Genomic DNA, 70,719 nt, shown 5'->3' with positions numbered 1-70,719 from the left:
CTGACTTTCTGTCCCGTGGGTCATTGACCCAATCGAGTATCAAGCCTAGTTGATGATCTTCCAATTGTGACATAGCCCAGTTTGTGTTTGGAATCAAAATTTATAAAAAAAACACAAACACAAACTGAATATAAACGTAAAATTGTACAAACACAAACACAAACACAAAACTATATTGTATAAAACAAAGGCTATAGTAAAGCAAACCCAGAAACTCGGAGAGAGAAAAGATCTGAAATGCCTACTTTAGCTGAAGAAGGACCAGTGGGTGGACTCAGAAGTCAGATTAGATTCCTTCTTCTCTCTCTCTCCTCGTTCACAAAGCTAAGTGTCAGAGTTTCAAACTTTGAATTGTATTCATCTTAAATCTGATCCAGCTCTTCTCTTCACTATAACCGTTTGATTATTGTTATTATTATTATGATTATTTTGAAGAACCAACCGTTTGATTGTTTATACTACTCATTGAGTCGTTGTCCCCTGTTTTTGTTTTTTTATTTATTTTCCAAATCGACATCATTCTTTTATTTGTTTTTTTTCTTTTTTCTTGTCCTCTGTGGTTTCTTTCTTCATCTTTTCTTTGCTTTCAATCTTTCCTTTTTTTTATCTTTATCTTTATCTTCTTTTCTTTATCTTTTCTTTACCTATACAAACTTTTTAGATATCTTTTTAGTTAAATTTTTATTGGTAGTATCCATCAACTTGTCATCATTTATTTTTAATTATTTTTTATATTTATATAATTGATTATTGAATTATTTATGCTGTAAAACTACTAGCCGTGGGTGAAAATATATAATTATTTTGAAATGTTGTATAATATATAATTTGTTCTCCTTACAAATTAAATAATTTCTAAAAGTAATTTATATCTCTCCGATTTTACAAATATATAATTTTATTATTTTTTGTGTTTTTGTTGATATTATTCTTTTTTTGAAGTAGTCCATATTCTCATTATATTTTTCTAATTTTTTTTTTGTACAAATAAAATTTTTAAGTTTCAAATTTCTCTTTTTTTTTAATGAAATTATCATGATAATCAAAACTTAGCACATAATTATATTGATATTGCTCAAATAATTGATAGACATTCAAAAATATATAAATTATATAATATGGCACTTAAAGGCCAAGTAACTTACAAGAAGCAACATGGTGTTCTGGTATTGCAAGTTATACTTGCAACTACCCTGTAACTACGAACATCCTGCATTTAATTTTACTAGCAATCAGGGAGAGCTACTCCAATTACAGGTGCTTAGTATTTAATTAGTAGGATGTTTCATGTCTCTCACACTGTCACACATACATATGAGAGCACTAATTCACAGATACATCCAATCCCAATAAATATTAAAATTTATACCAAGACTAATTATGTTCATAACAAATTGTTTAAGCTCAACAGTCAAAGCATTCTTCCCCTAAGATACACCGGAGCCTTTGAAGATCTAAACACAAATCAAGTTAATCTGAGTAGTGTTTCTCAAAAAAAAATGTTAATCTGAGTTGCAAAGAGAAACACCAAAGATTATGCAGACTACCATGGTGTCAAAGTCAAGAGAAGGAAAGAAAAACTGTGCAGGATGTTTTAGTGAAATGATGCAGGATAGACTGGGGGTGAGATGCTTAGCAATCAGAGAAGCTCTTTACCAAGCAAATCACCTAAACATCATTTCATTTTATCAACTTTAATTATTAGTAAGGAAATAGAGGAAATGAACAAAGGCAGCAAAGGCATCAAATGGAGAGCAGAGTCCTTAGTTGCAGAATATCAAAGCATCTTGGCACAGAAGATAAATAATTCATGCCGTGCTTCAAGCTGGGCTGCAAGAACCCCAACAACTAGCTAATCTTGCATTCTTGCCTCCAAAAGTTCATGAACATATTTTGGATTTGTAATGACTATAGTATTGGGCCTATTGGCTAGAACTCTCAGTTAATATCTTCCCTTGAATTTTCATTGTGTTATAAATAGAAAAAATGTTTAACCTCGAAATCATCTTGTCAGTATCCTGTACAATTGTACTATTCTCAAACCCTGTGTAGAACGAAATGCGAGAGATGTTTTTCTTTAACCTCCCACCATCCCCTTCCCAGGGCACAACCCCCACCCCCCAATCGCTTCAAGGTCTTGATCTGTAACTAAACAGCACTTTGCCAAATCCAAAATTGTCAAATTCTGCGCCAACTTAACAAGCGAAACAACAGTCCAGCAAATCCTCCTCCTTAGTAAAACTTTCGACAATTTGTGACACCCATTTCCTAAAGCACATAAACCATCTTCGCAAACATTATCAAAAACAGTTGTAAACTCGTCGTGGAATGGGCGTTCTAAACTAAGGTTAAGGACCTCGAGCTTGGGACATGTTTTGGCCAAGAATTTAAGCTCATCATCATTGATTAGTGTTGAACATTCAAATGTGACTATATTTGGGTATCTGGGTAGGAACCAACGAAGGGAATCGAGTTCGAAAACCCGTATGGATAAGCGGGTAAGACCCTCCACTCTCAGCCATTGCTTGCAAACTAAAGAGACCGACTTTCTGTCATATGGGTCATGGACCCGCTCGAGTATTAAGCCTAGTTCATCATCACACAATGATGACATTGACATGACTCTCAGTTCGTGTTATTTGTGCTAGGAATCAAATGTTAAAAAGAAAACATAAACACAAATGAAAACAAATGTAAATTGCAAAACCTTAATGTTATACTAATTGGTTATTGCCAAGAGTGGCTATAAAAATGTACAAAGTAGTATCAACCATCAAACCAGGCTAGTTAAGCAAACCAAGAGACTCGAGGAGAAAGTATCTGAAATCTGAAAGCTTGCCTTAAATTTTTGGCTTGGAGTGACACTTCTAGTTTAGCTGAAGAAGAACAAGTCAAATGGCCTCTACACTCCACTTTCACAAACATAAATTTGTTAGAGAGGAGTGAGGAGAGTTTCGCTGAAGCTGAGCCAAGTGTCAATTTGGTGGCCCTTCACCACGCACGATTGAAGCGAAAATCGTTTGCCACCGTACGCTAATCTTAAATCTGATCCTGCTATAACCGTTTGATTACTATCGAAAGATTCAAAACCACCCACGGGGCCTTTTTTTGGTATTTACCAAACCACCATCATTTTTATTCATTTATTTCATTTCCTTTATGGTTTCTTTCTTTCTTTTCCACTGTAAACATAAATTTCAACAAATAAAAGATGACCAAAAAAAAAAAACATTTGTTTTAATTTTTTTTTCCCATTATACCAGCGCTCACGTTGGGCGGAATGGGACTTTCTCAAACCTGAAAGGCTTGTAGGGTTTGAGGACCCAAGTTTAAGTGGACCTGTGTGAAAAGGGATGGGGATAGTATATTAGATTCATTGGATTAAGATTTCTATCTGAGCTTTAAAAAAAAAAAAAATTTCCTTTATAAACATAGCATTATTCATTAAAAAAATACGTCTAATACTTTTCTTAATTTTTTTGTTGTACAATAAAATTAAATGGTGAATCTAATGTAAGTTATTAAAAGGACATCTCCATTGTTCAATCTCCACCATGAGATTCACTATCATGGATTACTAATAATTTCAAATTCGTGGTTCTCACAACATGATACCAAATGTAATTTTTCATTATAATGCATTCTAGTAGAATGCATTTTGACATAACATGTTCAGCTTATAGTACAACCTTATGAAAGTAAATTTATTATTAAATAACTCAAGTTTTTCATACTTCCATATAATTAATCCCATAGNCCCCCCCCCTCTCTCTTCCCTTTCTTTCTGTCTTTATATGTTCAAAAATGGTTGTATTATACTATTAGTAGGTTCAGATTAAAAATTTAGTCTCTAGAACAGAAAGCAATAAAATGCGCTTACTCAAAAGCTCATACAGGCCAAGACCTTGGAGCTTTAGTGATACCTCCTAACTAAGACATCTAGGATCAAATCCCCCAACTATAAAATTATATATATATATAATAAAATAGCTCATACAAAATCAAGTCCTATGAATCAAAGGACATAATAGCACCTGGCTTGCAATTCCAAATACATCTTTTTCTTGATATAAAGTTTAAATGCAGAAAACATACTTTAAAAAAGAAAAAAAGGAACAAAAGAACCTCAGATGAGGCTACCTAACCAAGGGCCTCCTAAAACGAACTATAGAGAGCCCTGGCTTCTAATAATACCACAGAACTTACTTCTAAGGGCCCATTTGGCCAGCTACATTACCTTCATGACACAACCAACAGAAATCAAATAGTAAACATCAATTTGACACATCAAGAAGCAAGAAATGACACAAACAGTTACTAGCCTGGATATAATCCAAGCCAACCAAATTGATGTTTATTTGTTCATTAACGCCTACAAATTATGTCACAGAACCTGCTAATGTTCTCTACCATCTTCATAGGCATCGCCGCTTTCCATCCTCTATCCAGCACAACATACTTTAATGATTGGCATCCAAGTGCTAAATGTTCCAAATCATAAGCAAAAATATTGTGACAATAACTCAACACAAGAGCTTGTACACACCCATGATTTGCAAAAGCGCGAATTCCAGCTCCAGTAATTAACTCACAACCTGTTAAATCAACCTGCTTCAAATTCCGGCAGTTCTCAGCTAGTGCTAAAAGTGTAGGATCCGATACATTTGACAACCACGACAAATTTAGTCTCTTGAGAGTTTGAATTGCAGCAAGTTCCACACATCCAATATTTGTAACTTTCGTGCCACAATCTGCCATGTTAAGCTCCTCCAAGCAACACATTTGTCGCAAACTTGACACCCCATAATCTGTAATTTGATAACATCCCTCGAGAACCAACTTTTTCAAAGACCTCGATGAAGCCCCTGTTGCCAAAGAAACCAATCCAACATCTGTAATTGAACAACCTTCCAAATTCAAAATAGTAATAGAATTCAATGCCCCAATCGCTTCAAGGTCTTGATCTGTAACTAAACAGCACTTTGCCAAATCCAAAATTGTCAAATTCTGCGCCAACTTAACAAGCGAAACAACAGTCCAGCAAATCCTCCTCCTTAGTAAAACTTTCGACAATTTGTGACACCCATTTCCTAAAGCACATAAACCATCTTCGCAAACATTATCAAAAACAGTTGTAAACTCGTCGTGGAATGGGCGTTCTAAACTAAGGTTAAGGACCTCGAGCTTGGGACATGTTTTGGCCAAGAATTTAAGCTCATCATCATTGATTAGTGTTGAACATTCAAATGTGACTATATTTGGGTATCTGGGTAGGAACCAACGAAGGGAATCGAGTTCGAAAACCCGTATGGATAAGCGGGTAAGACCCTCCACTCTCAGCCATTGCTTGCAAACTAAAGAGACCGACTTTCTGTCATATGGGTCATGGACCCGCTCGAGTATTAAGCCTAGTTCATCATCACACAATGATGACATTGACATGACTCTCAGTTCGTGTTATTTGTGCTAGGAATCAAATGTTAAAAAGAAAACATAAACACAAATGAAAACAAATGTAAATTGCAAAACCTTAATGTTATACTAATTGGTTATTGCCAAGAGTGGCTATAAAAATGTACAAAGTAGTATCAACCATCAAACCAGGCTAGTTAAGCAAACCAAGAGACTCGAGGAGAAAGTATCTGAAATCTGAAAGCTTGCCTTAAATTTTTGGCTTGGAGTGACACTTCTAGTTTAGCTGAAGAAGAACAAGTCAAATGGCCTCTACACTCCACTTTCACAAACATAAATTTGTTAGAGAGGAGTGAGGAGAGTTTCGCTGAAGCTGAGCCAAGTGTCAATTTGGTGGCCCTTCACCACGCACGATTGAAGCGAAAATCGTTTGCCACCGTACGCTAATCTTAAATCTGATCCTGCTATAACCGTTTGATTACTATCGAAAGATTCAAAACCACCCACGGGGCCTTTTTTTGGTATTTACCAAACCACCATCATTTTTATTCATTTATTTCATTTCCTTTATGGTTTCTTTCTTTCTTTTCCACTTAAACATAAATTTCAACAAATAAAAGATGACCAAAAAAAAAAAACATTTGTTTTAATTTTTTTTTCCCATTATACCAGCGCTCACTTGGGCGGAATGGGACTTTCTCAACCTGAAAGCTTGTAGGGTTTGAGGACCCAAGTTTAAGTGGACCTGTGTGAAAGGGATGGGGATAGTATATTAGATTCACATACTTCCATATAATTAATCCCATAGTAAAACTCTATTCCAAACCAATTTTATAAAATTAAAAAAAATTAAAATATATATATATATGAAGGACCAACCATAGTTGATGACTAAGAACTAGAGAATGGATAAGAACATGACTTCAATGCTAAATGCAGATTAGGTAAATGTAATCTTTAGGAAAGAACATTCCATGCTACTTGGAAAAGGATGGAATATCTAATAACTTCTTTCACAAGATATCATTTATTGTTTCTTGCTTCACAACTCTCGATCAATCATTTTTCCACCTCTAACTTGATTTCCATAGTGTACTTCTGCCAGCAAGCGTCTCCTAATTGAGAGACAAATAATGCATGACCAATGACATTCTTGCTTCCCCTCATTAGCAAAGTCTTTCCTTTTCACATACAAATGCTTGAATTATTTGCCACACACCAATCATACAATTGAGTCAATGCATCCAAAAAAAATTTCAACTCTTTTAAAATATGACACTATCATACAATTGTCCAAAAGAAAATTTCACATTAATTTTCAATTTGTATCTGGAATCAAGAACCACCTCAACAAAGAAAAGCAGATTGTTATTATCATAGTTCCCCTAATATTTATAAAATTAATTTAGCTCTCATGTCTTTCGCCTTTTAACGTTAAAAGAAAGAAAACTCGAGTAATAGGAAGTGGCGTTACTTTGTTGTTTGAGTTTACAATTCACCTTGTGAGTCATTCCTTCCAAGTTCCGTTGAGCATTCAAAAATAAAAAAAAACTGCATTTTTACACAATTGATTTATTGTGTTTTGAATTATAATGAAATCTATAAAGAAAGCATTAAGAGTGATTTACAAAGACGGTGGGTCATAAGGTTACATGATTGCATTAAAAAAAAAAATCTAGGGATTTTCACAAACAACCTAAACTTTGTCCTGATCTTCACTAGCGAACTGTGAAGGCACCAAAATATTTCTTGTCACTTTCTCTCTCCCTTTACCTGTATCGCTCTCCCGAGTCCCAACTCCCAGGTGCATCCCCTCTACAGTACTTGCCCTTTCTCTAAAGCCAATAAGCAATAATAGCATGTCACGTCATAAATTATCCATGCACAATCACTCGTACGATTGTACCACCTCAGACACCAATTAATTAATTTAGTGCCCATTGTTAGAGTATTTTCCGCAAATTCATTAAATTTTTATACTGTTTGAAAAATGAATAGTGACTTTTATCTTTATCTACTCACTTTTTTAAATACACTTTTTAACAAATTCTTTATCACATTCTCTATCTCATTTAAATATTATTTCTTCATTCATTATTTATTCTTTTTTTAACAACAATACATCTTTTAACATTTTTTTATTCAACACCTAATTATTATAATAGAAAAAAAGCATTTGAAGAATGAACAATAGCCTATCAGACTTGATGAGCTACTGTTTATGAGCTAATAGAAAAAAAAAATCAGGTCTAGAGTATTCATTGGAGTGACTTTATTGGAGTGGCTTTTTTTGGTCTCATTCTCTATTATAGAAAATATTTTGCTTTTACATAGACTGTTGGAGATGCTCTTAGCGGAGCTAAAATTTAATTTTTTTTGCCTCTTGCTACTGTAAACTATCAAGACTAGTAATTCATTATAGTAAAAAGGCATTAAAAAAAATATTATATTATCACTTAGTTGGATTTCGTGGCAGAGAAGAAGAGAGAGGATGCGAGAAAGAAATTAAAATAGATAAAATTGTTTTTTGAGATGATAATTACTAAAATTTTTAGCTCTATCAATGTGGATGCTTTGTATACATAAAATGGTGGATCATCCTAAAAACAAAAAATTATTTAGTGTATCTTAGTTTTTTTTTTTTTTTTAAATAAGCAACAGAATAAAAATATTCTGTGACATTTTGTTTTTTTTATGTTAGTATGAGGTATTGTGTAGCTTAAGTTTGAAAAATACCATAAATGCTTAGATATTACACACAAAAAAAAAGAAAAAAAAGACCGTAATAAGGTTATACGTGTTTACATTTACAGCCTAACTTATGAGATAATAATATACTTTCTCATAAAAGGAAATTCCAATCAAGGATATAATGCAAAAAGGAAAAAAAAAAAAAATCAGTGTCTATATTCATAATGTACGTAGATTAAGAATATGTTGTGAATATTTCTCATTATTATTTGATTATTAACCTTTTAATCACTTACTCAACTAGAAGGAAATAAGCTTCTCTTAGCACCAATGTTATTAATTCTGTTTCGAGACCCGTTTCGTTTTGTTCAGTGAAACGGAATATTTTGGTACTGGACTATTTCGATGTACCGTTTCATAGTGTTTCAGGTTCCTTAAAAATATTATATATATATATATATTATTACTATTATATAAAATAATGAATTTAATTTTTTTTTAAATCTTAAATAAAGTGGGATTAAAAAAATTTTAAATATTTTTAACTTTCTAAGAATAAAATTCACATTTTGAATAATTGTAAACAAATTAATAAATGTATAATGTATACTCTTTCACCTTAAAAGCAAATGAAGTAAAGTTAATAAAAAATTTATGTGAATATTTTTTAACTTTTTACTTGTGGCATTATTGTAAATAAATAAGAATTTAGGATTAGTTTTTGAACTAGGAAATTCCCTTAAAGTTTCCTTACAATCTCCATTACCCCACACGTATTTTCCATTTTCACTTACCATGTCCTTTCCATCTGATCTCCTCCATTCTTCTTCTCTAGTCTCCACAAACTTTTCTGCTTTTTTTTTTTTTGAATGCTTTCTTTGGTTTTAACACTTCCTCGCACAATCAAGGCTGGACCCCAACATGCCCAACAGGTAAGTGTTCTCTAGTAAAGGAAATGTCAACAAAAGAGAAGTGTGGTGGCTCTAAGAGACAATGTTGAAGCTGAATGAGAAACAGTGAAGCCCAAAATGGAGTAAATGGCGTACATGAGGTTTTTTTTTTTTTTAAATAGGCAAAATCTAGTACCGGCCGAAATCCTTATCTTGGCCAAAAATGGCCAGAATGACCCGAAATAGGCCGAAATCTAACCTGAGGTGGAATGTAAGCTATTCTCGTTCTGGTTTGCATACCAATACGAAATATTCCGGCCGGAACGGAATCAATAACATTGCTTAGCACTTGTAGTAGTGGAGCTAAATAGTTATATAGCTATTTTAGCTCCACCAAAACACAAAAATCAACCATATAGAAATAGAGTTAAAGGTTTTTTTTTTAACTCCATTGCTACAGTGTACATCTAAAGATAGATGTGCATTGTAGCTCAAAGGTAAAAAAATAAAAAATAAATAAATAAATAAATAAATATTTATGTTCACACTATGATTTTGTGTGTGATGTTTATAATAGATATATTATTTTATTGTAATAAATATCTTATTTTATTATGATATTTATATTATTTTATTGTGTTGAAAGCTAAAATAAATCCACTGCTGCAGCATATGTGTAGGTAAAATAGATAAAATAACTTTTTATGATGTCAAATAACTAAATTTTTAGCTCCACTGCTATAGATGCACATACGCTTAACTTAATTGTTTATCTGTTTTGGTTATCACTCTCTTGTAACAAACCAAGCTGCAGGCCCATTTGGCCATTTCACTTGCCTGGGCTCGTATTGTTGACAACCCAGTTCTGTTCATCAAACTTGTTTCCATTTTTTTTAGAGAGAGTTTCAACTAATGACATTCGCTTCTGAAAATAGTTATTTATTATCAAACTAAGACACTAATAAGTTTTTACTGTAAGCGAAGATTAAACTCCAGATCTCTTATTTAACCATAAAAAATTTTACCATTGGAGGTAATTGAAACCCACAAACTTGTTTCATCTTTGTTACTTGTGTTGTTGTCCTAAATTTTTCTTTAATCATATTGAATGTACCTTTGTAATAATAGGAATCATTATACGACACTTGAGTGTTAAACTATGGTTTTCAGATCCACTTTAGTCAAAATCAATCAAAAAGCAAAAGAAACCCAAGAAATCCTTTTTAATTTTTTACTTTTTAATTTTTTCTTTGCACTGTGTCTGTAAAAACTACCAACTTCCTAAAGAAAATAACAATCTACCCGAAAATTGGTGCATCAGTGGTTACATGCAACAAGACTCTACCGACAATTAGGCCAACGAGGCAAGGAGGAACCTAAACTAAAGTACCTTAAAAGACATTTGACACTAACGCTGTCTTACCTAGCAGACAAGGTCACAAGGATTATCTACATATGTTTCGAGGATTCTCCAAGGAAATGCAAACTGGTTTTTTTACTTTTTCAAATAAGATTAATATTTTTAAACTTTTATGGTGACCCCCCAACAAATTGTATAGATATCATACTTGACCTCCAACTGTTAAAATTTAGATTCCAAAGGTGAAAATTCTGATTTCATTAAAGTAATCCTAGTCCTACTTGTCTATAAGTACTACAAACAACATTAGAGTTAGTAGTGTTTTCTTTTTCTTTTCTTTTTTTACAACAAAGTTAATTCAAAGTTTCTCTCTCGTGATCATAGGCTCACTTCTCAGGATTTGGGTAGTGATGGTTTCAGGTTCAAATTCTGTATTTGGAAGCACTTAGGAAAAAAAAAATCATACTTTTGGCTCATGCTCACTAGCATTTTTTATGGGGCTGGGTGCACAGTTATAGCTCATCCGGATCCCTACAAGCTCGAATTCAGTGGGTAGGATGCTACTATAATCACGCCTAGGTAGAAACGCTAACTTAAGTGTCCCTCTACTACTTTCAAAGATACATATGACACATCAAACCATAGCAAAATTCAATCTCTCCCCTGCCCCCCAACAAAAAACACGCACACAATTTGTTAAAGCGATCGTCCACAAAATCACTAAACCCATGCACTCACCAATCCAATTGTCAATGTCCAATACATATTTTGGTCACTGCAACACTTTAATTCGTTGATGCATTTTCTAATAATTGGTGTCTGGTGCGTATTTTCATTGCTTGTTCAAGTCTAGTCACATTTTAACGTCTTATCTTAGCTATCAAACTCAAGGTTTCACTTTAAGCATAAAAATTTAGTAAGGTAGCCCATCCACAGACACAAATTTATGCAGTGCCTATATCGACCCACGAATTTTGTTTATGATGGTTGGTTGTGTTGGACTATTGGCACAAGATAAAGACAAAAGTGATAAACAATAAACTCGGAAATTTTCAATTTCTTAACAAGGTAAATTACATTGGATTTTAGAGGAAGTAAAAGGTCAAATAGGCTATATGGCTGCCTTCACCTGTCCTTATCTCCAGCTATTAGCCACGCTGCTCTTGCCCTATATTATTGAACAATTCTCAGCTTCTGTTTGGCAAGGATTGGTTGTTGAGTTGTGTATAATAAACAAATCTCTATCATTATTGTATTAATTTTAAATACCAAAAAAAAAAAACACCAATCTACTTTTTCTAATCTCATGCTTTTCTTCTTTCACCACCGAAATTCCATTTTCCATTACAGCTTTCATTCGTACTTTTCCTAATTATGTGTGTTTATTTTACGCGCATTCTCAACCAGTCACTATTTAGATCTTGTCAATTTGTATTATTATGCATACCAACGAAAACAAAAACAGACTACCCCAGAAAGTGCCTAAGGTCAAATACTCAAAATACAATACTATATGACAATCCATTTTTTTTAAACGTATTAGAAACTATACCTTCTTTTCTTTGCGAATAAAAGATCATCATTTCTAGAACAAATAGTTCTTTTTTTTTTCCTCATCAAATGATCTATATTCTATTGATTTGATGGTGTGAAAGTGACATGTATTGGGTTTGTTTTAATTTGATTTGAAACTTTTCTTTTAAGACGTAGGCTAATAGTGTGTTGGATGAATACTAGGACTGAGTAAAATTAATGTGAACGTATGAATAAAATGTATTTGACATTAGGGTATAGTTTGCTGAAAATAATTCAGCACACCAACTACTTTTCTTTTATGGTTAGGTTCCCGTGAAAGAATGGGTCACTGCTAAAGCCAGAATTAATGGATTGGATAGGAGCACCAATAGAATTTTAGAACAAATATCAAACAAAACATAAATACAAGTGAGCAGGGATATATGAGAAAGCTTTTTAGTTTTGATAAAATAAAATAAAATTAAATTAAGAGCAAGAAATCTGCTTGACTTTTTTTTACAAAGTACAAACATGTGGAGGCCAGATCGACTAGATATTTTCTATACCGACTCCAATTATGTAACTTTAGAACACTCTTAATTAATAAATACTTCCTTTTAAATGGAAAAAAAAATATAAATGTAAATTTGTGTCAGAAACATATGAAATCCCCGCATACTTTTATTTATTTATTCTAATTTTTCTTTAATAAAAATAAAATAAATTGGATGGTAAAATTGTCGTGCATACTGACTACGTAAATTATTACTGTAATGAGTTAGTCTCTCTTTATATAAAGCACTATCATGTTGATTTTAACTAGCTTGTCAACAAAGCTTTGATTAAAATTGTAAGTTTTTTTTGTTGTTGAGAAACTTAGGAAACAAATAACACTGTTTGAACTCATAAACTTAAGCGAGAAGAAACACAGTTTAAACTCAAAATTTAGTTAAGCATAATACAAATGTAGTGCTAGGAGATGAATTCACTCAGACAAGATTGTGTTACCTGGAAAGTCCACAAAATCCACCCTCTAATATTCAACTTCACGCCTTTTTAAGCGTCCGCTTATTTAATACTGTAGGCCATTTCAAATATATATATATATATATATGTACACACTAGAGGCACCAGAATTTATATAAAATTTACAATATTTTTTGTTAAAAAAAAAATGTGTAGATGGTGCCCACAGCAATTGAGATAAAGATAGACACCAACGTGTTCACTAGCAAAGGACACTTGAACCCAAGACCGAATTCTTATTGGCCTAAATCCGTTACTCACCTTATTACACACTTCATTTGGATTCATTACAAATCAGAACACTCAAAAAAAAAAAAATTTGAGTATTTGAAAATTTTTTAAAAAAATTTGGTGCCTATAGATTTCTTGTATAACTTTAAATACTACATTTAAAAATTTCACTAAATTATACTTTTAGTTTTATCAGATCTATCGTAAGAAACAGACGTTTTAAGTTAAACCTATTTTTTTTAAAAAATAAAATCATACTTTTATAAAACTTACGAATTGAAACTATGCCAAATAGAAACTAAAATGTACAATTCATTATATCAAAAGAAAAAGGGTCCCAAGGGTGTTTTTGTGTACCTTAAGGTAGTCTTGTCATTTTCATTCTAAAGTTTATATTTCTATTAGTTTTTGTTATTTTTCATTTTGTACATTTATAGTATTCATATTAGTTTATGCAAAATTTGTCTATTTTAACATAATTTTTTTTTTCTTATTTTACATGCTCATTTTTCAAAACATTTCATCAAATTATATATTTTACACTATATTTCATTAAAATATCAAATTTAGTAAAAGAAAATATCCTTCTTCACATACAATAAATATCATACACTCTTTTCTTTCATCCTCTAGATACGTAAAAGAAAAAAAAAATGCAAAATGAAAAAGTGTCGGCGTAAATTTAGTAATTACAAAATTACCGTAAGTTTGTAACAACCATATATTTTTACACAACTGTACATAAAATTAATGTGGATAAATTTTGAATATAATTAGCTAAAATGTAGTACTTTTTCTATTATATGGATAGATTTGGGGTATAATTAGCTAAAATATATTACTTTTTTCTATCATACAAGCACCCAAAAAAAAAAAACCTATTCATCCATTTTATTCCAAAAAAATAAATAACCAAAGAACAAAACAAAAAAAGTAAGAACACAACAGCAACATATCATATAGTTTCACAGATACAGGTAGCTTTTGCTTTTTATTATATTCTCTCTCTCTCTCTATAGTCTACATTTTAGTATTTTACTGTCTCATCATCCCCACTGAGTCCATATATTTCAGACTGTTTCTTCTCATTTCCTCCTCTCTCTCTCTCTCTCTCTCTCTCTACAATGGCTCATCTCTTCAGAGACTTGTCTCTGGGCCACTCCAAGAGAGAGATGACTCCTCCGCCCATTCAGCCACCAATTCCGCCACCAATAATGCCTGCCAAACCCACGGCCCCCGATCTCCCTTCCCCACTCGGCCAACTCGCCACCACCCAACTCACCGATTCCGACCTCCGCCTCACCGCCTACGAGATCTTCGTCGCCGTCTGCCGTACCTCCACCGCAAAACCCCTCAGCTTCGTCTCCTCCTCCTCCAACAACAGCAGCAGCAGCAACAACGGCGCAGGAAATTCCGACTCGCCGAGTTCGGGTCCGGGTCACCATTCGCCCAACTCGCCCGGGTTACAGCGATCCATCACTTCCACCGCTGCTAGTAAAGTCAAGAAAGCTTTTGGACTCAAGTCCCCCAAGAAAAGCCCCGGGTCGGGTTCGGGTTCGGGTTCGGGTCACGGCAAGCCGAAGAGGCCATTGACGGTTGGAGAGCTTATGAGAACTCAAATGGGTGTCTCTGAAGCTATGGATTCCAGAGTCCGAAGAGCTCTTCTCAGAATCGTTGCTAGTCAGGTCTTTTTGCTTTTCGATTCGTTGATCTAACTTTGCTGCTTTTGAATTACTCAAATTTTAGTCTTTTCTGATTGTTATTTCTATTAAATTTTAACCCATTTGATAAAGTTTTGATTTTTGGTTGAATGTTTTATTGGGTTTATACTAATTGTTGTTTGATCTGATGGAATTGAGTTTATATGGATCATGACAAATTTTTTGATATTTGGGTTTCAAATACATTTCCTTATTGGATTGTCTCCTATAGTTCTGCATATAATTATTGACTACTTTTGAAAGTTTTGAGTTTCTGTCACTATGCTACAATGTGGTTTCGGTGTTGGATAAACAACTATAACCGTTGTTTCATTTAAGTAATCGGCTTTTTACGGCCTTGTTTTCGTGTTTTGGTGACAGGTTGGAAGGCGAATTGAATCAGTAGTAGTTCCATTAGAGCTATTACAGCAGCTCAAGCTTTCGGACTTTACTGATCATGAAGAATATGATGCGTGGCAAAAGAGGACCCTAAGAGTTCTTGAGGCTGGTCTAATTTTGCATCCCCAAATGCCATTGGATAAGTCAAATTCTGCTGCACAGCGGCTGCGGCAACTTATTCGTGGGGCTTTGGATAGGCCCATTGAAACTGGGAAGAATAATGAATCGCTGCAAGTCCTTCGTAGTGCTGTTATGGCTCTTGCTAGCAGATCATCTGAGGGTTCTATCTATGAGACATGCCACTGGGCAGATGGATTTCCGCTGAATCTGCGGCTCTATGAAATGCTTCTAGAAGCTTGCTTTGATGCTAATGATGAAACGTCTATTGCTGATGAAGTTGATGAGCTAATGGAACACATTAAGAAGACCTGGGTAATTCTTGGAATAAACCAAATATTCCATAACATTTGCTTCACGTGGATTTTATTTCACCGTTTTGTTGCAACCGGCCAAGTTGAGATGGACCTGCTGTATGCAGCTGATGCTCAGCTTGCAGAAGTTGCAAAAGATGCAAAAATAACAAAGGATCCAGAGTACTCCAAGGTCTTGAGTTCTACATTGAGTTCGATATTGGGTTGGGCAGAGAAAAGGCTCCTTGCATATCATGATACTTTTGATGCTGGAAATATCGATTCCATGCAGGGCATTGTTTCTCTGGGGGTATCAGCTGCTAAGATTTTGGTTGAAGATATATCTAATGAGTATCGCAGAAAAAGGAAAGGTGAAGTTGATGTTGCTCGCAACAGGATTGACACTTACATCAGGTCATCAATACGCACAGCTTTTGCACAGGCAAGTCCATACAATCTGCATCTCATTCCAAACCCCCCCCCCCACCCCCCCCTCCCCAACACACACACACACACACATTAAGAGAGTCTAAAATGTGATACAGTGGGGATTTTGCATTGTTAGTAGACCCTGTGTTATTACATTGCATGCATAAAGAATTGAATTTGGTAAGCAAGTCTGTTGCAATATGTTGGATGCTTTCTTAATATACCTCCCAAAAAACTTTCAACAAAATAGCACGTGCATTATTTCATTTTCAGAACATGTAAAATTACAAGACCATAATGCTATGGGAGAGGTGTCCAGAAAAGAGCAAGTATTTGTGCAACACATTAGTTGTCCCTAAATTTTAGATTTTATAACAGTAAAGAACAAATTTTTTGGGGGGCATGATGAGCAACCAACTTTATTATGTCAGTTCTCCCTATTTACTGAGAGACGATATATTATATGCTTGACTCAAAAGTATGACAAAAAGGAAAGTGTTTCCGTTTTCTTAGAGAGAGAGAGAGAGAGAGATGAGGATACCTATTGGTTGTGTAATTTCTGCCTCGCTCCAAGCATTTTTTTTTTACTCATATTTTTGCAGTATATTATTTTGGGTTCTTTTAAGTTGGATGTATCACCTGAAATAATTTTTGAACTTTTATTATATAGCGAATGGAAAAGGCAGACTCTAGCAGGAGAGCATCCAAAAACCAGCCAAATCCTCTTCCTGTGCTGGCCATCCTTGCTAAGGATGTTGGTGAGCTGGCAAGTAATGAGAAGAAGGTGTTCAGTCCAATATTGAAGATATGGCATCCTTTAGCAGCTGGGGTGGCTGTAGCCACCCTTCATGCTTGCTATGGGAATGAGCTAAAACAATTTGTATCAGGTATAATGGAGTTGACACCAGATGCAGTTCAAGTGTTGAGGGCTGCAGATAAGCTGGAGAAAGATCTTGTGCAGATAGCTGTGGAAGATTCAGTGGACAGTGATGATGGAGGGAAGGCAATAATCCGTGAGATGCCTCCTTATGAGGCTGAAGCCGCTATTGCCAATCTGGTGAAAGGGTGGATGAAAACAAGATTAGACACACTGAAGGAATGGGTTGATAGGAATCTGCAACAAGAGGTGCGCACTCATTATTCATTTGAGGATATGTTCACTCTATTGATGCATTATTGTTGAAGTTTGTCATCATGACTAATTAGTAATTATACTGGATTTTTTTTTTAATAAGTTACACACACCCTATGGGTTATGAACCCGTGACCGTACTCTCTCTACACCTTTTGGGAGGAGGAAGTGCCATTTGAGTCACAGCTGATTGGCAATTATATTGGATCCTATTGTGGGCTCATGGGCAAATGTATTGCAGCTGGATAAGAAGCGTCTCAGTTCCCCCCCACCCCCTTTTTTTTCCATCTTTATATTTTCTATTCATTGTAGTATAAGTGAAAAGCTTGACTTGTTTTATATGTGTAGTTGCACACATAGAACTTATCTAACATCATACCAGTTATGATATCAAGTTTCCTTGGGTGGAATTTCCTAAATATTTTGGGGTTCAAGTGATAGCCCAGTGGTACCAGCAGTCTAGCACTATCTGTGGTACCTAATGCCTGTGGTTTGTCCATCCCCCACAATTATTATTATTATTTATAAATAAATAAAAATGAATATCCTGAATATTTTGAACACAACATTTGTCGAATCTTGTGACAAACATTGGTCACTTGACCATGCTAAATGCCCTTTCTTATTATTCATGCTTTCTTGCAGATAAACATATAAAGATGGACACTAATAATTCTGTTATAAAAATGAACAATTATCTCAAATTAGGGAAATACACAACCCATGCACCAACATGGGAGTGAATCCATGATCTCACCCTCCATCTGTCACTTGTGAGGGGAGGAGATGGCATTTGGTCTGGGGACCATTGGCAAATGAACAAAGATCTTTATCATCTTTCCTTCACCTAACCTTGTTCATTATGATATTTAGGTCTGGAATCCAAGAGCAAACCAAGAAGGATATGCTCCATCTGCTGTTGAAGTTTTGCGAATTCTAGATGAAACTTTGGTTGCATTCTTTCAGTTGCCAATACCAATGCATCCTGCATTGCTTCCTGACTTGATGACTGGTCTTGACAGATGTGTTCAATACTACGTAACCAAGGCAAAATCAGGCTGTGGTAAGTGCTTTCACTAATCTCAAATTATGAACATATAGGTTCAGGTGCATGATATATGTGGTAATCATCACTCTTTATTTTGAAATCAGGGTCACGAACTACATTTGTTCCCACCATGCCATCATTAACCAGATGTACCGTAGGATCAAAGTTCGGCAGCTTTGGGAAGAAGAAAGAAAAAACACCAAATTCTCAGAAGAGAAATCCTCAGGTTGCAACAGTGAATGGTGATAACTCCTTTGGGATATCTCAGCTATGTGTTCGTATAAACACTTTGCAACGAATCCGAACTGAGTTGGAAGCCTTGGAGAAGAGGATAATCACTTATCTCAGGAATTCTGAATCTGCTCATGCAGAGGACTTTTCTAATGGGTTAGGAAAGAAATTTGAGCTTTCACCAGTTGCTTGTGTGGAAGGAGTTCAGCAACTGTGTGAGGCTGTGGCTTATAGAATTGTTTTCCATGATTTAAGTCATGTTCTATGGGATGGTTTATACATTGGAGAGCCATCGTCTTCTAGGATTGAGCCTTTTATTCAGGAACTTGAGAAAAACTTGATGATCATTTCAGACACTGTGCATGAAAGAGTTCGAACACGGATTATTACTGACTTAATGAGAGCATCCTTTGATGGGTTCTTGCTGGTGTTGCTTGCTGGAGGCCCCTCCCGTGCTTTCTCCCGGCAAGACTCTCAGATAATAGAGGATGATTACAGATCTCTCAAAGATCTATTCTGGGCCGGTGGGGATGGCTTGCCTTCTGAGTTGATAGACAAGTTTTCTCCTATGGTGACGGGTGTGCTTCCACTTTTCCGAACCGATACTGAGAGCCTCATTGAACGGTTTAGACGTGTGACCTTGGAGACATATGGCTCTTCTGCCAGGTCCAAACTTCCATTACCCCCAACTTCTGGGAATTGGAACCCAACTGAACCAAACACACTTCTACGTGTTTTGTGCTACAGGAACGATGAAGCAGCTACGAGATTTCTAAAGAAGACTTATAATTTGCCTAAAAAGCTGTGAGAAACTTGGCTGTGGTGCATGGGCATGGAAACTAGGGAAATCTCTTCTTGCATTGGTACTGCATTTGCAGAACCTACTCGTAGTTCTGCTTGTATTTAGTAAAGATGGCCCAATTGAGAGGGCTCCTTATTTTCATGGGCGGGTGAGCTTTAGGTGCCTTAAGAAATAGCAGTGATCTTTGTATATTACATTCCAAGCGTCTTGGTTTACTTTGGCCACTATACGTGACGATTCAAAGTCCAAGTAGAGACAAAAAGAGTGCGGAACTTCCAAGAGGCTTGCTTGTGAAGAATAGTGGATATTCTTTGAGATTCATTTTCATCGTATAAAGCCATGAGATTCCTTCGATGATATTCTTGTCTGTTCCATACCGCAATCTGCAGCAAATTTTTTTCCCACTAGTGGTTCTTTCCTCTTCCTAAATCTTCCCCCCATTCTTTTGTTTTTGCTGCCCCCCTCTTTTGTTTGAATTTCATTGTAGTGGCTTGTAGGCCTTACTGGTACAAGGCATAGTATAGCATTATTGTTTTCATACAAGTACTGGTATTTGTTATTAGTATGTATTATAAAGCAGGCTGCTCTTATCGCAGTCATACTTATATTCAGTGTGTATACTGTATGCGCTAGTTTGTATATGATCGACTCTAGATTATTCGTGTATCTCGAGGAGTATTTACTTTGCAATGCCTAAGTTGTGATAACTTCATTCTAGCTTCCATCATGTTCAAACTAGCGTAGAAAGAAGATTATTCAGAGGTTACATCAGATACTGACAGGAATTTCAGTCTATTGCCTTTTAAAGAATTGAAATACTGCTCAATAAATAGATAATGTGACAGGTTCATGTTTATACTTTCTCACGAATGATTCTACTACTATAAACGTACATTTAAATTCATTCCAAATGATTTTTTAGTGGTCACACCCCACTCATAAAAACCCAATGAATATGGGGCCTCTAAGCTATCGGAGTATGTTTTCTGAATTCCGTTACACTGTTTCTTTGAGCTTAATTCTGTTCAGATATTTACTAAGCAACAGAATGGTTAACATACAATTAAACATCAAGGCAGGAAAACCTAACTGGTGCACTGTCTCTCTCTTGGCTGCAATCCTAGACAAAATTTGCTAATAAGCGCTTTGCAACTGCCCTTCTCATGTGATATGTGGATGCATCAGTTGACTATCATGCAAATTTACAACATGTGCGACTGTCAAAAACCTTCGCAACATAATGATCTTCAGCTTCTCTAAACTTTTTGTTAAGACTGCTTGTCATGCTATGTTCAGCAGAACACATTGAAACAGCCATCCTACATGCTGTCCAACAGCCCCAGTACCGAAATGGCAAGCTGGTTATGCAGAAAGTAGGCCCCATCATTCTTCCAGGATAGCACGTCCAAGGTTTGTAGCAAGAGCCAGCCTCACAGAGCTTAAGGCCTGGTTTGGCAAGTCAGCTTCAATGAAATCTGGACGCAGCCTCGCCATGGATAACTCTTGCAGTTTATTCAACAAAAGGTTGGTCTGTGAGACATTTAGCAGAGGACGCTCCTGCCAACTGAGAAGCTTCAACTGCACAAAAGAATTAGAATAAGGCAATAATAGTACAGGCCTGTATAGATTATACCTTAAATCTAAATTATCTTTTTGCCACATAATCCTTTATAAATACAAGTTGGGGCATCTCATATTAGTAATGTGCTTCATTGGACCTAGATATAATGAAAAATGAATAATAAGGGTCTTTTTGGATACCGCTTATTGTTGAAGACTGAAAACTGAAAACACTATAGCAAAATAATTTTTAAATATGTGAATAGTGACGTCGGACCTATTTTTAATGAAAGTTTTGTTGAAAAAAGAGGTTTGTGGTTCCGTGAACAGTGCACGGGATCCACTGCCAGACGCTGGACGCAACTAGAAAAAAATTTCGGCTGTATCCAAACGTTCACTAAGGATCAACTATGCCATTTCCTATATGTGTTCACAGATTTGATTCAGGTCAAAGGAATGAATAAAACAAAGGTAGAGGAAAGCCTATATTTACTTTGGAAAGAGGTGATAGAAAGTGTGATTTTAGATGGAATAAAATGCGGAGAGGAATAGATGGGACCAAAACCAATTATCTGTCAATGATCTATAGCCGAACCCAAATTTTGGGCTTAAGACTTTATTATTGCTGTTGTATCTATTGCAAAGACTATAGCTTGGAGAAAGAGAAAGTCTTAATTTAGCAATCACTAACCCTTAAGGCTTGTACAGAATGAGAACTTACCGAGTCAAATAGAAGAGGCAGCCAAAAACGCTGAGGTGTTGATGGGTTTTTCATAAGCTACAAAATCAAGATAAAAGAAATTATCAAAAATCAAATCTAAAAAGAAATTACAGGTGCTGAATACTGAGGTGTTGATTGGTTTTTCATAAGCTACAGAATCATTATAAAAGAAATTATTAAAAAGATTGGAACCCCTCACTCAGTAGATAGCAAAAGAACAAGCATTACTCTATAATGGGAGATGACAAATCAAATCCCAAAACATTTGCCACCTTGTGGGGGTCTTCCATATATGATGGACCGGTAGATTGATAATTTAGTTTGTTTTGAGGGCACAAATGTTGACCGCTTAATTTGGAAGAGCTTAGATACAACAAACTAAAAACTATAGAGGACAGCAACTTATAAAAAAGGTAGAAGTAACACCTACCGATATAAGTGATTCTACAGCTTGCCGAGCCGCGTCATTAGTTTTTCCATCATTAACCTGCTTTAGGGATTTTTTGAAATCCCTGTACCTGTGATGCATTTAAGGATTAGACCTGAAAAAGACTGGAGAAAAAATGATGAAGAAAACCACTGCTCAAAGAATGCATATATGAGAAAAATCCTACTTGTGCAGAAACTCTAAACCGCCAGCAGTCTTAGATTCAGAACCCAATAATTCAATCAAACCTTCCCATTGCTGCACAGACAAATAATAGACAACATGAGTTTCATCAAGTAATTTTATTAGAATCAAGACTTCATGGTTTTGCAGGATGCTTTAAGTATCAAAGCATGTAAACAAAAATATAACAGAAATCCCCAGGTTGCCTGACTTAACAGAATCATAAGATATTCACCTTGAAACTTTCATCAGAGATCGACTTTCCAACAGAATCAAACAACTGCTGAGCAATCCTATTAAGACAAACTTCATCGCGGGCTTGCTGAAGCCAAAATACTCCAGAACCTTTCCTACCATGCTTCCAGTGGTATACTCCAGCAATCTAAACATTGAAAATCTTTAACAAGAATTCCACATAAAGATAATTTCTGGTAACTCTTTCAAAAATGTAACTTTGAAAGAACACGGAGATAATCTTTACCAAACTCCATGCTGCATAATTCCAACACAGCATGCAGTGCATTCCCTATAATCATTTATAGTACAAGCATGCTACACCAAATAATATATACCTTCATAATGTTTGAACTAACACTGTCAAGTTCATACAGACGGCATATCTCTATAATCTGCATAAAAATATATGCAACTTGAATCAGTCACAAATATCTCCGTCGCATTATAGGACACTAAAATCCAAAAAACCTTACATTGAAAGGTGAATCAATTACCTTAAGCAGTACTTGATTATTTTGAACAGGTTGCTTGCTCAATAATATCTCTAGCAAACCCATTCCCTGCTTTATGCATGATGCCAAATAAATTGGAGCTATCTGAAGACATAGGAGCATCAAACTTTATGAGGATTACTTCAGATATGAGCACATACACTAGTTCAAATAAAAAAATAAAAAACAAACAAAAAGCACCTAAGAAGAGATAATGATAGACATGTTGATTAATATCCAACCACAAGTGAACTTTTACAGTTCATACACACACATGCGTGCAAAAATTAAAATGATATGATATTTTACAAGGTGCAATCTAGAATATGTTAGTGAGGATTACTTGATACAAGCATATAGGAGAACGAAACTTTACAAGCATTACTTGAGATGAGAAAAACACACATTAGTTCAAATATCAAAAAGCACCTAAGTAGAGATACTGATAGACCTGTTGATTAATAGCTTGGCATAAGTCAACTTCCAACAGTTCATATGCACACAGAAAGAAAAAGAACTTCATATTTACAAGGCAAAGTCTAGAATAAGAAAGTGACCCTTAGAGATGGCACTAAAAATCTATTGAAACTACTGAACACCGGGTAGCACAAAGGCAATTATGGTTGGAAGGGTATGATATCATAAGGAACAAGATTCAACATTTCATGGAATTGACGATGAAAATGTATTAAAAATTTTCTTGAAATAAAGAATTTGATATAATCATTTTTAAAAAAAATTATGACCATGTTAATTTGCCACATAATTAATTTTGAAAACTATTAATTTTATCAAATAATTTAAATAATAGCGCCATTGGGCCAAATGAGGAATAAAAGCTTCAAATGGCAAATTCGGTTGTATATAAAATTTCCTCAGTCATCAGGAAAACATAATTGGTTACCAATTCCTTTGGACAGTATCGTAAAAGTGATTCTCAAAATGACATATATTAAAGGTAATAATCTAGTTGCCATTATAAGTCATACTTCAACTATGACAGTATCGTCAATCTATCCAAGTCCCTTGTACTCACTTGCCAAGTCAATGAATGTGAAGATAGAACTTGGGCATAGACAAGCCGATGGAGTTCCTCTATGCTGATTCCCCCCAAGTTATCATGTTCTTCGCGTAAAAGAGTTTCTGCTTGATCACTCTCAGCAGTCAACAACTCTATGGCATGGGCAACCATCCTATTGATAAGTGACATATAATGTTACATTAAAAAAATCTCAAAAATAAAGCAAAAGCATGTTGAAGTTTTATTTCATTTAGCAATCTATAATTCCAAACTTCAAGTTAAATAAAAAGGGAAAAATAATAATAGCACCTCCAATCATGGCTTTCTATATAAAAAATTAGGAAGAGAAGATAAAGTCATAACTCACCAAGGGCCAAATTCTCTGGAGCATTCTGCTAAGACAACCTGATTTTAAAAAGTCCGATAGAGTTTAAGAGAGCGTGAAAGGCAAAAGGAAAAAGAACATTGAAATTTATAGAGATTGTATAGTACCGTTATCTTATTAACATTACTCACCTCAGTATTTTCTCCTAGAATTCCAATAATTAATCCTAACAACCCATGGGAACCAGACATTGATTTGAACTGGATGCATTTCTGCGCCACATTATACATGCTTTCTAAACCCTGATTCAAGACAAGAAATTAACAGACACTTCAGACTCCAACAAACAGACAAAAAATTAATAGCAAGACAATAGAAACAAAGAATAAAATTTTATTTATGTCCAGACAAACAAATCAGAATATTAATGAGCATTACCGCAGTGAAAGGCCTTATGTATAGAAAGTGAGAAATAAACAACTCTATCCAATGACACGTTGCTGTGCAGAGACTGTTAGTATTTCCCAGCATGAGTCGTAGCATATTTCTCAAACCCTCCCTGGTCTGCTGGTGACCACAGCGAACCCAATATGCACTACAGTCCAGCTTAGTAATTTGTGCCCTCCATTTCTCCCAAGCCTATGTAATGAAAAAGATATTAAGTTTTTTTTTTTTTTTTTTTTTTTTTTTTTTTTTTTTTTTTAAGGAAGAAAAATCTCAAAAACCAGAAAGAATGATTCATATTTGGCACACAAAAACATACCTTGACAAAATCAGGCTTGGCTTTATAGCATTCACCTAATCTTCCAGATTCCAGATCAGGACGCAGCCGTGGCATTTTTGAAATAAGAACAGCAACTGCCTCTACCAGTCCATTTTCTGTCTGTTTAATTACATGCAGGACAGAGATGAGATAAGTCAAGAGTGGGAAAAAAAAAAATCCAATTGTCGCAGTATCATCACTAACTTCTGGACATAAATCATAGACATGGTTAAAAAGGACCATCAAATGACCCACATTTATCTAAATTTGTTTGGCAGTTTTGCTAAGTACAACACAAATTTTACAAGTTCCCAGGTTTTAATAAACCCATTTACCAATCAAATGGCTGTTTGCATTGTTGTCTAGGAGATAACCACTAAAAGAAAAAAGAATCATTTTGAGGATGCAGTCCCCTACTTTATCTTGTATGAAGGATTTCTAATATGCAATCTCTCTTTTTTTCATTCATTAAAATATCAACTATCTCCTCAAGGAGTACAATAGGTTGCTTATAAAGGGATTACTAAACCCTAGTTCTAATTCGCGTAAGAAACCCTAATTGCCTTATTGCAAAAATAACCTTGCTTCCAAATTAAAATATTAACAACCTAATAAACTACTAGAACCTAAAACATATAAATAAAACTGACTTGCAAACATAAATAATTTTAAATAAAAATCTTCTTGTGTCTCCTGCATCATATATATATATATATATTGGTGGAGCTGAGTTAGAAATCCTAATCTACTATAATGCTCCACTGGAGCTTGAACCTGTGATCCAATTGTACATCTATTAAAACATACTATTATACTCAACAAGTCATAGTAAATTTATCAAACCTCGCGATTGTTTATCTGATCTAGTTGATAAGACCCATGCAAGCGCAACATTTTCACCTGCATGAAAACAAACAGCATATATCTAGTCCATTGGCACCATAAAATCTAAAGCACAACGAAGTAAATTAATAAAGACAAGACTGTACAAATAAGAAAAAGATGGGGAAAAGAGGACTCTACTAACCACAATATCTAGCCAGCCAACTGCAAGTGCTGATGATATTACTTCCCAGTATTTAGGATTATCCTCAATGACCTGCATAGAAGAATTTCATAAAATTTCCAACCTTCCTAGAGAAACTAAATAATAAAACAAATTTTTTGATAAGTAAAAATAAAATATTACCGGTAAGAGAACTTAAAAATAACAGGTAAATGGGCAACCGCAGAAGTAATTTCATAATTAACATCCTTGCGCCAAAAAAGTTTGCATTCAATTTAAACCATGGAAAAAAAAAAAAAAAAAAAACCTACTTTTGATAGCCACTCTAAAAAAGTAACAATAATTTGATAGCAAAATGTTCTGCAACCCAGCTAAATATGTATGAACCATGGTGAAGTCTCGTGTGATAAAAGATGAAGAGAATGAACAAAATGGAAAGAACAGAATAGTGTCAAACCTGTAAAGTAACAAGCTCTTTCTGAAAATCCACAAGTTTTGAATGGATTGTTGCCTGTGTAGAGGAGAGGAGACAATCGTAATCCTGCCAAAAGATGGCACCATTAGAATGACAGAGACACAAATGATCACCTCTAAGGAAAGAATGGCAAAATGTACTTAATCAACAGATCGAGAGTGGAAGAAAGATCATTACAGCTAACCAATCAACAAGCCGCTCAGGTAGCCATGATTGAGATTGCTTGTCTGCATAAAATATTTCCATCAGCTCCCACGCAGCTCTCAAACTGGTTGGCTCCTCAACATTCTACATAAATGTTTTTTAAATTGAGTTTCAAAGTCATAATTCTAATGTTGAACCCATGCCCATTAGTACACAGTCAAAGAGCCCCAACATCAAGATTTGCAGATTCACCTTTAAAACAGTCTTTGGGTCATCAATCAACGGACTAGCAAGCGACTTAGGATTACCCAGAAGTGCCTTTATGTCCCTGCTATACTCCATCACATACTCCCACCTAGTTTTCCCAAAAAGAGTCAAATACCATATAGTAAACACAAAATTCTATGAAGAAACAGTGTATGTATCAGAAATCCTCAAATGAATAAGGCATTCACTTCTCTACAGAAAAGCTCCCAATGTTAGCTATGAAAAGAATAGCTCCCAATGTTAGCTATGAAAAGAATAGCTCCCAATATTGTTAACACATTCAACTATTGCTCCAGCAAAATACAGTGAAAGGCATTCTCAAATTGAATGAATTTGCTATTTAAATGGAATGAATTCAAATTGAACAGCCAGAAAAATCATATTTCAGTCTTCGTAATATATTGAAAATCATTGTAAGCTTCAAACAAATAACAAAATCTAAGTAAAGCAAAATTGAAAACATACACAACAACAACAAGACCAATACTAAGAGCTTCAAAATTCTTAAATTTCTTTATGTGAATTCCTCGTTGCTCAAAAAAAAATTTAAAGCAATATTCAAACTTTTCTTTTGCTTTTGCATATTTCTGCTCAGTTTTCTAGGCAACCAAACAGATTCAAACAAAAACAAAACAAACAAATTCCTCCAATATTGCTCACCACTCAAAGTGATACGGCGACGAGATCTTCGACATGGTCGCGAGCGAGTTCCTCCGGCTCTGAAGAAGCGCGAACGGCGAGACCGAACCGTACGCGATTTTCCGGAACTGCGCGTCGCCGATATCTCCATCTCCGTCGCTGAGCTTCACCTCGATTACCTTCCCACCGACCTCGGCTGCGCCGTTGGAGTCGTCACCGGAGGGCTGACGGAAGAACGATACTCTGAGGGCGTTGCCTCGGGCCCACGAGATGGCGATGCGAGCGAGTGGGGGCTTGAGGCCGTGGTGGAGCGGGTAGACGGAGAGGCTTCGGGCCTCTGCAGATAAAGGGACGAGAGCTCCGGCGCCGGATACGGAGGCTCCGTCGCCGGTGCCTGAGGTTACGCCGGGCATTGTGGACGGAGAAGCTAAGAGTCGGAGTGTATGAGAGTGTTCTAGGGTTTTGGGAGGGTTTGCGAAGAGTGTGTGGAGAGACTCATGGGGATGCTAACGTGCACAAGGGGTACGACTGAAGAGTGAAGGGTCGACAAAACTTTTTTTTTTTTTTTTTTTAAAGTTCAAACAAATTTTAAAACTTTGTCATATGGGTTAATTTTTTTTTTTTTTTTTTGGAGGAAAATATGGGTTCAATTCAATGAGTATAATCCATAACTTTGATTGGGAAAAAAATTTGTTGGATTACATATTATATGCTTTTATTCTCTTTACTTGCAAAACCTCAAAATAGATTGAGATTAATAACTATCTCATTATAAGAATATTTAAATTTTAAAATTTAAACTTTTTATCTTTTAAAAATATACACAAAACATGAGTTTGTGAATAATTGTAAAATCTGATGTTCATATTATTAAGAGATATGAAAATTAATCATCAATTGAATTTTCAAAATATTAATCTTATATAAAATCTCATATGTTTGATTATTTCTCATGAAAACTGAACCACCTTCTTTTTTTTTTTTGAGAAAAGATTGAACAACCTTCTAACTCCTCACTTATCCATATTTGTAATTGTCAAAGTTTCACTAACCTATCCCTATAAGCTTATCTATCTTTCTTATAATACTCATTGTTAATCAAAGCACGGTACACATCATCATTTAATCTCATAATTTCCATACAAAAATATAGTATTAATACTCATAAAAAAAATAGTGGTATTAAGATTTTAGAAGAAAAAAAAAGTAGTAATAAGGTATTCATATATATCAAGTAGTGAGTTTAATAGCAAATTCGCATCCCTAATATTGCAAATTAGCAAATATTTTGTTGTAATAATTCAAATGTGTGGTAGTGAGTTTAATATTTTGTTTTTTCTTAGAATAGAGTTGATTCTCCACATTCTTGGTCATGTATTTGTCCGCCAATTTGTTCCCACAATTCCTTAGCCTATGTTTCCCTCGTAACAAAATATTTTTAATTATTGGTCAAATACATATGGATGGTGCCACAAGTCTATCTATTAATATTTCTCAACATTTATCTGACATCTCTTTAGTTTTGTCTTACAAATCAATATCCAACTCTTGTTCGACTAAGAAATCCATAATTTTGCATTGCCACATGTTAAAATTGTTTGTTATATCATCTCTCTCTCTCATTCATTTTGGCATTAGAGATCATAGTGCTAATTGTCGAAGGTTTAGTAAATGACTCACTTGACATATTTCTTCTCAAGATAATTGGATCCTCAAAACAATTAGCAAAATCTCTAAAGAGAACAAATTCAAATTCCTAGGTAGTGAACTTAGTTTGTTTCGCGAAAGACCTCTAGATAGCACTCACACAGATTAATTGTGAAAATTATTATAAGCTAGAAAAATATAAAAACAAATATAACTTCAAAAAAAAAAACAATAGACAAACACACAAAAGTCAACACCATGAACAAATATAGATAATACAAAAGAGATAACAAAACTCTGATGAAAAATTGAAGTGGATGGTGATGCTAAAAGTTGTTTTGATGCTATTAAAGAAGGTTGTTCCACCGTTGCTTGGCCTATCCAATGATTCCAATCTATGATTTGCGATGTTGTAGACTTTAGCAAAATTTTTGTTAGTTGTAATATTAACCGGGTTAGAAGAGAGTTTAACTCTGCAACTTATTGTCTAGCTAAATTTGCTATTGTTCATAGTTCTTCTGTTTATTGTAATTCACATATTCTTCCTATTGCAATCTTGGATGCCTACAGGAAGGATGCTGTTTTTGTTTAGTTTTAATAATATTCTCGGTTTTTAGCAAAAAATCTCAAACTCAAACTCATATACATCCAATAAAATCTCTCTTTCTCTCAAATAACAAAATATGCATGGGTTTGGTTAGAAAGTTCATTCAACCTATAACTTTCTAACCAAACCCATGCATCATATATGTAAAAAACAATATGAGTTAAGTTGGCTCAGTAAATTGTGCGTACATATTCCAAATATCATAAAAAATTAAGGTTTTATCAATTATTTAAAGCACTTTTTCAATAGATTATTATAATTCACAAAATATTCCTAACTTATATTCTAAATTTTCAAATTCATTCAAACAAATTCTCAAAATACTAAAATAAATCATTACAAAATAAAATTAAAATAAGGGTACTAAAAATATATTTATATCTCAAAAAAAAAAAAATTATATACATGATTGGTTGGGTTGGGTCTTATGAGTTGAAAAAACTAACATACACAATGTAACTCAATTAAAAAATAAAATAAAATCAGACGTATACCATCTTACAAAGATGAACAAGACGTGTTTGCGTATCTGCGATAAACGGAGCAAGAATTATTACGACGGAAATTGCATTGAGAAGGAAACAGAGGTGCAGCTGGGGTTGAGGTTAGAAGAAGACATGCATTTATTGCAGGGGCAAATCACGTTCCTCTTAGGAGATTGTTGCAGGAAATTAAAAAGTTGGCATGCAATATAGTGAAAGAAGAATGGTAGGATTTATGAAATTGGGAACTTCTATTACCAAGATCGCTAGCTAGCTTGGACCTTAATATCAGGAAACACCTAATTAAGCCATGATTTTTTTTTCCTCTTTGTTTGAGAAGAAAGCCATGAATTACTTCATCATTATCTTGGTGTTTTCTTGCGCTGTTCCAGAATGTTATAATATTAAGAATGAACTGAACAACATAATTACCTAAACAAAAATTCAAATCGAAAACACTGTTTAACCCTTAAAATTTTACAACGTTCTACGCATGTAATATATACAAATTAACAAATATCCCAAACCCAAAGCCTAACATGCATTTTCCTTCTTGCCGGAGATCAGAGGATGAAATAGACTTTAACAACCACAAAAACCAAGACCCAGACCCCCATCGCCGCCGTGATCACCTGCGTTGTCCTCCTCGCTAACATAAGCAGCCAGGTTCAAGTACTGTTCTTGATCACTCCCCCTCCACCTTGCCCTACATATCACACAACTAGCTGACCTTCTTCCCCTAATTCTCCTCCACTTCAATAAGCATTCTTCATGAATTGGATTCCTACAAGTCCCACACCTCACAACTCTCTCTTCCTTTCCCATCTCGTCCAAGCAAACTGGGCACGTAGTTCCATCTTCTACCTCAACAACTGGTCTCAAATTGTCACCTTGCCTTGCTTGAACGAATAGCTGATGAAACCTCTCGCGTACGCTAGCCCCTGCAAGTGAGTCAGGCAAGGTAGGCGAACCGAGTAGTCGGTTGAGCTGGCATGGCCTCAGAGTCCTCCTACGAAGACAAACATCCTCTACAGGAACACCCAGTGCTCGAATAAAGATGAACAAGATGTGCTTGCATGGTGTTAAACGGTCAGGGCACGAGCATGAAGGTGTGGCTGATAAGGTTACAGTGTAAACGTTTCCCGTGGCACCCAAGACGAAGAACTTGGATTCTGAGCGGTGGAGGAGGCGGAGTTGGTGGCGGAGGGCTCGGACTATCCTGTCTGCGATGGGTTGCGTGGGCTTGAACCGCGGCTGAGGACGGTGGTTGTGTGGTGTTGATGATGAGCTGGAGGCAACAGACTCCATTGGGAAACAAAGGTCGTTTATTTTGGGAGTTAAGGTGGTAAATTTTGGTTTTGAGAAAATGATGCGTGTCGTTTTTTGATACGTGTCGTTGTTGGTTTTAAGTATGGAGTCCTTATAGGAAAATGAGATACGTGTCGGATACGGGGGTTTTGTAGGGAGGGGGGAATTTGGAAGAGATTCTTTGTGCAGTTTTGTGGGACACGTGAAGGATTGCGGGTAGGTATGGAAAACAGTATTAACTATTAAAGGTGGAGAATGCCAGAGCTTGATGAATTTGGTGTCTTTGTGTGTAAATTGCAGTAATGGAAAACTGTAAGGCACGTCATGGGCCTTTGGTAGAGCCGTATGGTCTTATACGAGATAAATATATGGTTGAGCCTCTGGATATACGAAACCCTTAAAGATGTCCAACTGTCCATCCAATATGTTAATGTCACAGAATATTATTAGTCAAACCACGTTTGTAAACCATATATATAATAATATATATGATGATTATTTTTCTAAAACCCAAAGCATTGTGACTTGTGACTTGACCTCACGCTGGCTTAACGATTTTCTTTTTGTGATATAAATTCAGCACCAAGCTATTACATTTGCAAACAACAAAGGAAAAGTTTTGCATCAATGCTCATCATTTACACCACATGAGGATGTTGTATATGCTCATACGGATCATGCATATTTCCAACATCTTTCATACTTTCTTTGTGTTTGTAATTGACTAACCTTAAACTTAATAGAGATGAAGTCAAAAAGTTTATAAATTTTGAAGGATTGTATTAACACGCACTGTAAAATGACCGTTAATAGTTTTATCATTTATGTCATTTTTTTCTTATAGGTTGTGAGGTCAATTTCACAGAGAAAGAAATATTAACATAAACTATGGGGATAGTTTTTTGTTCTTTTCTTCTATTTATCTAATTTTTTTTTGTTAAGAATGATTCATATTAGTCCAACCTTAAGAAGCAAGACACGGTGCTTGTTAACATTTGCTAAGAACTATATATGGCATCATAATTGGCACCTTGCTATCTAGTTCATAAAGTTTGGCTGTTATATGATGTAGCACGCAAGGCTGAAACAAAGGTGAACTATAACTTTATCAACAAATTAAACATGGGTTTGGAAAGCTGTTCTAGATATGAGGATGCAGCAAGATGGACCATCACGAACTCTGGCTACTACTTAATTATGTGCAGCAACTTGTTAATGCGCTTAGAATGAAGGAAGTTGAGGAGTGTGGTTAAGAATATTGCGGTTGACAATTAAAAACGTATTAACAACAGGAGATAAACTTGCTTAGTGGGGTTATTTTGGAGTTTTTCTATGTGTATTTTGCAAGGGGATATTCTTTGAGTGTCCTTTTACCAAAGCAAAAAACGAAAGTTAACTGAGTGAGGGAGAGAGAAAACAAAAGCAAAAATATAACATGATTCAGCCTAATAGTCTAGGTAGGCAACTAGCACCTCTGACATCTACATCTTTGCAATTAACTTGTGTTAACAATTAACTTAACGAATGATTTATATGCTAGAGAATCTTAGGTTGACCCTAAACTATATCTAGATTACTCATAGGGTTAATTTGTTTATTCCACAGATACATAAGCTTACAACATATTTGGGCCTGGGTTATAGCAATCAAAACAACCAATGTGTACCCTTGACATGATAATCACTTCATAAATAAGTTTTTGTGGGATGAAAAATTGAGAGAATAACTCAAATGAATTTGACTTTTTGTGTGTTTCTGACCGAAGTTTAAGTTTTCAGAACTTTACAAATATATATACTTAGATTAGCTAAGTTAGAGTAACATTTCTATCTCAAATCTATAGTAAATAAAAATCATGGTTGATTGATTGAAATTATTTAATATAAATAATAAAATTCTTTTAAAATTTCTTAAAACTTTTGATAACATAAATTTAGGGTTTTTTATTGGGGCTTTTAAAGTGCTTGTTTCCTACAATTATTATTTTGAAAAAAATTAAATTAAATTAAAAATAAAAATAAAAATAAAGAAAAAGGTAGAAGAAGAGAGAGAGAGAAATAATCCAAGGACACATAGTGAGTGTTTGGATTCCCGGTTTGTTGCGGCGCGTTTTGCATTTCACGTTTTCTCCTTTTTTTTTTTTTTTTTTTTTTTTTTGCCGGCATTTTTGACTTTGGGGGGACAAAATTCACTGTTCATGCACTGTTCACGCACTGTTCACGCAATATTTAATATTAAAAGTGGGTCCCACAACACTATTTACACATTTAAAATTATTTTGCTACAGTGTTTTCAGCAACAATCAGTTTTCAGCAACTTTCAGCAACAATAAGTGCTATCCAAAAAGCTGGTAGGACGACGAAGAATGGATAGGATTATCTATTAAAAAAACGACAGCGTTTCGTTGTTCCGGTTAGCAGTAAACACTGCCATGACTTTTCCTATTTTCTTCCGCAGGCTACAGCACCACTCGACCATACTCACCAGTCACCACCCAATCTCTCTGCCCATAACACCACAGTGACTCTCTCTCTCTCTCTCTCTCTCTCTAAAAGCCACAAGAAATTTGTGATGTTAGGCTCGTTTGGGAACTCTTCCCAGTCTCCAAAGAAGGTGAGTATTTCTCTTCATCTCTTCCTTTTTTTTCTTTCTGGGTTTAATTAAAAAAAAAAAAAAAAACTAAATTTCCTTCCTTTCTCTCTGTTTGGCTTCCGAGATAATAGAGGAAAAGGAAAAGACAATCCGGAATATCCTACCGTTGTTTTTTTGTTTTTGTTTTTGTTTTTGTTTTTGTTTTTTTTTTTGTTTACAATAATAAGCAGCAAAAGCAAGAAGGACAATGGTTAGCACTAAGTTTCAACCCAGAGAACTTTATTCCAGGCCTTGTCATTGGTTTCATTCTTGGGCTTTTGTTGGATCTATCTAAGCCCCCCAAAAACAAAACCAATAAGAAAAATTTCGCACCAGGCAAACCGCAATTTGCTGTCTCAAATAACAGTGACCAAGAGCTCAAAATGGTTTGTTTTGCCTTATTTACTTGACCTACATACGAAAGTTTAATGCTTGCAACTTTGTTATTGTAGAATTTTACTTCATGGGTTATGTTTTTAAAGTTGTTTTGCCATATGGGGTACATTTGGAGGTTAATTTGAAGTGTCCAATCTTTTTGGTTATCATTTATTGTGAATTTATATCATGAGCAGCACTTTTCAATGGAACTAGTAGTGATGCTCACAAATGGTAGTAGAAAATTATGTATTGCTACATTTATTGAATTCCTATAATTGTTTTGTTGATATATAGTGTTTTGGGGGGGGGTGGGGGGTGTGGAATACTGAACTTTTGTTAGTTCTGTCTGATGCTTCTAGCTTCTAGGGTGCCAGTTTAGTTCAGATGCTACATATAACACAATAAAGCCATAAATTTTTTTGGGGACTGTCAAATGCATCCTCAATTTTCATGATAAATGTTGTGATTCTCTTACTCTCTTTTGTTGATGAGTATAGTCAGTTTAGAGCTGTAGATTTAAGACATGGCAAGAACAAAGTGAACCTTATTGGGTTTGTTTAGGGACTTGCTTTAGTAAAAAAAAAATGATCATTATATGCCCACAGCCAATACAGTTGTACCTCTCCAAGACAGTTGTTTGGATGTCTGAAACTATGGAGTTAGTTATGTGTTGGGCTTCAGATCAATTGATGGGCAGATTTAATGTTTCTGTTTTTTGGAAAAATTCTATGTTTTCTCAAATGGTATATTTATATCCGGTTGTGGTAGTTGCGTAGATTTGACATTTCTGTTTCTTGAAAAATTCTCTATTTTCAAAGGGTGAAGTGCTTATCTCAGGTTCTCGTAGTTAGACAAGACTTAAAGATGAAATCAGGAAAGATTGCATCTCAATGTGCTCGTAAGATACTAAAACTCCTATTAATATTGTGGTGTTCCATTTGATTGCAATTTTTAATTTCTTCTGGTCCAGTGCTTCTCGTCTCTCTTCACTCAGCGGTGAATTCTTTATCTTTTGTTAAACAGATGACTAAATATTCTTTTTATGATCTTGCAGATGCTGCCACTGGCATGTATGCGGAATTGATGCAAAGGTATCATTGTTCTGATTATGAGTCTCCTCCTTGTGCAGAGAAACCTGCAACTTTGTTCCTTATTATATTGCATGTGCACTAAATTTTCAAGCTTCAGACTGTCAGCTTGATCGACCATGCACCCTTTTTTACATCTTTAAAAGTTATTCTAATAGCAACCACTATTATATTTTGTCCTTTCTTCACCATCTTTAGCCATATGGCTAAAATAAAAATTATTTGCTTGGTAGAATTGTTTAGAAAATATCAAAAACTATGTACTTGGTCCCATGTAAGGAAAAAAATTAGTTCCTTTTCCTTTTAATTCAAGAAAATTTACAGTATCTAAAAGTGCAGCGTGCAACCAAAAATGGCAATTTTTCAAGTTTCTAGTCTTGAATACAGAGATGACAATAAGTGTGTATTTTCTTACTTTTCGTGAAGATGTTTAATAATGAAGTGAATCTAGACAACCCCGCTCTTATTATGTATTTATTAATATTTTTCATATTATGATTGAAAATAATACCATCAAGTTTCAGTGCAGCCATCGATCCCTTTTAAGACAGTGGGAGCAATGTGGGCAACCCAAAATAGTTGTTACATGCAAGAATCAACAAGAAATGTAAGCATGTGATTTCATTGCAAATGATTGATTATTCACTAGATATAGCAATATCTCTCTTGTTTGAAACATTCTTATTTATTTATTTATTGGAGACAAATCTCTTTGTTTGCTGATTTGTGGGTATTGCTTTTTATCAGGAATAAGCTGAAGGAAGCAGCTGAGAACATTGGCCTTCCAACTTTTGTTGTTGCCGATGCTGGAAGAACACAGGTATTGTCCTGAAAATATGGAATGAGCTCTTTTTGTGGCTTTCAGAGAATGATACTGATGATTGGTTCCCTGTTATGCAATTACATCCCCACTTCTCATTTGGGTGGTGTTTTTCTTTCATTTGCTTGGTGGATTAGCATGCAGTAGAACTATTTGAACCTTCATTTTTTTTTTTTTTTTGGCAATTTAGAATTACAAGGTACTCAGGTATTAAGCACTTAATAATTTGGATTTGAGTCACAAGCTTCACCTCATAGGCTGCAGGTTTTGTTGTTCTGTGTAATGAAGGGATCAGAACTTTACCTCAATTACACTGCAGTAAATGTTATAGCTTTATTTTATTAGTATCACTTTTGCAAGATTCCTGTAAATGCTACAATAAATGTTGAACCTATATTCTCTGTCAAATTTATGCATATTATGGAACTCTGGGTTATGGAACCTTTTGAGTACTTTTGTAATATCAATATGATTATAGATATCTTAAAGGATTTTTGTTAAGTATGCATTTTGGGTCTCAGCTTCAGTTGATTTACATTTTTTGCTCAGGTGTTGTCTGGGTCAAAGACAGTTCTTGCCGTTGGACCTGGTATGCTTTTCTCTCTGCCACTAAAATGGTTATTTGTTGCTTGTTTTTCATACAACTTTTAGCAAGGCCACAGTAATTATTGTGAAAGTTTTTATTTAGATGATGAAACAATCAGCTATTAATATTATTGCCTTGTAGCTACTGATGTTTATTGGATAAAGTCACCAACCGAAAATACCTTTTTCTCTATTGTGTATCTATTAATTGCTGCTTTTAATTTGAGCAGGACCAAAAGAATCAGTGGATTCAGTGACAGGAAAACTGTGCTTGCTCTGACATTGTTGAAGAAAAAAGACCTTTTTCATTGAGTCTCTAAGTTCCGGTCAGTTTTCTGTGTAATACTTTTGCTGCATTTCTGTTGGGAGAGAATGTTTTGTGATCCAGAGAAGAGAACATGGCCAAGGTGCTGCAGACCATGCTTCAAGCAGTGGCTGATTGAGATTTTATTTTTCTTAGTCCATTTTCCTTAGGAGAAATGTTATTTATTTTTTAATACAAAATGCCATCAGGTGTCTTGTACACATAATCCCTAGAGAGCTGGAGAAAGTTAAGTAGTAGAAAGGGAGTTAGGTATCCTGAATTTTCCTTTGTACTGATTTGAATACATGTAAGATCAAATGTAGAAGTGCAAATTTGTGACTTAATATTCATTCTTTTGGCAATTAAAAAGGACATGAATTGTATCAATGTTTCTTTGTGTTACTGGACTAGATGAAAGTTGTACTACCGTTCACTTCCACTTTATTTGAAAATTTATATTTTGTTCCAAGTATGTTAGACATCAGAATATGAGAGAATATGTCCAGCCTATCTATCCTTCCTGAAAGTTGTGATGAAGTGACACCAAGGTGATGATTAGATCATTAGAGTTGAAACAACCTTAAGCTCACCAGGTCTCTCTTTGTCAAGTCTTAAAAAATCCGAAAATGCTTTACCGGTATACTCTTGTGTGCATCCGCAAAGAGTTGCAATATGCCAATATCACATAAGGTACTCCATGTACACTTGAATGAATGTTGCATCATCCTATATACTTTAGTTGTTTCTTTCTTCAGAGCCCAGAAACATAAGAACATTCAGATGAACACCTCTCACAGCACCTCTGTTTTTGGCAGGTCAACTTTCATAATTCATGCCTCTATAAATTTTTTTTTATAGGTAATAAACTTTATTGAAAATAAAAGTACAATGAACTTACGATAGTAAACTCACTGCACTGAAAAGAATACAAACCAGTCAAAAAGAAAGACAAACGGAATTAAGAAATTCAAACAAGGAATGACAATGTGTAAACCCCCACATACGAGACTAGTCAAACAAAGTCCGAAGTAGCAGAGACTTTACACAGTCAACAGTTCTCTCACAGTCAACTTTCATAATTCATGCCTCTATAATAAAAATTCTAGGTAGTCTGTTTGGTAGCCTCATTACTTCCATCAGAGATTTGCTAGAAACAGACTTCTGAATATCCATTTCTTCTGGTAAAAGAGATTCTAAGAACAAGTTACTATATATGGGAGAAAAAAAACAAGTTATTCAAGTATCTCATGATCAATCTCTAGCTTGTTCGATAAGAAAATAAACCAAGTTTGAATGTATAATCTAATTAGTTTGGTGATAAGTACGAGTTCTGTTCATATTTGAAATAAAATGAACAATTTTTAACTTTTAATGCTTTAGCTCAATTTAGGTTGTTTACAACTCTAATTGCTTGTGGCACTTGCTCTATTAGTAGCCCATGAGTTCAGTCCATTCCACCAGGACTAGGTCCATTTGGTAATTGGCTTACCGGTTTGCCTTTGATTATGTTTTTGTTGTCGAACATTTATCAATCTTTGATTTGCATATCTTTGGACCCAAATTCAGATATGAAGGGGGTGGGGAGGGAGGGGGGTTGAACAGTGCTAATCACATCAATCTTGAAAGTAACAAGTCTAATGACAACTATCCATGTATCCTTATCTCTATAAGGTTAGCATGACAACAAAGACTAATGCTAGAGATACTATAAATTTTATTACATTGAGCTTACAAACTGAAGTGATACAAATCACAAAAAAAATAAAAATAAAAACTAAACATTCAATTATTAGATTGTTGAAGTCCACATTAGTTTGCAGTAACTTTAGCATTCTCCATCAGCAAATAGATAAAATAACAAACAAATTATTAAACAATAATCAACACTAATAATGAGTTCTTCTCAACAAAAAAAAAACATTAATAATGAGTTATAAATGAGAGGAAACAAATGTTGGGTGAGGAGAAAGAAAGAGAACATTCTATAAACTATATTGCATATTCAAGTTTGGTTCATTTTCTTCTCGAACAAATCTAAGCTTGTTTACAAATTACTTAATTAGCTTTCTATTTTCTTTTAAACAGTAAATACCATGGCTAATTTTTATTTTTTACTTCATAAATTTATGCTAATTATTAACAACTAAATTATATATTTTTATTTAATTATATAAACCGATTCTTGCTCCTAAAGATATAAAAATTATATTTACCATCATTGTTAAAAAGTATTTAATCTTTAATAAAAAATGGATTTATATTATCAATAAATTATAAATAATAATTTTATTATTTGATATATTGTGAACTTGTTTTCAAATTTGCAGTTTTACACAATACAATATAGAGGCTATATAATACAGATTGAATAAATATATAATATTATATATACTTAAATCAAATCTTAGTTACAAAAATGTAGGGTCTAAATTCTCTACGTAAACCCAAAGACAATTAATTTGTAGAGTATGGGTCAAAGAGCTAGAATTAGCAAAGGATTCATAACAAAGGATTATCACTCTTTTTACTATTTATTCATCAGTTTCCATACATTCCATGGTTTGCTTCAAACCCTCTCCCTCTATTATATAGCCACTCTCACCCTCATCTCTACCGTCCACGTGCTCCCTATCCATGAACTTGCTTAAGTACCTGTCACGTCAGGCAGCTTCTTTTCATCTCTGTGTGAGTGGCGGTAGGTTAGGAAGTACTGTTCAGAGGTCTTCTCCACATAAATGCGGCCAGAAAAGCTGTTGCAATGCATTGAATACGGTGGCAGCAGCCTTTCCCTCAAATATTTCCTCATCCTTATCGTTCCTGAACATGTTTTGAGCTTATCTTGACCAGGTGGAGTCCTCGGACAATCAATCAGGCTTTTCCCCTACTCAGTTAGTCTCCGATATCATGTCAAAGTAAAACATCTTCTTCGGATAGGTGATGTCCTCCTCGGATTGGAGATATCCTCCTCGGACAGCGATGATTCTCTACAGGAGGATTCCACTTCACTCTGGGCCCTGCATTCTCCGCATCTTTCTCTTCGGATGTGAAACAGTCCTCTCATGGGTATTCGGCCCATTTACTTGGGCCTGGCCCCCTTATCCCCCACAAAAAACATTATTTTATTTGAGTATGACTTGTTTAATAACAACATCTAAATTTGTAATTGAGCTTAATTCATCTATTATATAAATAAATAAAAATAAACAAAGTTTTTTCTTGTTAAATCAATTTTATAGCCTAACATTTTAGAAATTCCCACTAAAAAAAATCTTCTCAAAAAATAAAAAGAAAAGAAAAGAAAAGAAAAAAGGTTTTGTCATCCCATGATCCTATTTTGGTAATTTTTGTCTCAGAATGTTCAAACCCAGCTAAACCCTCTCACTCCCAGTTGCCAAAACCAAAAACCCTAAACTAAAACCTAACATTTTTTTTCTCTTCTGTCTTCTCCAATGGCCTATCGATGTAGATCTCTTTCACAACCAACATTCTCTGTCTTCAAATCGGCATTCACCAAACCCACTGTTAAGCCCAAATCGGCACCTTCTTTTCGCACAGTCACGGCCCGCTCTCCTCTCACAACTCCAGGGCAAGCCCCCTTAAACCCTTTTTCCGCCATTTTTGTCATTTTTTTCAATTCTTCGAATTTTGACCGTTGGTGCTTGAAAATTGTAAATTCAGGTCGATTTCTCAAATGGGTTTTCGTTAAAATCAGCAAATTTTTTAACAAAGTTGCAAAATTTTGAAATTTCAGGTCGGTTCCTCAGTTGGGTGCTCTTCAGTCTCTGCTTCCTCTCCACTCAGCGGTCTCTTCGGCCCGGCTCACGTCGTGCCTTGGACTCGATTCTACGAGCTCCAGGTCGTTGTCTCAGGGTATGCTTTGCAGTGCAAACCCAGGAGTTTGATTTTCTCCACTGTTTTAAATGTAGTATCTGTAAGCAACTTTTTACTCTATAATTAATTGGTATTGGATTTCAAGTCTTCCTGTGTTTGTAATTTGATTGATTGCTTATAAAAGAATAAGCATTTGTTATTTTATAGGGTCTTTTTTTGGCATACAATATTGATAACTCCTTTAAAGGTCCACGCTATCTGGTTTTTCTGATCTTTTGCCTCTAGCGTGAATTGGAAGAAAAGATATAGTGTGTAGTTGAAAGGATCGTATCCTTTTGCCTCTGTAGCAGTTGGTTTTCTGCTTGGATGAACTAACATTTGTTATTTGGGGCACAAATATTCTTCATTAACGGTCTACCGCAAAGATACAGTTTAATTTTCTTACTTAATTTAATGCTTAAGGTTTGTTCTGAACTATTTAACGTCCCTGTAACCTTTCTTGTTATTTGATATTAACTTACATTTGGTTGTTAGACATGTGCTGGGCCAATGATTGTTGGGACCAAATGGAATCTCCTCCCCCACAAATGTGGAGTGGAGGATGAGGTCCCAGTTTCAATTCCACACCTGCATGACACACCCACTGACAACTCCCATCATATAAAATAGGTTCAATGTCCAATTATGAAACCACTAGAAAAGAGGATGAATTGAAATATAGCTGTGACACAAAAACTAGGTGCAAAGAACCAACTAGATTGACCTAGTGATAGATCAAGAATATGGAAAAAAGAAAAAGGTGAGTGTGCGTGGCATAGAAAAGCAATGCCCAATACATATTTGAAATGAGTTCAATATCCAATCATGAAACCCTTGGAAAAAAGTGGATGAATCAAAATTTATCTGCGGCATGAGAACTAGGCTCAAAGAACCTACCATACCGACATAGTGGATAAATCAAGAATATAGATACAAAAATAGCAATTTTGTGTGTGTGCGCGCATGCTAGGTGAAAGAACCAGCCTTTGGGATGCAACGGTCTCTGTGGGATTGACATATTAACTAACTAGTCTCTTGAATAATAAAATTTGGAGTCAAATAATAATTGCAGGTAAACTATTAGTTAGTAGGCTAATGTTTGTCATCATAATTCATAAGAGAGCCAGGGTGTGTATTAGACTTTTTCCTAATGTACCCTTTTGCAGCAAGGCATTGCTAGTTACTACCATGGACATTGCTGGATCACACAAGCTTATGCCAGCTACTTTATAAAAGCATTGCTTGGGGTAGCCCATATTTTTGGACCTACCTGCTGTCCGGAGTAGAATTGCCCAACTGCGTAAACCCTCTCTTTCATTCATCAATAGGGCCCTGGTTGGTCACTTCTCTGGGGGATTTGCTAGGTGGACATTATTGAATAGCACCTTTTGATGAGAGATATGAACAAGAAACAGTTCTTCAATCATATCTGCACCAAAGTTTTTCCTTTTGGACAAGCTAAAGGCTAATTGCAGCAGGATAATATATGTAATATTTATGTTCATAAAAATCCTATCATTAATAGGCTCTTGTCAACTTAGCTCTTTATGTGTGGGCTTTGATTTAATTTATTTAGGGCTTGGTTTACTAGTCAAGGTAGAAGCCATAATTCTACTAACTTATCAACAAACAAAAAAAGTTCTAGTTCTACTAGGAGAAGTTAAGCTTAAGAGTGAGCTCTATGAGTGTCTTATTGTACTCCAACAAGTGAGTTAATTAATAAAACTATTGAGTGTTTTGAGTATTGAGGCATATTGGCCATAGGGTTTTGAGTGTTTTGAGTATTAACAAAACTCTCTCTCTCTCTCTCTCACTCTCAGATACTGACAAGTGTTCACATTTCTGTTCACTATTCACACACACACACACACACGTGTGTGTGTGTGTGTGTGTGTGTGTTCTATTAATTATTTTCTTTTCCTTCTCTTTTGAACCATAACTCTTCTTCTAAAAGGTTTTAAACCCAAGATCCACAAATTCTCTTAATCTAAACCCACCACAACCACACATACACAAATTCCTCAATTTGTTCTATGTCGGAGGGGCAGCTTATTGATGAAAATGGATAGAGGGAAAGATAATTAAGGGACTGCTATAAAGGTAGCTTGTAGAAGAGGAAGACCAAGAAAGGGGGAAATTGAGGAGACATTATGGTGATTCCTATTATATTTTTGCTTAAGATTTATATTGATAGATAATAAGGTAATTTTGACTTACATCTCTTATTAAACAAAAAACCAAAGGGGGTACTTTTGACTTATATGGTATCATCCTTTAAGATAAAGGGTGGAATGGTGAAGTTTCTGTCATGATTATCACAAGGAGTTATTATACAAAGCTTTGAAAATATTACCAATGAAGAGACTTCTGAAATATTAACATTTTCTTGAAAATAAGTTGGGAGAGTTGTGTGGGAATTATTAATGATAATTTGATTAGTTACATAGGGCTTTCTCCCTCTCTTTCACACACACACAGAACCAGTATGCATCCTGCTGAAGATCGTCCGTAACAAATAAAACACAATGAAAATTTAATTTAATCTCTGTTTTTCTGTTTCTTTTTCTTTTTCTTTTTTCACAAATACAAGATGTTTATTCTTGTATTTGTATGAAAGTATGATGTGGAGCTCTGCTTGCACAGGCATACTGGTGTATGACCCAATGTTATCATGCTTGTGATGGTCCCCATCATATTTTAGTGTCATATACATTATGGTTCTTGGCTTTCAATGTTGTTTTCTTATGATAAGATTATAGTTTTTTTTTTTTTGATAGGTAATGATAAGATTATAGTTATTCTCAAAATTATCTCTTAGTGTGAGTTGCTGAACTATATCACTAACCACTCCCCTCCTTTCCCTTCTTTATTTCGGGAAAAGAAATATGTGTTTACTAGAGAATCATTTGTCATAAATATACTAACTTAAACATCAATGTATTGTCTCAAGGAGTTGTAAAATTAAATTGTTATAGGTTATATTGTTGGCATGACCCTAGACTTTACGTTATGTGATTAGAAGTACTTGATAGCTCATGATAGGGGTGTAGGCAGAACTGAGAAAACCGAACTAACCACCCAGCACCTGACACTGATTTGAAAAAGGCTTCTTTGATAAGCATGCACTAAGTCTAAAATTAATAGATTGCAAAAGCTTCTTTAGCTTTATGCTAGTCGTACCAGTGCTCATTATGCAATGGTATTAAATTCTTATAACTTGGGAATTTGACCTGTTTAATTGCACATTTTCTTTCCATTTTGATGAATTACATAGAGATATAAGGGTTGGTGCAAACCTTTTGCTTCTTTTTTTTTTTTTTTTTTTTTATTGGTAAGTTACACACACACCCGATGGGTCTTGAACCCAAGCCTTTACCCTCATCTTAGTACTTTAAAAGGAGGAGGTGCCTGCTGAGCTAGAGCTCATTGGCCCCTATACCTTTTGCTTCTAATTTGAAGCTTTTCAATGATAACTAGTCCAGTGGTTAAAGGGGCTAATAGATTCCAACTTAAATAACACTTCCTTCTTTGATAAAAATGGATGGAGGGTAAGGTTGTGGGTTTAACACCTATTGTTTATTTCTGTAACTTACCAATATATATATATATATAAACCAAGTCCACTGGTTAAAGTGTCATGATTACTTGTATTTCACGAGCTTAAAATACATAGACTTGGTTGCACAATCAATCTTGTAAATTTTTTCTTCGCACACTGGTCATCTGAACACCTTTTTATTTTTTTTGAATCCCTGATCACTTTTAGACTATATGAAATTTGTGTTCATAGTAAGATTGTCTTACTTTCATCGTTGGTTCAAGAACCAATGAGTATGTGCATCTTGCCAAAGTTGGGGTTTTTTCTAGGACTTCAGCAAGTTGAAACAGTGTCCAAATTTGACCATTTCCCATGCAAAACTTCCACTATTTTAATTTTGATTTGAAGAAATTTTCTAATGTTACCAATTAACTCAGGCCAAGATTCAGAATGATACTATCAAATTTGAATGTAATAATTTGTGCCAATGTGTGTACTTATTTGTGGTAGGGGGTTTTCAAGGTTTCAGTTGGTACCCTCTTGCAGTTGCAATTAGTTTATCTTTCTGGTTATTGCTGCTAATTTAATTAGCTATAATTATGTCCCCAACGAATTTTTTTTCCTCAGTAATTTCTTAATAGTTTTGGACTAAAGGATTAGTTTCTTCTGTCCTTATGGTAACAGTAGATGGCAACTATTTAACTCTTGCACTATAGTAATTAATCCTTATTTTTTTTTAATTCATTTGACTTTTAAGGATTATTTGCCTTAGTTAATTAGCTTCTTCAGAGGGATAGAAAAAATTAATGTCAAATAGCTTTCTTAAGGACTTATCTGTCATAATAAGCCCATTTCTTTTGTGAAGCATTTACTAGTATTGCATTGATTAATACATTGCTTTTTTCAATTTTGTTCAGAACTAGGTCTCAGTGTGCCACGATGAGACTACAGTTAGAAGATAGTGATTGATGGATCAGAGTCATGCTGCTCTTCTTGGATTGTCCTTTTCATTAGGTGGCTAAGAGTTGCTTTTGACAGTTCTGTATGATTGGGATATGGGTGCAAGAATTCAATTCTCTGGCTTATCTTGTTGCTAGAATTCTTGAAAATCTGACTCAGTGTTGATTTTCTCTATAGCATCAATGTAGTACAGAGCCATTTAGTGAATAAAGTTTCTTTGCAATGTGGTTTATCATTCTGTCCTTGCTCATGGAAATTATTGGCTTTCTTTCATTCATATTTTTACTTTCAAGACCCTTATATCAATGGAAACTTATATGGCGATCTTGATTTCAAAACTGCAGGCATCTACCATTTTGTACTTCTTTTTTTATTTCAAAACCCTTTTGTACTTCTTTTTGATAAGTTTATTTTGTACTTCTGTAAGAACTTATCAAAAAAAAAAAAGCGTACTTCTGTAAGAGTTAAAGGTAACAAAGTTGTGGTTTATCTACCATAAACTGATTTATATGTGATATAGATCTTCTGTATAAGATACTTATCTTCTTAGGCGACGTGAAGTGTACGTGAGGAAGTGGGAAGGTTTATGAGATAATGTCGCAATGTCTCCCATTTCTTTGAAAAGGAACTGGGCCATAGTGCCCATGTCTCAATGATAACAATACACTTGCATGTGAAAACTCTGCTTGTCTTTATCTTTCTCCACTCACTAACTGAACTTTCTTTTGCATCTCTACGTCTACTCATGCCCACTCGCAAGAATTGAGCGTGTTTATGCGTGATATACGCGTACTAGTCAAAAGTCTTGTAGTTTAGTGGTATTGTTAGATTATTTCAACGTACGAGTATGAATTCAAATTCATACTTGCAGTACCTGCCCCCAACCATTCATGCATGATTGCAACACCTAACCATCCATTTGGGTATATGAGAGAATACAATAAAATCAAATTGTCAAAATTTTAGTTGTTTTTTTTTTTTTTTTGGGAAAATAAATTTTAAGTCTTTTTCAATTCTGGAATATTAATCATATCCATTCAACTATGAGTGTCTAAGATCTGAACTTTCGTATAAAAGCTCTTCTGTTTTGTGGGAAAATTGGTTTGTTCCAGAATTTTGTTTGGCTTGTTAATTCTGATGAACAAATGCTTAACAATGGGTTTGAGCATGTATTAATTATTAATGAAAAGATAATGCTGCATAATTTAAAGGTTCACTTGTTAAACATGCAAGGGCAATTGAGGAAGTTTTCACTAATAAAAAGGGCTGCCAAGTGATTGTAGCAGAAGTGTCTATGAAAAGGACACAGCCTCTTGAGAAAGAACATGAAAATATTCCCCCATGCATCTATTAATTAGCAGTTGATGATAATTATCAAATAATAATAATAATAATAATTAGTATTATAATCATCATTGTCTTTACTCTTAATTAGCAAACAGCATGCATGGTACCACTTACCTTGTTAGGGTGGCATCCATTTATTTAGTGGAGTTGCCTTTTCTTCCATGAAAGCTAGTTCAACAAATCATCAGAATTCTGGAAATTAATGCCCTTGAATAATCATTAAAAAAGAACAAAAAGCTTTTCTTTTCCTTAGGAATTACTCTACGAGCATGGAAAATCATCTCCAAAGCCCATGGGGTTGGTGTCTGCTTACTGTCACTCAATTACAAAATATACAAGAGTGAATAAATAAGATGAGCAGCCATAATCCTAAGATAAGACTCAGACCAATCAAAAAATAGAAGAAAAATAAGAAAATTAAGGATAAGGCCAACTTTTTCTTAAAAACTCTCCTCAAAGTTATAAATATTTTTGAGTGAAATAACAGATATTAAAAATTTTATTATATATTCCAAACACTTTTCCCTTTTCTCTTCTCCATCTCATTTGGTTCCAAACATACCTTGAAAGTAAAATATGCATGAGAATTTACTATTCTCTCCAAATAAACATTAGGGAATACAATTTTTTTACCATACTAATAAGTACTCCTACTTTTAAATATTTTTCTCAAACAATTTCTCACAGAGTGTTATGTCTGAAGAAAAGGGTGCACTGTTAGCTCTTGCCGTGGATGGATAGAATTGCATTTGAATTCGTATTTGGATGACTATGGAGTTGCTGCTGCATTCATATCTGAATTGTTATATTTGAATTGGTATTGGTATTTGAGTTTCTAAGAAGTTGAGTCCCTTTAGGATTATCTGTTAGTATTTGGATAGTCATAGGATTATCTATGGTTATCTATTTGTCATTTGAATTCCTAGGACTTGTATTTAACGTGAAAGACAATGAATAAAAGGGCAGAGAATTATTATCCAAATTCCCTCTCTATTTTCTTATTTGGGAGACCGGTCATCTCGAATACGACCAAACAACTACCTATTCCTTTAAAGATTAAACCCAGTCATAACACAGAGAAACAAACTTTTATATCATAATTTCCTCACTATTTAGACGCTTAATATTGTCTTTCTTGGCTATCTTATTTTAATTTATTATGTTAACCACGAATAAAATTCTAACTAGAAAATTACTCAAGGAAGAAAACTAATTGTTGGCCAAAATCAAGTTATGAAATGTTACCATAACATGCATTAGATGATCCGGCAAAGTAAAAAAAACACTTAAATTCATTAAATTTACTAATTATATAGGCTATAGAATTAATAATTACTTGGAAAAATAAAATAAAATAGGTAATAATAATATAACTTCTTTCACTGATATGTGTCCACAAAATTTGACCAATTAGTCCACATTTACACTTCGATTTTTTAAGGAAATGATGATTTGATTCTTTCTATTTTTGTTTTTAAATAGAATTTTGTAGATATTATTAACACATTAAAATATTGAGCACTACGTGAGTACGTGACATTTTTTTTTTCACAAACTTGTGTGGGTTTGTGTTAGTGATGGCATCATAAACCAGTGGGTACTGGCAAAGAGTGCATGAGGCCATGGAAGAGTTACATGTGACCACCGCAAACATCGCTTTCTCTCATTCTGATATTCCAACTCTTATTTATTCCTATTTTTATCAATAAATATAGCTAACAAGACGAAGAAAGTTTAAAAAAAAATATATATATATATATATATATACTGGCTTGGACAATAATTGACATGCATAGCAATAATTCACTCCCAACATGTTGAATTGTTAAAAATTAGCCTATGGATTAGTGTTGCCTAGGATCGTGCATGCAGTAATAAATAAATATTCTTATAGCATTAATTTTTTCAACACAAAAAAAATAATAATAAAAAAATGCTAAAACCCACGAATCAAAATTCAAGATGAATTGTACGAATTTATTTATTTATTTATTTGGATCGTATCCTATGCTTTACACACCTATTGATAAATTAATAACACCTTGATCTAGCTCCTATGAAACACATTTCCAATCGACTATATATATATATATATTATTATTTTTTTTTTTGTGTGGCAAAATTATGTTTTGTTGACCCAAAACTAAATGAGAAGAGGCAGTGCTAGTAAATTTTTTTTTTTTTTTTTTTTTTTTTTTTTNTTTTTTTTTTTTTTTTTTTTTTTGCTTAGCTTAGAAAAATTTTGCTAAAAAAAATAAAGTGATATCAACGCGCTGTAAAATGAAACTGGTCTTCTTGTTATATATTTTAATTTTGCAAATGTCCAAAAAGAAAAGAATTAGTACCACAAATTATTACACAATTTATTTACTATAATTGTAATGTGATAAAGTATGAATAGTAAAAAAAAAAATATCAGATTTACGTATAAATGATAAGCAATCACTCAATCTGTTATGTTGGTTAAAGTTGTGAAATAATTTATAGTGCTAAAATCGCTTTAGTCCAAAAAGTTATGGAACTTGTGCAAAAAAGGACGGTAGCAGTAACAAAACTGCGGATACGCATCAGGTGCAATACCTAGGGTATTGCACCTGGTGCAATAGCTTATCAAAGGATGAGATTGAAAGTTGAAAAAGCAACTTTCAATCTCAGCCATTAAATAAAATATATTAAAAAAGAGTAAAAAAGTTAAAGTTAAAAAATGAAAAAAAGTTAAAAAAATTATGAAAAAAATTGAGGTATTGCACCAGCTGCAATACCCTAGGTATTGCACCTGATGCTGATCCCAAAACTGCCTACCAGAATTCGAGTAGCAGAAATCGATGTGGAAAGCTAACGAATCAGAGAGATACGCTAACATTCTCTGAAATGAAATGAGCTCATCACCACCGGCTACAGTGAGTTTTCACTGAAATTCATGTAGATGTCTAATACAATAATAATCTGCTCACGCACTTCGATTTTGAAGTCAATACCAATACATGCTCTCTTTTGCTTCAATCCAATCTATATAATAAGCTATATATGCACTCTTTGGAATACAAAAATTAGTAATTGTTTTTTGCTGGGGTTGAAAAGATAGTAAAATTTCTCTGTTACATGCAACCTAGATGATATATGCTCTTGCAAAAGGTAAAATGGACATTGGTGTGCTTTGAATTAACGAATGCTTTTAGAATAATTATTAATAATAAATTTTAAGAAAGTTTTAATATAATTTTTATGGTAAATATAAAATAAAAGAATTAATTGGCTTTTTTTTTATCTTATAAAAAATTTTAGAAAATATTTTCTAAACCAATACCTTTAGACATTCATCAACTTGTCACTTCTTCAATTGATAATGAAAAATGAGCGCGGTAATAACATTTGTATCAACTCATGCAAACATTTATATTTAGTTTAGTACAAAAACCTAACTTACTATTTTTACACAATCACTCTTCAAAACCACCCATATTAGATTATCTATTCTAAACATTTATTTCAATAAAATATTTATTTTTATTATTTCATTCAACATTTTCATTTTATTCTTCTAGAGAGAGAATAATTTTAATAAAATACTCATTTTACAAAACTACAATAACTATGTATATTTACACGATAGTGTAGTTTTTCTATATTTACACATCTTTACATAGTCTAATTGGGTAATTTTTTAGAAATGGATTTGCAAAATTTAGTCATTGTGCATTATTATACATGGACTGATGTTAGTGTTCAAGAATTTAGTTTCAACACTTTACTTAATTTATTATATAAGTGGTATATATTAAAAAAAAATGTTATACTTTAGAAAAAAAAATGTACATTCGTTATAACAATGAAAATAAATTGATGTTTCAAACAAGGCAACTTCAATAGAATACATAACTTACAATAAATAATTACTTCAATAAATGCCTTTAATGCCCAATAATTAGAATAAAAAACTTACAGAAGAAGTTACTTGTTTTAATTATAAACAAAATGCTTGGGCTTTTTTTTTTTTTTTTCAAGAATAAAAAGGCTTAATTAAATGGATTTTCCTTTTTTTTTTCTTTTTTTTTTTTTTTTTTAAACCAAAATGAGCGGCAATGATTCTATCCAATATCAAACATGCATATTGCCATGAACAATGTAGAGGAGTTAATATATGAATGACACATTTCGTGCCCACGAAAAGAAAAAGAAAACGTAACAAGTGCTTTATTAATTAAGGATATTACATTTTTATAAATAAAAAATTAAGGGAATTACATTTGTTTTTCCATTTTCAGCCTAAAGAATATGAGTGTAACACATATGACCATTATGTGTCCCGAGATACATGAGTTTTTAAGTTTATTTTAAGTTTTTAACCATCTTCCTCTAAAATTTTTTTATTTTATTTTAATCATATGACTTTATTAAGTAATTTAAACAACACATGACTAATATTACATAATTCATTTGATCAAGAGCACATGTTCTTTCTAAGTATCAAAAGAACATTTGAATTGTGACTTAATGACTAATTAATGAGTAGACTATAAATCGAATTAGGGGGAGAAAATCTACCCATAAATTTAAAATGGATACAAGGATCTCCACGTACGTAATTGCATGATTATAATAGTCAACAGTAACTTAAGGCCACAATTGGCTTTTTTTCTTGACATTTTATTAAGTCACATCCTTGATTGGAGGGTCAATGTTTCTTTATTATTTCATTTTTCTAAATTGAATACTAGGTAAAAAAAAAAAAAAAAACCAGAGGGAAGAACATAACAAAGATTGAGTGGCCAATCCAGGCAAGATCCTAGCTTTAGAAATCACTCTTCTACTTAGTGTCTGTTTTGAATACACTTATAAGTCAGCTTAATACTTATTTTTTTTACTAATTGCTAGTTTAACATGAATTACTTACGTATTTTATTTAATACTTATTTTTCTTACTAATTGCTGGTTTCACGGGAGTTACCACTTTGAAAGCCATGCAATTCTTAAAATAAGTAAAAACAAAACAAAAATGTTATATATATATATATATATATAAANTTCTTTCCATGAACAATCCATATCAGTTTGACACATGCTAAAACATGGTCCCAAAATTGAGTTTAATTTCTTTGGCTATTCACAAACCCAAAACTCCACTTGATAAATTGATTGCAGCAAACAGATATGGTTGGCTAAATGAAAATGAAACCCATTGTCCACCGGCATGATTTAATATGTCCAATATCAAACATGCATATTGCCATGAACAATGTAGAGGAGTTAATATATGATTATATATATATATATATATATAAAAAGTAACTGAATTACGGGAAAATTGGGTTTCAGAATTTGCCAAGTTAGGCAAAGGTTCGTAAAAGAAAAAACCATCAAAGCAGTCTACGAAAATTCAAAAATTAAGCTAGGTAAAAATAAAAAAAAACCCCCCTAGAAAATAAAAATTAGGACAATTACGAAATTGCCTAATGAAATTGTCCAACTAAATTAACCTGAGCTCCTCTCTCCAAATGAAAGACACCACTAGATCAGCTGCCTGAAATCAGGGCCCACGTGGCTGTGAATCAAATAATCATCACCACCGTTGGCTACATCAAACACCAAATTCTGATGATGATGATGAAGAAACTGTTGCTGCTGATGTTGATGTTGATGCTGATGATGCTGATGCTGTTGATGATGATGATGATGATGGGTCCTCATCATCTCTTTCTGGCGCCTCAGCTCAAGGACCTTACGGTGCGAATTCGAATGCTTAGTCAGCATAAACGTTGGGCTCGCAGCGGGTCTATATTCGGGTACGAGCCGACCCGACTTGTACCTCACTCCGCAAGCGTTACACAACGTTTTTGGGCCCATGGGCCCCGTCCGCCACTGCGGCGTCTTGTCCGTAGCGCAATGCAGGCACTTCCGCCCGTCTCCGCCGCTATCGACTCCGTCTTTCTTCTTCGAATACGCCGCCACCTTCACCGTTTTCTTCGCGACGGCGATGTCCGGGTCCGACGGCGGGAGTGACAGCTGCTGCTGCGGCGTCGATGGTGATGACGTCGGGGATTGTTGAGAGAGAACGAGAAGGCGTGACGTCCAGTTGCATGGTGCCGCACGTGACCGCTTGCTTCGGGCTTTGGCGGGGACCGACATTTCGGGGCGAAATATCGGACTGTTGCTGTTTCGGTTCGACGGCTCGTGTTGTGGAGTCGTTTCGGACGTTTCGTCGACGGTTCGGGCTTTCATGCCGGATATCATTTGCAGTTTCTGCAAGTCCTCGCTTGAGAACGATTCCTCCACGAAATTCGATAGCCATTCCAGCTCAGCTAAATCGTCGTACTGTAACAACCACAACATCAACAACATTAAAATTAGTCCCAGAATTACTTTTCAAAAAAAAAGAATAGCGTAAAGGGTTTGTTATTCTTTGATAAAGAGAGTGAATTTAACTTATTTTCAAACATGTTGCTTTAGTTTTGCGTTAAAGAATTCAAATATGTTGCTTTGGTTTCAAACATTAAAGTTAACTCTCTCTTCTTTTGAGCATGTGCATAAATTACTTAACCCGTAAAAAATGAATAATCTTAACTAGTTCTGGCGGATAACTGTTATTTTTAAGTTTTACTAGTTAGAGGTGAGTTTAATGGCTACGTTATTAAAAACAATAATTGTCATATAAGCTGGTGAATTACCGGCACACAAAGGTCGCTGGAAAAGTTGGCGTCAGGGAAATTCCGGCAAATGTCGGACACAAAATTGGGGTCACAGCCCGAAAACGAGGAGGAATTGCAGCTGTCGACAACGGTGACAATGGAAGAATCGGTGGAGTTTCCGGCGACGGTGGTGGTGGCGGCTTCAAAAGGAGTGTCAGCAATGATTGCATCGTCGTCATTGGAAAAGTCGAGGAGGTCCTCCACCATGAAATGGTCACCTCCTCCGGCTGCTTTATTGTCGATTGAGTGGCGCTTTTCGGTCACGAATTGTGTGCAAAACCCGCTCTGATATTCAGGTGCTTCCATTTTTGTCTTTTCCAGAATTAAAAAAGAAGAGGGGGCTATAAGCTAGCTAAGGATGTGGGAGTTGTGTGAGTAGATAGAGAGGAATTTAGTGCGAAAAAGTGTACGGGTTGAGAGGAAGAGAAAGAGAAAAAAGAAAGAGGTGCGTGTGAAGAAGTTGTGGTTTTGTGGAGTGAGAGGGTTTATTTGCGTTTGAAGGGGACAGGCAGACAGCTAAAATGGAGGATTTTGACGAAGAAAAACTAAAGTTTCGAGATATTAAAAAATAATTAAAAAAGAAAAAAAAAAGTTACAAATAAACTATAAAAAAAATATAGATATAAAGAGGCTTTAATGTTAAAAGAAACGAGAGGGAAGTATTTTGAGAAATTACTTCGATACCCTTTTTTACCATACGTTTAGCGTGTGACAGATATGTTAGACGATGATTTTTTAAATATTTTTTACAATAGTTGAGTTGATAAATTTTTATTTAAATCAATTAGATCATATTATTATTTACCATGTTATTTATCATGTTAATAGTTATAAAATATCTATTTGAATTTTTCTTTTTTGACTTTGGAATTAATGTTTGGCTTACTATAGTTTTGTCTTTTTAAGGGTTTGGGAAGTGAGAAATGGTTGAATTTTTTATGATTGAAGGCCAATAGGATAGATTATGGGGTAAGTGTGAGAATGTTGAATGTGGTGTTATGTTCCACGTTATCTTTAGGCCTATAGCAATTTAATGAGCTTTTGTTCCATTTATTTCTCACCCTATTAATGAAACCCAAGAGCTAACTTAATTTCTATGAAGTGGCGTTATGTAATTTGTTAAAAACGTTATTTTGGGGCATAATCGTTGTTGTATTAACGTAAATAAACCTCAGCTACTGTATGGAGAGTGGTATATTTTCTTTTTTAGTTTTTACTATTTCTTGTAACAACGACAGCTAGTTTAAGATGTTAGAGAAGGCGAGGACAGTAAATATACATAATTTAAAACTGTTAAGTAATGGAGAAGAAGGAAAAAAAAAAAAAAAACCATCAAAATCCAAAATAGGTAAAACGATGTGCTCAGTTTAACCCCTCCTTGGGAACCGATCAAAACGGTTGAAATGTTCAAATCAGTTGTGTATATTGCAGGTGAGTCTAATTTCGTAGGGTATAGAATTTGTATAGGTTTGTTAAGGACAACAAACCCTACACATTCTCCATTATTTAGTGGGGTCCTCCTATTGTGTCTTAACCATAATTTTTTTTTACACACACCACATCGCACGTGGATTGGTTGATGATGGTGATGATGATAACCTATTTTGTACAAACAATAATCACAGCAGCATGGATAAATTTTAATCATTACTACCCAAAATGCATCATAATATTTTTGCACCTTTGCTTCCAATACCAGCCATTGACAATATGGGCAATTATGTAACAAAAGTCTTGGCAAAATAATATTAGGGTAAAAAAAAATGTTAACCCAATAATGTTTTATAAGTGAATAACTGGGTAAGTAGCTTACAGACCAATAATTAGAGAATATAGATTAAATTATTAACGTGTTAAAGCAATAATAATGATAATAAAGTGTTCAAAATTCAACCCCATAGGAACCGATCTAGCAGGTTTGTCGCTGAGGCTTGTGCATTAGCTTCCAAGAGTTGCAGCACAGCCCGATTCCTCTGCTTTAATTTTCATCGGGAGACACGCAGTATATTTTCTTTTCTTTTTTTCTCTTTTTTTCCTCTGAGTCTGATATTCACTTAATATTAAATTTGTTAAAATATTTTTAACCCACTGTTTAATTCTCTATTATATTCAAAACCCCAGTTGCAAGCACGATGGGTACAGCTCACTTGGTGGTAAGATTGCCGGGTCTGGATTTTCCCAACGTGTCCCCCCTCTTCTCAGACCCTGACATTGCCATTTCAATTTTTCACTTTTCACCTTATAATTACTTATTAATTATTGACTATAATACCACATAAAAAAATGCCACAAACTGCAACTATTATATTGGGTTAGTTTGTATCTGATTGTTGTCACTTTCACATAAACCTACTACTTTTTTTTTTCGCTACTCATAATCTGCCACGTGGACAGTTGTGTCATAAGTTATGGTGTTTATGAGGTTTTAGAATTTTTGCTTTTCACCCCTTGCCACGTCGAACTAAAAACAAGTCTAATTTCATATTTCATAAGAGTAATGTTAGAATTTAGAACATGGAAATTTTTCAGAAAGTTTTTTTTAGGGTTTTCATTGTCTCATGCGCAAAATATATATTGTCTGCATGCATCTTTGTCATCATATGTTAAATATAGTTATTCTTAAAAATATGGACATATGACGTAAAAGTGTAAATATTTAGTGTTTGGAATGTATGTTAAAAAGTGTAAAGCAATAATTTCCTCTTTTTTTTTTTTTTGTTAATAATATGCTCTATTAGGGTCTAATGGGGGAAGGTATAGGTATCATGAGAGAAGTGTGATATATCCCAGTTACATAAAATAAAAACCAGTCTAGCGGACTGTATTGGTACAATAAAAAATTTTAAAAAAAAAAAATCCTACCTTCTACTTCAATGTAATACTCAAATTTGTGTTAAGTATTAAATTTATTGAGGTAATTAAGCAAAAAGACCCTTATAGCTTACTACACTTAAAATCTAAATAAAAGCATGTTCAAACAACTTGTGCACACAAAATTTAAAGCGTTTGTGCTATACCCTTGTTCCTTGCTTTTGTGATTTATATCTTGTACAATTCTGTGAATTGAAAACAGAATTAATAAGACAATGTTCAAGAGCGAAATTGTGGGCTGATCATGTCACAAATTAGAGGAAGAAAAAAAAGTTTCATCATTTTTTTTTTTGGGGAAAAGTATCAAATTCTTGTTGTTCAACCAATTTTTTAGAAAGCTAATGTTAATTCAAATGAAATTAGGGATAATTAAACCACTGCATACAAGTTACAAAAGTTAAAGATTGTTTAAAATTTGAATTAAACAATGCTACAACTTTGTGGCATAATTTATACTACAATTTATTTATGTGATAAGTTATAATTAGTAAATAGATGATGATGATAAATTCATATAAAGACACTTCTTTATTAATTACAACTCGTCACAAGTTGTACTACAAATTATGGCAAAAGTATTGCTCTTAAAGTTTAGCTGATTACAAGTAGTTAAGTTAGGAACCTAATAAGACTTTACATGTGTCATGTGTGAGACACCCGTCCGTAAGTTAAACCCACTGTAAATGTTGGCTATGTAACATCCAGTAGTGCATCTGATTAAGTGGGGCCCGAATTGATTACACCAATCCTTATGCAAGTCCTCTTCGAATAACGGATAAGCTGTTAGTGTACCTATTTATGACTACCATGAGATATTTTAATTTCTTATATATATATATATATATAAGTTTTTACTTTTTTGCTTGAATTAAAAGGAAAGCCTGAAAAAGAGAGGGTACCTGGGTCGTTGCTTGGAGTGGAGGTTTCCATTTTTTCAGAGATTTAATTTAATTTTTTTTAAAATTTTGTGGGTTTTATTAGATTTATACTAGTTGTTATTAAATATTGTAATTTTAGTACTATTATTATTATTAAAGCAATATTTAAGATGTATGGGTTGGGAAATGCACGTGATAGGGTGTCAGGGAAGCATGTGAGAGTGGTTCACTCGTGTCAAAAGCCAAAACTGACGGTGGTCAAATGACACGTGGCGAGAATCTATTGGGCCTTTGCCCTTTTCTGGGATGCTTCGACGGGAAGAGGTGGAGGTTGTAGCAGCAGATACATACAATACATACATTGCTCTCTTTCTTTTTATTAGCTTTTATTCGATAACGTGAGAGCCTGTGTGCCCCACGTAGTCACGTGAGTTATGGGCAATGCACGTGCGTTCCTCTCCCTCATCTTTGATGGGCGGTCACTAGTCTAGTCTACACCATTTATTCCAACTTTGAGTGAACAATGTCCCTAGTTGTATGACTTCACTAGTAGTAGGCCTACGTAATAGGTATAAACTTTGAAAAATATTAACGAGTGTCCTTATAATACTGGTTAATAATTTATTTTAAGAAAATTTTGATACCACTTTTATCGAAATGAAAAATTGTCAAAATATTAATTATTTTTTTCATTTTTCATAAAATTTTATTTAAATGAATTATTAATCAGTACCCTAAGGGCACTCGTTAGCATTTTTCATAAAATTTTATGTTGATATTTTTCTTTCTTTCCTTTTTTCATTAAATTTGATTGTACTTCTTCCAATAACACAACAAAGTTATCAATGTAAAATGCTTGCTCCGTGCGGTTTAATTTTGTGATATTACTCTTTTGAGTATTTGTATGAAAATATATGATTATTGTTCCTATAAAAAAATGATTATAGTTGTTGGAGAATGGAAATGACAAAGGAATTTCTATCATAGTATATTGAATAACTTATACATTACAAGATAAGTTTCACATGTCAATAGGAAAAACTTTCATTTGTTCATGTTTCATCATAGTTATAGCAATCTCCTAATTTCTATCTGACTTAGAAATTGGTTTTTACATTCAAATTGTATCATATCAAAAATACTAAAATTGTGTAATTCACTCAAAAATTAAAATACTAATATCAAATAAGGGGGAAAAAGAACATAAAGAAAGATAATAACACAAGTCCTTAAATTAAAAATAATAATATTACTTTTATAATTTCTATTTATAATAAATTCAATTTAGAATATGTACTCTCAAGTCTCAACTCAAACCTGTCTTTTTTCATTTCTAAGTGCACCAAAATGGACTGAAGAGGACCAAATTTGACAAAATGGACCAAAATAGACAAATAGATTGAAATTGACCTAATTGGACTATATGAACTGAAGAGACCGAAATGGACCGACATTAACTGACTGGACCAAAGTGGACCGAGGTGGATCAAAATGGTCCAAATAGACCAAAGTGAACCTAATCATCAGCCACATCACTTTTTTTTTTTTTAGTTGATTTGTTCTTCTAATTTTTTAAATAATATTAATTATATTAAGTAATTTAATTTACACATTCATCTTGGATGATTTTGTTTCCTAATAATATTTTGGACGGTTTAATATATTTAATATTATCAATAATTTATATGAACAAATTAATATAAAAAATGGTGATATGACTCAACAGAAGCATAGCAACATTAATTGTTACACTACAACTTTTTATATTATTATATAAATTTCTCCCTTTTCGTAAAATTATTAGATATTTCAAAGGAATATTTATTCAATATTTATAAGTACAACAAGGTAGTATTTCACCATATAATTCTTATTGATTAATTTCATCGAAGAATCCACTATTGAGAAGATGGATTAACATGTTGTATTCCCTTGGTACCTAAAAATATTTTCCTTTACAAAATATAGTAACGTAGTACTTCCTCCTAATGATAAATATCATCATAAACTAGTTTAGTATAACTTATCATTATGCACAAGGAATGACTATTGTTTAATAAAATTCAATCTTGCCACCAATGCAATTAGTTGGTGGCAAAATAAGGGCATAACATTTTTTTGTTTGTTTATAATTCGATAGTTGGAGGAGGAGAAATTTGAATCCTAGATGTTTGATAGAGAACAGAGAATAGAAAATAGAGAGAATAGAGGGTAGAAAGAAGATCCAAGAATGAGAGAGAGAGAGAGAGAGAGAGAGAGAGAGAGAGAGAAATGCACTTTCTTATTTCAGATATCCCTCTTAACAATCAATTTTGGCTACTTATGGTACAATTCTGTTACACCAGTAACTACTCCTAAGTCTTGACTAACTAACACCAACTAGGCAACCAACTCAGCAATTAAGGCCAACTGCCAATATAATTAACTAACTGCCAATGCTTATCACACCGGCAAGTGATTATCACTTCAGCTTATCATTCTACAACCTTTATCAATCTCCTATCAGTCCTTCCCCCCTTAAAAGACCTTGTCCTCAAGGTCCTCTTGTCACCCTTCCCCTCTTTAAAGAACCTTACCCATAAGGTGGGAAAACTAGTGTTGAAGCTTGAAAAGGGAATCTCAAGTAGCATTTTCCATAACTTGACCCTGCCACTGAAAAACTAAGAACTTGCTAGAATATGAATATGAATTGTGAAAAAGTAAAAATAGTGAATTGGAATAGTATTTGTTGTAGGCCACTTCAAGGGGACCTAGACATCCAGAGAGAGAGACAAAGAGAGAGAGAGAGAGAGATGCACTAAGCAATTGGTTTATTCTTCATAGATATTTAATGTTGAATTACAATTGTGTATTTATAGGAAACTAGCTCTAATCTCATTGGTTTACATGGCTCAAGATAATTGGTTAGTTAATTCAACATGTGCTCTATGAATTAAGCCATGTGTTTTTTTTTTTTTTTTTTTGAGAAAAGAATTAAGTCATGTGTTAAATGAGCTACATGTGCTCAAATCCTAACTAACTCATCATAATCTCAACTAACTAACTAACTAAAGGGATTACAATAACTATGAGGAGATTACAAGACATATGACATAATTTGGGGTTCGTATCATTTCCCTTCCCTTCAAAACACCTTGCATGTTCACAAGGTGTTGTTGTGGTTGGTATCTTCATCAAAGGAGATCTTCCAATGGATCAATACCTTAGTGACATTTTAATCACCATATTCATGCACTTCTCTTTGACAAGCACTCCCGTGTACATGAAGGTTCTTTTTTCGTAGATCTTTAAACTCTCAAATTCTTGAGCCTTCAATGGTTCTTCAATCTTCAAGGTCTCATTGATTCTTTGGACCTTGGAATGTTCTTGGACCCTCAAGACCTCATTTGATTCTAGAACCATTAGAATTGTTGGTGCTTGCATCTTTGATTCTTGGATCACCGACACTTGGATTGCCAATTCTTGAATCATGGACTCTTGAGTGAGAGCCATGATTGGTGCATCAAGAATTGGTTCTTGGTCCTCCGGCATGAAATTCACAAGCTCTTGCATCTTAGATTCTTGGGTGGTAGTCTCCATTGATACATCAAGGATTGGTGCTCAAAACCAATCTTGTAGGGTGCATATGAAATGCACTCAATTTGTACACAAACCCGATGCCTCCGCATCTTGGAATTATTCATATGCTTCTCCTTCCATGTAACAAGAGGCAATGGAAACCATGCAATGTGATGGTGTTTTGTCTAGAGCAAAGACTTCATGGAGCTTGACAAGCTACCGAAAAAGATCTTCACATTTGAAATAAAACTCCATTAAAGCCTGATGAGTAGCAATGGATTCAGTCATCTCAAGATCAACGACTCTGATACTACTTGTTAGGAACCTAGAGGTTCCTAAGGTTCCTAATGGAGATGGATAAGAATTATAGGAAAATTAACTTAGTTCGTGGTAGTCACTCCATCCCCCTACAATTCCTACCCATCCCCACTAGGAACCACTTCTAACAATATCTTTTTTGGAAATATCAAGAAGTGTCAATCAATTAAGTTATAAGGCTCTTAGAGCGACATTAAAAAGCATGAGAAATGCAAATATGGCAATTATCAAACACAATAGTTATTAATTTTGGCAACAATGCTTGGAATAAAGACAAGCGGAATCAGAGCTCAAGAAGCGAGAGCCACATGGATAGAGTAAACCATTGATAATTGTCAAGCCTCAAGTAGATTAAAAGTCTTATTTTCAAGAAGAGGACACAACTCTTCATTGACAAAACCGTTNTTAGTGAAGGGATGATATAATTCATATAAAGACACTTTTTATAATTACAATCCCACACGAGTTGTACCACAAATTATGCAAAAGTATTGCTCTTAAAGTTTAGCTGATTACAAGTAGTTAAGTTAGGAACCTAATAAGACTTTACATGTGTCATGTGTGAGACACCCGTCCGTAAGTTAAACCCACTGTAAATGTTGGCTATGTAACATCCAGTGTGCATCTGATTAAGTGGGGCCCGAATTGATTACACCAATCCTTATGCAAGTCCTCTTGAATAACGGATAAGCTGTTAGTGTACCTATTTATGACTACCATGAGATATTTTAATTTCTTATATATATATATATATATATAAGTTTTTACTTTTTTGCTTGAATTAAAAGGAAAGCCTGAAAAAGAGAGGGTACCTGGGTCGTTGCTTGGAGTGGAGGTTTCCATTTTTTCAGAGATTTAATTTAATTTTTTTAAAAATTTTGTGGGTTTTATTAGATTTATACTAGTTGTTATTAAATATTGTAATTTTAGTACTATTATTATTATTAAAGCAATATTTAAGATGTATGGGTTGGGAAATGCACGTGATAGGGTGTCAGGGAAGCATGTGAGAGTGGTTCACTCGTGTCAAAAGCCAAAACTGACGGTGGTCAAATGACACGTGGCGAGAATCTATTGGGCCTTTGCCCTTTTCTGGGATGCTTCGACGGGGAGAGGTGGAGGTTGTAGCAGCAGATACATACAATACATACATTGCTCTCTTTCTTTTTATTAGCTTTTATTCGATAACGTGAGAGCCTGTGTGCCCCACGTAGTCACGTGAGTTATGGGCAATGCACGTGCGTTCCTCTCCCTCATCTTTGATGGGCGGTCACTAGTCTGGTCTACACCATTTATTCCAACTTTGAGTGAACAATGTCCCTAGTTGTATGACTTCACTAGTAGTAGGCCTACATAATAGGTATAAACTTTGAAAAATATTAACGAGTGTTCTTAGAATACTGGTTAATAATTTATTTTAAGAAAATTTTGACACTACTTTTATAAAAATTGTCAAAATATTAATTATTTTTTTCATTTTTCATAAAATATTTATTTAAATGAATTATTAATCAGTGCCCTAAGGGCACTCGTTAGTATTTTCCATAAAATTTTATGATGATATTTTTCTTTCTTTCCTTTTTTCATTAAATTTGATTGTACTTCTTCCAATAACACGACAAAGTTATCAATGTAAAATGCTTGCTTCGTGCGGTTTAATTTTGTGATATTAACTCTTTTGAGTATTTGTATGAAAATATATATGATTATTGTTCCTATAAAAAAATGATTATAGTTGTTGGAGAATGGAAATGACAAAGGAATTTCTATCATAGTATATTGAATAACTTATACATTACAAGATAAGTTTCACATGTCAATAGGAAAAACTTTCATTGGCTCATGTTTCATCATAGTTATAGCAATCTCCTAATTTCTATTTGACTTAGAAATTGGTTTTTACATTCAAATTGTATCATATCAAAAATACTAAAATTGTGTAATTCACTCAAAAATTAAAATACTAACATCAAATAAGGGGGAAAAAGAACATAAAGAAAGATAATAACACAAGTCCTTAAATTAAAAATAATAATATTACTTTTATAATTTCTATTTTATAATAAATTCAAATTTAGAATATGTACTCTCAAGTCTCAACTAAAACCTGTCTTTTTTCATTTCTAAGTGCACCAAAATGGACTGAAGAGGACCAAATTTGACAAAATGGACCAAAATAGACAAATAGATTGAAATTGACCTAATTGGAACTGTATGAACTGAAGAGACTGAAATGGACCGACATTAACTGACTGGACCAAAGTGGACCGAGGTGGATCAAAATGGTCCAAACAGACCAAAGTGAACCTAATCATCAGCCACATCACTTTTTTTTTTTTTTAGTTGATTTGTTCTTCTAATTTTTTAAATAATATTAATTATATTAACTAATTTAATTTACACATTCATCTTGGATGATACTTTTTTTTTTTTTTAGTTGATTTGTTCTTCTAATTTTTTAAATAATATTAATTATATTAACTAATTTAATTTACACATTCATCTTGGATGATTTTGTTTCCTAATAATATTTTGGACGGTTTAATATTATCAATAATTTATATGAACAAATTAATATAAAAAAATGGTGATATGACTCAACAGAAGCATAGCAACATTAATTGTTACACTACAACTTTTATATATTATTATATAAATTTCTCCCTTTTCGTAAAATTATTAGATATTTCAAAGGAATATTTATTCAATATTTATAAGTACAACAAGGTAGTATTTCACCATATCATATAATAGTAATTCTTATTGATTAATTTCATCGAAGAATCCACTATTAAGAAGATGGATTAACATGTTGTATTCCCTTGGTACCTAAAAATATTTTCCTTTACAAAATATAGTAACGTAGTACTTCCTCCTAATGATAAATATCATCATAAACTAGTTTAGTATAACTTATCATTATGCACAAGGAATGACTATTGTTTAATAAAATTCAATCTTGCCACCAATGCAATTAGTTGGTGGCAAAATAAGGGCATGACATTTTTTTGTTTGTTTATAATTCGATAGTTGGAGGAGGAGAAATTTGAATCCTAGATGTTTGATAGAGAACAGAGAATAGAAAATAGAGAGAACAGAGGGTAGAAAGAAGATCCAAGAATGAGAGAGAGAGAGAGAGAGAGAGAGAGAGAGAGAGAGAAATGCACTTTCTTATTTCAGATATCCCTCTTAACAATCAATTTTGGCTACTTATGGTACAATTCTGTTACACCAGTAACTACTCCTAAGTCTTGACTAACTAACACCAACTAGGCAACCAACTCAGCAATTAAGGCCAACTGCCAATATAATTAACTAACTGCCAATGCTTATCACACCGGCAAGTGATTATCACTTCAGCTTATCATTCTACAACCTTTATCAATCTCCTATCAATCCTTCCCCCCTTAAAAGACCTTGTCCTCAAGGTCCTCTTGTCACCCTTCCCCTCTTTAAAGAACCTTACCCATAAGGTGGGAAAACTAGTGTTGAAGCTTGAAAAGGGAATCTCAAGTAGCATTTTCCATAACTTGACCCTGCCACTGAAAAACTAAGAACTTGCTAGAATATGAATATGAATTGTGAAAAAGTAAAAATAGTGAATTGGAATAGTATTTGTTGTAGGCCACTTCAAGGGGACCTAGACATCCAGAGAGAGAGACAAAGAGAGAGAGAGAGAGAGATGCACTAAGCAATTGGTTTATTCTTCATAGATATTTAATGTTGAATTACAATTGTGTATTTATAGGAAACTAGCTCTAATCTCATTGGTTTACATGGCTCAAGATAATTGGTTAGTTAATTCAACATGTGCTCTATGAATTAAGCCATGTGTTTTTTTTTTTTTTTTTTTGAGAAAAGAATTAAGTCATGTGTTAAATGAGCTACATGTGCTCAAATCCTAACTAACTCATCATAATCTCAACTAACTAACTAACTAAAGGGATTACAATAACTATGAGGAGATTACAAGACATATGACATAATTTGGGGTTCGTATCATTTCCCTTCCCTTCAAAACACCTTGCATGTTCACAAGGTGTTGTTGTGGTTGGTATCTTCATCAAAGGAGATCTTCCAATGGATCAATACCTTAGTGACATTTTAATCACCATATTCATGCACTTCTCTTTGACAAGCACTCCCGTGTACATGAAGGTTCTTTTTTCGTAGATCTTTAAACTCTCAAATTCTTGAGCCTTCAATGGTTCTTCAATCTTCAAGGTCTCATTGATTCTTTGGACCTTGGAATGTTCTTGGACCCTCAAGACCTCATTTGATTCTAGAACCATTAGAATTGTTGGTGCTTGCATCTTTGATTCTTGGATCACCGACACTTGGATTGCCAATTCTTGAATCATGGACTCTTGAGTGAGAGCCATGATTGGTGCATCAAGAATTGGTTCTTGGTCCTCCGGCATGAAATTCACAAGCTCTTGCATCTTAGATTCTTGGGTGGTAGTCTCCATTGATACATCAAGGATTGGTGCTCAAAACCAATCTTGTAGGGTGCATATGAAATGCACTCAATTTGTACACAAACCCGATGCCTCCGCATCTTGGAATTATTCATATATTTCTCTTCCATGTAACAAGAGGCAATGGAAACCATACGATGTGATGGTGTTTTGCCTAGAGCAAAGAATTCATGGAGCTTGACAAGCTACCGAAAAAGATCTTCGCATTTGAAATAAAACTCCATTAAAGCCAGATGAGTAGCAATGGATTCAGTCATCTCAAGATCAACGACTCTGATACTACTTGTTAGGAACCTAGAGGTTCCTAAGGTTCCTAATGGAGATGGATAAGAATTGTAGGAAAATTAACTTAGTTCGTGGTAGTCACTCCATCCCCCTATAATTCCTACCATCCCCACTAGGAACCGCTTCTAACAATATCTTTTTTGGAAATATCAAGAAGTGTCAATCAATTAAGTTATGAGGCTCTTAGAGCGACATTAAAAAGCATGAGAAATGCAAATATGGCAATTATCCGACACAATAGTTATTAATTTTGGCAACAATGCTTGGAATAAAGACAAGCGGAATCAGAGCTCAAGAAGCGAGAGCCACATGGATAGAGTACACATTGATAATTGTCAAGCCTCAAGTAGATTAAAGGTCTTATTTTCAAGAAGAGGACACAACTCTTCATTGACAAAACCGTTGATATATAGATTATGATGGTGTAATGAAAATGCACAAGTCTTATTTCATCCATATGGGTCATCCGTTAGAAATAAATGAAGAGATAGGACACGTAAAGCGTGCTCATCCCTAATAACTCGTCCGTCCTTTATTAAGGAAGGACGTAGACTCGTCCGTCCATAATAAAGTATGGATGAGTCTGTTGGACCATGAGCATACTGAAGCCAAGTCTTCCAAACTTACCGTTATGAAGCACCGGTACAAATGAAATAACTTCCTTGGCAGTTATGGAAGTTACCTTCGAATCTTCTGAATTCCTCAATAATAGGAGCGGTTATTAAACAAAATAACCGTCTCATGTGCACTATATAAGCATTTCCTTACGAATAGGTAAAGGGGAGACATTTTTTTTTACAAACAAGTAAATCCCGAAAACACTTCCTTTTTACTTGGAATTGAAACCCACTGACTTTACCATTGGAGAATTGTTGGCCGGCCTCCACCAGTCTCCTCTGATTTTGTGTTTGTTCTTTCAGGACTTAGCCTTAAGATCATCAGCGCTCGAGATTTTCAGCCTACTAATTTTCGAGGATCTATCAGTTGGCGCCGTCTGTGAGAAGGAATTTGTCACGCTTGAACTTCATTTGTTGAGTTTTGCGATTTCTTTCTCTGACAAAGGGCTGAAATAGTTCGAACAAGATCAAGGGCTACTAGTCCAGGCCCTCAAGAAAGTAGAGACACTTCCAGTAACCCCTATCATGGCCATCAATCGACCCCTACCATGCAACCATCTTCTGTCCAACACGTGCAGTCAATGGCCGCTGCCATGGCAGAGTTAACTCGCCAGAACCAGGAATTGAGAAAGGAGATTAATCTCAGAAGGCAACGACATGAGGCCAATGGAGAAGAGCATGGACAGAGCCAGGGAAATGGAAGAAATGCAAAGTCGGAAAGCCAATAAAGGGGCACTACACCAAGAAGGGTGCCATACTTGGAGAGGGAAATGGACCAGATGAGGAAAGTTATGGATGAGATGAGGGAGAACATGAAAAAAAAAAAATCTCGTAGAAGACTTAGTTCACAAAACAGATTCTCCCTTCACGGCTTCCATCAATGGCCACCCCTTGCCTCCAAAATTCAAGATGCCTTTATTGGATTCGTATGATGGAACGTGTGACCCGTATAATCACATTGCTACTTTTAAGACTACAATGCACTTTCAAGTGGTTCCTGATGAAATTATGTGTAAAACCTTCCCTACCACCCTTAAGGGTCCGGCACGAGTCTAGTTCAGCAAAATACCCCCGAATTCAGTAAGTTCTTTTGAATAGTTGAGCAAATTGTTTGTTAATAACTTCATTGGGGGATAGAGACACAAGTGTTCTTCGTCCAGCTTGTTAACCATAGAGCAAGGAGAGAATGAAAGCTTGTGGTCCTTCATCACTCGCTCCAATAAGGAAGCCCTGAGCGTGGACGAGGTGGATGACAAGCTATTATTGGTGGCCTTCCATAACGGAGTTAATTCTGACTTATTCATACGTAAACTTTTTGAAAAAGAGCCCCAGTCCATGGCCAAACTTATCCATTCAACCCAAAATTTCATGAATGCAGAAGATGCAATTATAGCTAAGAAGAGGAAAAGAGCTGAGAGAGTAGAAACAAACCCCACTCGCCATTCTGAGCAAGGTCTTCGTACAAAGAAGGGACGAACGGAAGAAAGGAGAGATTGAGATAATAAAAAGCTTAGCTTTTCAACGCGAAATCAACAATATACCCCTTTGAACATGTCACTTGAGCAGGTTTTTATGCAAATCAAGGATGATCCTTCCTTGAAGTGGCCGAAAAAAATGAAGGGAGATCCCAATAAGCACAATAGGAATAAGTATTGTCGCTTCCATAGAGATCATGGGTATGATACAGACGAATGTTTTGATTTAAAGCAACAGATTGAGAACCTTATAAGGCAAGGGAAGTTGAAAAATTTTCTTGGACGAGACCATAAAGACGAGAAACTGAAAGGGAAGGTAGAAGAATCACCACGACCACCACTTGAAGAAATAAGAGTTATCATAGAGGGAAACTCAACAGGCCAGTCATCCAAGTCAAAGAAAGCATACCTGAGGGTAGTGCAAAGCGTCCAACTTTCTGGACAATCACTAAGGGCAAGGACCACGGATGAGCAAGCGATCACCTTTACGGATGAGGATGCCAAGAGAGTTCACCACCCTCACAATGATGCTATTGTCATCACTTTGCTTATTGCTGACTACACAACCAGAAGGGTGCTAGTGGACAACGAAAGCTCGGCGGACATTTTATATTACCCAGCTTTTCAACAGATGAGGTTAGGACGAGACCAGCTCCGTCCAGTGAACTCCCCTCTGGTAGGTTTTGGTGGAATGAAGGTACAACCCGTGGGTACTATTTCATTACCAGTGGTAGTGGAGGCATATCTGCAACAAATCACCAAGGATGTGAACTTCCTTGTAGTATATTATTCATCCTCTTACAACGCCATAATTGGAAGGCCAACTTTAAATAGTTGGAAGGCTGTTACATCTACCTACCACTTGTCGGTCAAGTTTCCAACCGAGTATGGAGTAGGACAAGTACAAGGAGACTAACTAGCAGTAAGAGAATGTTACGTGGTCATGTTAGCCATAGACGAACAGGTTCAGACCATGAATAATGAAGAAAAGAGAGTTGTAGCAGAGCCTACCAAAGCATTGAAAAATATTTCCTTAGATGAAAATAACTTTGAAAGGTATACTAGGGTTGGAGCAGATACAGAAGAGAAAACCAAGCAGGACCTCGTCCGTTTCCTGAAGAAAAATATTGATGTGTTTACATGGAGTCATGAAGATATTCCAGGTATAGAACCCAGTGTCATTACCTACCATTTGAATGTGTATCCTACCTCTAAGCCTGTATGACAGAAGAAAATGGTGTTTGCTCCTAAGAGGGACAACGCCACTAAAGAAGAGGTATAAAGGTTAACTGTAGCAAAGTTTATTCGAGAAGTTTATTATCCCAACTGGTTGGCCAATGTGGTGATGGTCAAGAAGGCAAACAGTAAGTGGAGAATGTATGTAGATTTTACCGACCTAAACAAGGCTTGCCCTAAGGATAGCTACCCGTTGTCACGCATTGACCAGTTGGTAGATTCCACTGTAGGTCACAAGTTACTTAGCTTTATAGATGCTTTCTCTAGATACAATCAGATAAAGATGGACGAGGCAGACCAAGAGAGGACGTCCTTTGTCACCAGCTAAGGCTTGTTCTATTATAAGGTGATGCCCTTCGGTTTGAAGAACGCAGGGGCAACATATCAGAGGTTGGTTAACCACATGTTTCGTCCACAGATTGGACGGAATGTGAAAGTCTACGTTGATGACATGCTTGTAAAGAACCAGGATAAAGGAAAGCATCTAGACGACCTGTAGGAAACATTTGACATGCTCAAGTAGTATTACATGAAGTTGAACCCCAGCAAATGTGTTTTTGGAGTATCATCAAGGAAATTCATGGGGTTTATGGTTTCACACAGAGGAATTGAAGCAAATCCAGACAAGATCCAAGCAATACTGTACATGAAGCCTCCGCAAAATGTTAAAGAAGTCCAGTCTCTCACTGGATGAGTTGCTGCCTTTAACAAATTTGTATTTAAAGCTACTGACAAATGTTTATCATTTTTTAAGATTCTTAAAAAAGCATTTGAATGGACTGATGAGTGTCAGAAAGCTTTTGAAGATCTGAAGGCATATCTCACAGTGGCTCCTTTATTAAGCCCGTCTGGGCTGGGAGAAGAGTTGTATTTATACTTGGCAGTCACCCTGCATGCCGTAAGTTCAGCATTGGTGAGGGAAGAAGACAAAGTGCAAAGGCCTGTGTACTATACAAGTAAAGCACTGAGGGGAGCGAAAAGACGATATCCACTAATAGAAAAGTTGACCTTCGCGTTGATAATAGCTTCTAGAAAGCTAAGGCATTATTTCCAAGCCCATGTTATAAATGTCATGACGGATCATCCGCTCAAGAAAGCGATGAACACGTTGGAAGCTGTAAGACGATTGATCCAATGGGCTATTGAGCTCAGTGAGTTTGATATCAGATATCAACCAAGGCATGCCATAAAAGCTCAAGCTCTAGCAGATTTCATTG

General features: G+C 34.6%; 10 protein-coding genes across 11 annotated transcripts in view; 4 read left to right on the top strand and 6 right to left on the bottom strand.

Moving 5' to 3' along the window:
• Positions 1-438, bottom strand: part of LOC112029873 (F-box/LRR-repeat protein 4) — a 5,666-nt gene extending 5,228 nt beyond the window's left edge. The window contains exon 1 of the mRNA XM_065778535.1: positions 159-438. The gene's annotated coding sequence lies outside the window, so the exon portion shown is untranslated. The remainder of the gene's footprint in view (positions 1-158) is intronic.
• The window catches only part of LOC112029862 (F-box/LRR-repeat protein 4), a 4,222-nt gene extending 1,326 nt beyond the window's left edge, over positions 1-2,896 (bottom strand). Inside the window, exons 1-2 of the mRNA XM_024062549.2 lie at positions 2,083-2,896; positions 1-99 (exon numbers count right to left, since the gene is read on the bottom strand). The exon at positions 1-99 is cut by the window's left edge and continues 1,326 nt beyond it. Coding sequence (XP_023918317.2) covers positions 1-99; positions 2,083-2,620 — 637 coding nt within the window. The 5' untranslated portion in view covers positions 2,621-2,896. The remainder of the gene's footprint in view (positions 100-2,082) is intronic.
• A 1,099-nt stretch (positions 2,897-3,995) lies between these two features.
• Positions 3,996-5,761, bottom strand: LOC112029654 (F-box/LRR-repeat protein 3). The gene has a single exon (XM_065778527.1). It carries the CDS (start codon positions 5,440-5,442, stop codon positions 4,366-4,368), a length of 1,077 nt encoding a protein of 358 aa, XP_065634599.1. The 5' UTR covers positions 5,443-5,761; the 3' UTR covers positions 3,996-4,365.
• Positions 5,762-14,141: 8,380 nt separating this feature from the next.
• Positions 14,142-19,942, top strand: LOC112029778 (protein unc-13 homolog). The gene is made up of 5 exons (XM_024062466.2): positions 14,142-14,810; positions 15,207-16,076; positions 16,734-17,189; positions 18,069-18,258; positions 18,348-19,942. The coding sequence occupies exons 1-5, from the start codon at positions 14,250-14,252 to the stop codon at positions 19,280-19,282; spliced, it is 3,012 nt and encodes a 1,003-aa protein (XP_023918234.2). The 5' UTR covers positions 14,142-14,249; the 3' UTR covers positions 19,283-19,942.
• A 164-nt stretch (positions 19,943-20,106) lies between these two features.
• On the bottom strand, positions 20,107-28,084 carry LOC112029789 (nuclear pore complex protein NUP85). Its single transcript, XM_024062475.2, has 18 exons — positions 27,557-28,084; positions 26,882-26,984; positions 26,663-26,773; positions 26,468-26,551; positions 26,032-26,103; positions 25,848-25,904; positions 25,005-25,124; positions 24,680-24,880; positions 24,433-24,543; positions 24,284-24,321; positions 23,932-24,088; positions 22,899-23,000; positions 22,740-22,796; positions 22,403-22,549; positions 22,172-22,242; positions 21,988-22,075; positions 21,558-21,614; positions 20,107-20,854 (listed from the first exon to the last, which is right to left on the bottom strand). Exons 1-18 carry the CDS (start codon positions 27,946-27,948, stop codon positions 20,660-20,662), a joined length of 2,163 nt encoding a protein of 720 aa, XP_023918243.1. The 5' UTR covers positions 27,949-28,084; the 3' UTR covers positions 20,107-20,659.
• A 2,630-nt stretch (positions 28,085-30,714) lies between these two features.
• On the bottom strand, positions 30,715-31,715 carry LOC112029912 (uncharacterized). The gene has a single exon (XM_024062598.2). It carries the CDS (start codon positions 31,577-31,579, stop codon positions 30,854-30,856), a length of 726 nt encoding a protein of 241 aa, XP_023918366.1. The 5' UTR covers positions 31,580-31,715; the 3' UTR covers positions 30,715-30,853.
• Positions 31,716-33,938: 2,223 nt separating this feature from the next.
• LOC112029799 (uncharacterized) lies at positions 33,939-37,772 on the top strand. Its single transcript, XM_024062485.2, has 8 exons — positions 33,939-34,192; positions 34,402-34,596; positions 35,426-35,486; positions 35,643-35,679; positions 36,206-36,283; positions 36,424-36,496; positions 37,046-37,085; positions 37,312-37,772. The coding sequence occupies exons 1-8, from the start codon at positions 34,151-34,153 to the stop codon at positions 37,359-37,361; spliced, it is 576 nt and encodes a 191-aa protein (XP_023918253.2). The 5' UTR covers positions 33,939-34,150; the 3' UTR covers positions 37,362-37,772.
• A 2,947-nt stretch (positions 37,773-40,719) lies between these two features.
• Positions 40,720-45,991, top strand: LOC112029892 (protein NONRESPONDING TO OXYLIPINS 2, mitochondrial). 2 transcript variants are annotated; one of them, XM_065778533.1, is made up of 3 exons: positions 40,720-40,971; positions 41,137-41,255; positions 45,711-45,991. In XM_065778533.1, exons 1-3 carry the CDS (start codon positions 40,835-40,837, stop codon positions 45,734-45,736), a joined length of 282 nt encoding a protein of 93 aa, XP_065634605.1. In that variant the 5' UTR covers positions 40,720-40,834; the 3' UTR covers positions 45,737-45,991. The 2 variants fall into 2 exon arrangements, with proteins under 2 accessions (XP_065634605.1, XP_065634606.1); XM_065778534.1 differs by having other exon boundaries at positions 41,137-41,316.
• A 6,403-nt stretch (positions 45,992-52,394) lies between these two features.
• On the bottom strand, positions 52,395-54,306 carry LOC112029851 (GATA transcription factor 12). Its single transcript, XM_024062538.2, has 2 exons — positions 53,766-54,306; positions 52,395-53,412 (listed from the first exon to the last, which is right to left on the bottom strand). The coding sequence occupies exons 1-2, from the start codon at positions 54,090-54,092 to the stop codon at positions 52,609-52,611; spliced, it is 1,131 nt and encodes a 376-aa protein (XP_023918306.2). The 5' UTR covers positions 54,093-54,306; the 3' UTR covers positions 52,395-52,608.
• Positions 54,307-68,342: 14,036 nt separating this feature from the next.
• On the top strand, positions 68,343-69,182 carry LOC136069718 (uncharacterized). Its single transcript, XM_065778518.1, has one exon. The coding sequence runs from the start codon at positions 68,343-68,345 to the stop codon at positions 69,180-69,182; it is 840 nt and encodes a 279-aa protein (XP_065634590.1).
• Positions 69,183-70,719: the final 1,537 nt, after the last annotated feature.

Source organism: Quercus suber, unplaced genomic scaffold (assembly GCF_002906115.3).
Source record: "Quercus suber isolate HL8 unplaced genomic scaffold, Cork oak 2.0 scaffold_185, whole genome shotgun sequence".
In the NCBI taxonomy this organism is placed as follows: Eukaryota; Viridiplantae; Streptophyta; class Magnoliopsida; order Fagales; family Fagaceae; genus Quercus; species Quercus suber.
The sequence above is the reverse complement of the archived record's forward strand: the minus strand, read 5'-3'. Positions and strand labels throughout refer to the sequence as shown.

Excerpts from the sequence above, each read along its gene's own strand:
- LOC112029912 (XM_024062598.2), bottom strand. The coding sequence starts at position 31,579 with ATGGAGTCTGTTGCCTCCAGCTCATCATCAACACCACACAACCACCGT.
- LOC112029892 (XM_065778534.1), top strand. The coding sequence starts at position 40,835 with ATGGCCTATCGATGTAGATCTCTTTCACAACCAACATTCTCTGTCTTC. Across the intron at positions 40,972-41,136 it reads TCTCCTCTCACAACTCCAGG|GTCGGTTCCTCAGTTGGGTG; the intron begins GCAAGCCCCCTT and ends TTGAAATTTCAG.
- LOC112029799 (XM_024062485.2), top strand. The coding sequence starts at position 34,151 with ATGTTAGGCTCGTTTGGGAACTCTTCCCAGTCTCCAAAGAAG. Across the intron at positions 34,193-34,401 it reads CTTCCCAGTCTCCAAAGAAG|CAAAAGCAAGAAGGACAATG; the intron begins GTGAGTATTTCT and ends AATAATAAGCAG. Across the intron at positions 34,597-35,425 it reads GTGACCAAGAGCTCAAAATG|GTTCTCGTAGTTAGACAAGA; the intron begins GTTTGTTTTGCC and ends TGCTTATCTCAG.
- LOC112029789 (XM_024062475.2), bottom strand. The coding sequence starts at position 27,948 with ATGCCCGGCGTAACCTCAGGCACCGGCGACGGAGCCTCCGTATCCGGC. Across the intron at positions 26,774-26,881 it reads ACCCAAAGACTGTTTTAAAG|AATGTTGAGGAGCCAACCAG; the intron begins GTGAATCTGCAA and ends ACATTTATGTAG. Across the intron at positions 24,544-24,679 it reads ACATAAGGCCTTTCACTGCG|GGTTTAGAAAGCATGTATAA; the intron begins GTAATGCTCATT and ends GTCTTGAATCAG.
- LOC112029778 (XM_024062466.2), top strand. The coding sequence starts at position 14,250 with ATGGCTCATCTCTTCAGAGACTTGTCTCTGGGCCACTCCAAGAGAGAG. Across the intron at positions 16,077-16,733 it reads TACGCACAGCTTTTGCACAG|CGAATGGAAAAGGCAGACTC; the intron begins GCAAGTCCATAC and ends TTTATTATATAG. Across the intron at positions 17,190-18,068 it reads ATAGGAATCTGCAACAAGAG|GTCTGGAATCCAAGAGCAAA; the intron begins GTGCGCACTCAT and ends TATGATATTTAG.
- LOC112029654 (XM_065778527.1), bottom strand. The coding sequence starts at position 5,442 with ATGTCAATGTCATCATTGTGTGATGATGAACTAGGCTTAATACTCGAG.
- LOC136069718 (XM_065778518.1), top strand. The coding sequence starts at position 68,343 with ATGTCACTTGAGCAGGTTTTTATGCAAATCAAGGATGATCCTTCCTTG.
- LOC112029851 (XM_024062538.2), bottom strand. The coding sequence starts at position 54,092 with ATGGAAGCACCTGAATATCAGAGCGGGTTTTGCACACAATTCGTGACC. Across the intron at positions 53,413-53,765 it reads CCAGCGACCTTTGTGTGCCG|TACGACGATTTAGCTGAGCT; the intron begins GTAATTCACCAG and ends TGGTTGTTACAG.